Source organism: Narcine bancroftii, chromosome 1 (genome assembly GCF_036971445.1).
Source record: "Narcine bancroftii isolate sNarBan1 chromosome 1, sNarBan1.hap1, whole genome shotgun sequence".
Lineage (NCBI taxonomy): Eukaryota > Metazoa > Chordata > Chondrichthyes > Torpediniformes > Narcinidae > Narcine > Narcine bancroftii.
The window spans coordinates 153,936,155-154,008,243 of NC_091469.1; the positions used below are offsets into that span (position 1 = coordinate 153,936,155).

A 72,089-nucleotide genomic window follows, 5' to 3' on the forward strand; every position below is an offset into this window, starting at 1 on the left:
GGTAACCAGAAACCATAGTTGGATGTGTGTGATACTGGAGGACAGGAGGCATTTGGCAGTGGAAATAAACAGGTAGAAAACTATTTGGATGGGTTGAAAATTCAGACCTCGTATGTGCAAAGGGACCTGGGTGTCCTCATGCAGGGAAACCTAAAAGTTAATGATCAAGTGGGATTGGTAGTGAAGAAAGCGAATGCTATGTTGGCCTTCATTTCAAGAGGAATAGTGTATAAGAGTTAAGAGGTGTTAATGAGGCTCTATGGGGCACTGGCGATACCTCATTTGGAGTACTGTGTGCAGTCTTGGGCCCTCTATCTTAGAAAGGATGTGATGTTGTTGGAGAGGGTACAGAGGGATTTACTTGGATGATTCCCAGAATGCAAGGGCTAACGTACAAGGAGCGTTTGGCAGCTCTTGGGTTGTATTCATTGGAGTATAGGAAAATGAGAGGAGATCTCATAGAGGCATTTCGTATTTTGAAAGGTTTGGATAGGATGGATGCAGGTAAGATGTTTCCCTTGGTGGGTGAATTGAGGACAAGGGGTCATAGTCTGAAAATTAGAGGTTATCCATATAAAACAGTGATTAGGAAGAACTTCTTTTGCCAGTGGGTCGTGGATCTGTGGAGCTCACTGCCGCATACAGCAGTAGAAGCCAGATCACTGGTAGTACTTAAACAAGAAATAGACAAGTATCTCATCAGTGAGGGCATCAAGGGATATGGGGAAAAGGCCAGAAATTGCAATTAGTGTAGAGTAACTTAGTGTAGATTTACAGAACAGACTTGATGGGCCTAGTGGCCTGCTTCTGTTCCTTTATCTTGTGATCTTGTGAAGATGGCACTAATATCAGCCAGGGCTGAACTCTCCTGTGCATTCCACAAGGCAAAACTAGCTTAAGCACAGAAGATCCACAGTCAGCTGTGTGATATTGGTGACATGGGGTGCATGTGGCAAGGGATCAAATGATAACAGACAACCTTGCAAGTCAAAGACAATGATGCCTCCTTTCCGCATGGACTTCTATGCATGGTTCAATGAGAAGAACAGACTAATGCCAAAGAAAGCTTCATATCTCCCTGATGAATGGGTCTCTTGCATAGCTACAGCGAGGAAAAATCTATCCAAGGTGAACCCACACAAGGTAGTGTGACCAGACAACTTACGTAGTTGGGTACTGAAGGACTGTGTTGACCAACAGATGGAGGTCCTTACAGAAATCTTCAGCACTTCACTGCAGAAGTCCATTATTTCCATGGGTTTCAAGACAGCCCCATTATCCCGGTAGCAAAGAGGGTGAGAATAACAGGCCTCAATGTGTACACCCCATGGCACTCACCTCCAACTTTGTTAAATGCTTTGAGTGTCTGGTGATGGAACGCATCAAAATATACTTCCCAGAGACACTGGACCCATTTCAATTCACCAACAAACAGATCGTTCCACTGATGATGCTATAGCCTTGTCCCTCTACTCCATCCTGATTGACCTGGAGAATAATGCCTCATATTCATTGACTTCAGCTTGGTGTTAATACAATCATACCCCAGAGGCTGGTGGAGAAGCTGTCCCCACTGGGTCTCAACACCCCTCTCTATAACTAGATTCTGGTCTTCCTAATGGAAAGACCCCTGTCTGGGTTGCCAGGAGAACATGAGCACCCTTACGTGAGCACTGGCGCACCTCAGGGCTGTGTGCTCAGCCCACAATTATTCACGCTATTAATAGCTCAGTAGTGAAGAAAGTAGAGAGCTCCAGGCTCCTCAAAGTCCAGTTAAGAAGTGGTCTATCCTGAACACACATCTTCTCACTCAACAGCAACTGCACTTCCTGAGAAGACTGAAGTGGGGAAGGCTACCGGTCACTATTCTGTCAGCTTTCTATAGGAGCTCCATCGAGAGCATCATGGTTGGCTGCATCACAGTATGGTATGGTTGCTGTAGAGCATTGGATCGGAGATCAATCCATAGGACCATAAGAGCAGCAGAGTGTATCCCTCCCACCCATTGATGTATTTTACTGGGATCATTGTTCAAAGAGGGCTCACAAAATTCACCCCGCACACAGTGTCTTCCAGTTACTCCCATCAGGAAAGAGGTACAGGAGGATCAGATCCAGAACCACTAGGCTGAGTAACCAGCTTCTTCTCATGGGCAGTGAGACTGCTGAATGACCGATGAACTGCTCATACAAGCCCTCCGTGTCTCTTCTATTTACTTAACAAGTATTTATTTAATTTAATATTTGTATGTACGTGTTGTGCGTGTGCATTATTGGTCTGTATATGTGTAATAATGTCTGAAAATGTGATTGCAGTGTTCTGCATCGAGGACCAGAGAATTTGTTTCGTCAGGTTGTACTTGTACAATCAAATGAGAAATAAACTTGACACTTTAACTTTTGTCTGCTGCAAGGCAATAAAGAATTGCCATGAACATTACCTGTCACCCTTAACAATAGGAGAGAGAGAAGCAAAAGAGACACTGAGTGTCCGTGGATTCACCGTCAGCACTTCCACAGTCTCTGCAGCTGCACAGACTTCTGTTCAATCCCTCGGCTGCCCGAGATCCAGATCCAAATCCCCGACACGATCGGGAAGCCTTCAGCACCCAAGGCCCTTCTAGAAATCTTCTTGCCCTCAGCACCCTTCCAAATCCTGGCTCTGATACCTGGCTCCTATGATCCAGTTCCAGCAACCCACAGCCTATGTGAGTCCTTCGACTGCATCGCCATTCTCCTGCAGCCTGTGTGGGACCTTCAGCCGTTGAGCCCCTCACTGGTCTTCTGCCCACACCACCTTCCCTGTCGGATCATCTCCACTGTTTTTCTTTCTCGCAGGTGGAGGGTGCTCTTCCTGTTTCTGGTGCTCTGCACTGCTCCACTGCTCCCCTGAGTCTGCAAATCCTCATGGTACACTGTGCTGCATTGGTGCTACCATCTTGGGCATGGACCTTTGTGGTTGCAGGATTTTTTAAAAAACACTGTCGACTTCTTTAATGGACCATCTAAAGCCTGAATGGAGCCATCAGCATCAGCACTGGGCAGTATAACCCTGCGGAGCATTGCTGTGCCTCCGCTCCCTGCTTTCCCAGGTCCGCACCAGCAGCATGCCGTTACAGCAGTCTGGGAGTGCCGCCATTTTTATACCACAAAAAGAACAAAATAATAGTTACAAAAGAAATAAAAAACCATAAATATTCACAGATGTCTGGCTGATAGTGTAAAAAATGTGTTGTGTTGGAGTACAAAAAAATCTTTGGAAGTCGTGGAAGAGGGTTATGGTTTGGGTGATTCAGGGAGGTTCAAGAGCCTGATAGCTGTTGGAAACAAATTGTATTTGAATCTAGAGGTGTTGTGAAATCAGGAATTTGTACCTTCTGTCTGAAGGTAGCAGCAAAAAGAAAGTGATAGGGGTCCTTTTAGGTTTTCGCTGCCTTCCTGAGGCAGCCGATCGAGATGTTTTCAATGGACAGGGAGGTGTGATGGACCTGAGGGGGTGGGGAGGGGTAGTGATGGTCCTGGGGATGTAACTCAGTTCCTGAAGTCTGGGTAACACCCTAGAAAATATTCTCTGCCCTCTTTCCATCTTATTGATATCTTGGTAGTTAGGTGGCCAAAACTGCACATATGTACAAAAACTCCATATTTGGCCTCACCAATGTCTATAACTTTTTCATAACATCCCATTTCCTATACTCAATACTTTGATTTATGAAGGCCAATATGCCAAAAGCTCCCTTTACAACCCTATTCAGCTGTGACACCACTTTCAGGGATTATGTATCTGTATTCCCAGATTCCTCTGTTCCACCAAAACCCTTGGTGCCCCCATTTACCGTGCATGTCCTTTCTTGGTTTGTCCTTCCAAAATGCAGGAAACTGGCATAGTGAATAAGGATGTAAGGGAAACAAATAGTAGTGTCTGGAGTTTAAGGAGAAGGAGGTGCTTGCTGCCTTGCAACAAATGAAGGTAGACAAATCCCCTGGACTGGATATGATATTCCCCTGCACACCTTGAGGGAGATAAGTGCTGAAATTGCAGGGCCCCTGGTGGATATATTCAAAATGTCCTTAGTCATGGGGGAAGGTGCTGGAGGATGGAGAGTAGCTCATGCTGTCTTGCTGTTTAAGAAGGGCTCCAAAAGTAAACCAGGCAATTATAGGCCAGTGAGCCTGACATCAGTAGTATATGTGAAGGATTTCTGAGAGATAAGATATATAGATATTTGGACCATCATCAGCTGATTAAGGACAGTCAACATGGTAGGTTGTGTTTAACAAATCTTATAGAGTTTTTTTAGATAGTTACCAAGCAGGTTCATGAGGGAAAGGCTGTGGATGTTGTTAATATGGACTTTAGTGAGGCCTTCAACAATGTTCCACATGAGAGGTTGGTTCAGAAGATTAGGACACTATAGCTATACATAGAGAGGTTGCAAACTGCATTTAAATTTGGCTTGGTAGAGGCAAACAGAGAGTGGTGGTGGATGGTTGCTTCTCAGACTGGAGGTCTGTGTGAAGTGGTGTGCCTCAGGTCTGTGCTGGGACCATTATTGTTTGTTATGTATATAGATGACCTAGATCAGGGGTGTCAAACTCAAATTCACAGAGGGCCAAAATTAAAAACTTGGACTAAGTCGTGGGCCAAACTAAATATTTATTGAAAATTTTCAACAACATCTGCATGTTTTCTCTTCTTTCAACATATGTAATGTTAAACTTTTTCTTATTAAAATAAATGTTTAATAATAGTTTTGGTTAAACTCTTTCCAGAAGAAGCATTAACAAATGAGAAATAAAATATTCAATAAATAATATTTCTCTATAGCCTTTAAGCTCCTTTTAAATGTATTTTTTTTCACAAGCCAACAAGTAAAAAAAATAACAACTTGCTTCAATGACAAACAGGTTTGTCTTTTGGCATCTTAGCCTTTATAAGTATTGAGTATAGGAGTTGGGATATTATGTTGAAGTTATTCAAGTCATTGATGAGACTACACTTAGAATATTGTGTGCAATTCTGGTCATCCAGAAGCAGGAAAGATATCAAAAAGATTGAAAGAGTGCAGAGGAGATTTACTAAGATGTTGCCAGGTCTTCAGGAGTTGAGTTACCAGGAAAGATTAAACAGGTTAGGACTATACTCCTTGGAATGAAGAAGTATGAGGAGAGACTTGATAGAGGTTTATAAGATTATGAAGGGTATAGGCAGATTAGATTGGGAGAGATAAATATGAGAAGTCGTAGCTTTAGGCTGAAAGGGGAGAGGTATAAGGGAAACATTTTTTCACTCAGAGAGTGATAGGAATGTGGAATGAGCTCCAATCTGATCTAGTGAATGCAGATTCAATCTTGAGTTTTAAAAATAAATTGGATAAATACATGGATGGGAGGGGTCTGGAGGGTTATGGAATGAGAGTAGGTCAGTGGAACTAGCTAGTTTTATAAGTCGGCACAGATCAGAAGAGTTGAATGGCCTGTTTTCCTGTGCTGCAGTGATCTATGGTTCTATGGTTCTACCTCACTCTTGTCTGCATTAAACTCCATCTGTCATTTTTCAGCCCATTTTACCAGCTGATCCAGTTCCCTCTGCAAGCTTTGAAAATCTTCTTCACTGTCCACAACACCTCCAATCTTAGTGTCATCTGCAAACTTGCTGATCCAATTGATCACATTATCATCCAGATAATTGATATAGATGAAAAACAGCAATGATCCCAGTACTGATCCCTGAAGCACACCACAAGTCACAGGCCTCCAATCTGAGAAGCAATCATCCTCCACTACTCTCTGGCTTCTCTCGCCCAGACATTGTCAAATCCAGTTCACTATTTCACCATGAATACCTAGTGTCTGAACCTTCCTGACTAACCTCCCACGTGAGTCCTTGTCAAAGGCCTTTCTAAAGTCCATGTAGATAACATCCACAGCCTTTTCTTTGTCAACTTTCCTGGTAACCTCCTCGAAAAGCTCTATATTGGTTAAACACGACCTACCATGCACAAACCCATGTTCATTATCCATAATCAGTCCCTGGGTATCTGATCTCTTAGAACACCTTCCAATAATTTACCTACTACTGACATCTGGTTCATTGGCGTAAAATTTCCAGGGTTACTTTTGGATCCTTTTTTAAACAATGGAACAATGCGAGCTACCCTCCAATCCTCTGGCACCACACCCATGGCTAAGGACATTTCGGTCAGAATCCTTGTAATTTCTGTACTAGCCTCCCTCAAGGTCCGAGGGAATATCTTGCCAGGTCCTGGGTAGTTGTCCACCCTTATTTGCTTTAAGACAGTAAGCACTTTCTCCTCTTTTGTCTGTATAGGTTCCATGACTTCACTACTTGTTTTCCTTACTTCCCACAACCTGTTTCTTGAGTAAATACTGATGGAAAAAAGCCATTTAAGATCTCCCGCATCTCTTTCGGCTCCATACAAAGCTGACCACTCTGATCTTCAAGGGTACCAATTTTGTCCCTTACTATCCTTTTTCTCTTAATATACCTGTAGAAACCTTTAGGAATTTCCTTCAAGTTGTCTGCCAAAGCAACCTCATGTCTTCTTTTAGCCTTTCTGATTTCTTTCTTGAGGTTTTCTTGCATTAGTTATACTCCTCAAGTACCCCATCTGCTCCATGTGGCCTATACCTAATATACACCTCTCCCTTCTTCCAAACCAGATCCTCAATATCCCTCAAAAACCAAGGTTCCTTATACCTTCTAACCTTGCCTTTGATCCTAATAGGAACATATATACTCTCAAAATTTCACTTACCTCGCACATGCTTGCCGGAAAACAACGTATCCCAATTCACACATTCTATATCCTTTCTCATTTCCTCAAAATTGGCCTTTCTCCAATTTAGAATCTCACTCTGAGGTCCAGACTTGTTCTTCTCCACAATTAACTTGAAACTAATGACATTATGATCACTGAACCCAAAATGTACCCCTACACATACCTCTGTCACCTGTCCTGTCTAGTTCCCTCATATGAGATCCAGTATTGCACTCTCTTTAGTTGGTACCTCTATATATTGATTTAGAAACTTTACTGAATACATTTGACAAATTTCAAGCCATCCAGCCCTTTTACAGAATGCGAGTCCCAGTCAATATATGGAAAGTTAAAATCTCCTACTATTTTAACCTTATGTTTCCTGCAGCTGTCTGATATCTCTCTACTGATTTGCTCCTCCAATTCTCACTGACTATTGAGCAGTCTATAATATAACCCCTGAGTATGGTCATACCTTTTCAGTTCCTCAGCTCCACCCATATAGTTTCAGTAGACGACCTCTCTGGTCTGTCCTTTCTGAGCACAGCTATGATATTTTCCCTGACGAGCGATGCCATTCCTCCCCCTTTCACCCACCCCCCCACCACTCCACCGTTTTATCTAAAACAATGGAAGCCCAGAATATTGAGCTGCCAGTCCTGCCCCTCCTGCAGCAAAAGTTTCATTAATGGCCACAATGTCATAATTCCACGTGCCAATCCATGCTCTAAGCTCGTCTGCCTTTCCTACAATGTTCTTTGCATTGAAATAGGTGCACTATGTTTAACCTATTGACTTCTAACGGTGCATGCAATTTTAACATCATTTTTCCCTCATCCACTCTTCTATTTGCTCTGGCACTCTGGTTCCCATCCCCCTGCAAATCTAGTTGAAACCCACTGGAACAGCACAAGCAAACCTGGGCAGATGTGATGGACCTGGGGAGGTGTGATGGACCTGGGGAAGTATAATGGACCTAGGTTGGAGTGATGGACCTGGGGAGGTGTGATGGACCTGGAGAGATGTGATAGACATAGGGAGGTTTGCTGCTTTCACCTCTCCTGGGTAAAAGTTTCCAAACCAGGCTGTGATGCGATCAGTTAGTACGCTTTCCACAGTTCACCTGTAGAGGTTTGATGGAGTATTCGATGACATGCTGAAGCATCATTTACAAGAGACAGCTCAACAAATTTAAACCCTTGAGAAAGATGTGTCTGTGGTTGTGAAATGTACCAGGATATTTTCCACCTACATAACTGTCCCATCAACCACCATCTCTCGACCAGTACCACCTCACGTTGTCAACTCATCCTGGATTTCAAGTCTCTTCATGACCTGTCACTCAACGAATGACAAAACGAAGTAAATGATTGTGGACTTCATGAGGGGGAAAACAGGAGAACACAAGCCAGTCCTCATCTATGGGTCAACAGTGGAAAGGGTTAAGCAGTTCACATTCCTGGCTGTCAGCATCTCTGAAAATCTATATTGGGGCCTTCATGTCAAGCAATCATGAAGAAGCCTCACCAGCAGCTATACTTGGTAAGCAGTTTGAGGAGATGCTTGCAAAATTCTACAGGTGTATCGAGGAGAGCATTCAGGTAGGTTGTATCACTGTCTGGCAGGGAGGTGCCAGAGCACTGGACAGGAAAAGACTACAGAAAGTTGTGAACTCAGCCAATGCCATCACTCCACTGAGTTCATCTACAAGAGGTAGTGTTAAGAATGCAGTCTCTATCACCAAGGATCCTCACCACCCAGCCAGTCCATGTTCAGGAAGGAGGTACAGGAGCCTGAAAAGGAAGACCCAGAGGTACAAAAGCAGTTTCTTCCCCTCTGCCATCAGATTTCTGAATGGACAATGAACCCCAGACACCACTTCACTTTCTCTTCTGTTGGATTATTTTTTTTCTCATATGAAATCTATAGCAATATTTTCACCTACCCTGAGAAAGCTGCTGCAAAACAACAAAATTCGTGACATGTTCTTGACAATAAATTCTGATTCTGATTCTAACCTCACACTTCTCTATTGTTAGAACCTTCTCTATCTCTACAAGTTAAGGAATAACTGCTCGACTCTCTTGAATTGCTACCAATATATTCAATGACCCATCTAAGCCAGGTCACACTCTCTTCTCTACCATTCCATTGAGCAAAGGATCTTGGAAACATGAACCTCCATGTTCAAGGACAGTTTTTTTTACTGTTGCTGTTAGGATCTTAAATGGACCTCTTATTTGTAAGTGATGATGCTCCACTATTTTATTTCTACTTTTCTCTATATCATGTCCTTTGTCTTAACACTATACCCTGCATACTTTTGATTCACACCAACAGTACACCTTGCACTTTTGTTCATTATTTGCACAACTTGCTGTACTCCCTGGATAGCACACAAAACAAAGCTTTCCACTGTATCTCGGTGCATGTGATGATCAACTCTTCAATTCGGTTCCTGAAGAAATTCAGTGGGACACCCAGCATTCATAGGAAGTCAAGGGCAATCAACGTTTTGGGTCTGGGGCCTTTGTCAGGTGTAAGCAAATCACCCCCGTCGCTTTCATTCCATAAGATATAGGAGCAGAAATTGGCTATTCAGCCCATCAAGTCTGCCCTGCCATTTAATCATGAGTTGATCCATTTTCCCACTTAGCCCCACTGCCCAGCTTTCTTCCCATAACCTTTGATGCTCTGGAAAATCAAGAACCTATCAATCTATGCACATAAATACACCCAATGACTTGGCCTCCACAACTGCCTGTAGCAACAAATCCACAGATTTACAACCCTCTGGCTAAAGAAATTCCTCCGCCTCTCTGTTCTAAGCACTCTTCAATCCTGAAGTTGTGTCCTCTGGTCCTAGACTCTCCCTCCATGGGAAACAATCTTTCTATGTCTACTCTGTCCAGGCCTTTCAACATTCAAATATTTCATTCTCCCAAATTCCAACAAATACAGACCAAGAGCTATCAAACACTCCTTGTATATGACCTTTTCATTCCCGGAATCATCCTTGTGAACCTTCCCTGAACCCTCTCCCACGTCAGCACATCCTTTCTTAAATGAGCCCAGAATTGCTCACAATACTATGAATGAGGTCTCACCAGTGTCTTATAGAGCCTCAACATCACATCCCTGCTCTTATATTCTGTTCCTCTTGAAGTGAAAGCCAGCGTTGCATTTGCCTTCTTCACTACCGTCTCAACATGTAAGTTTACCTTCAGGCTATCCTCCACGAGGACTTCCAGGTACTGAACTTTTGCATTTTCAATTTTCTCTCCATTCGAAAAAAAGCCTGTTCTTTTTTTCTACCAAAGTGCATGACCATATACTTTTCAACATTTTCCACTTCTCTGCCCATTCTCCTAACCTAAGTCCTTCTGCAGCCTTCGTGTTTCGAGATGGTGCAAGTCTTGTGGCATCTATCTATACCTCTTTCCTGATGGAAGCAGCAAGTATAGAGCATATGCAGGGTGGTGTGGATCCTTGATGATTTCTGCTGCCCTCCAACGACAGAGTTCCCTGTAGATGTTCTTGATAGAGGGGAGAGTATTACCTGTGATGTCCTGGGCTGTGTCCACTACCATTTAGAGGGTTTTATGCTCATGGATGTTGTCCCCATCCCAAGGCCATGATGCACCTGGAGAGCACACTTTGCACCACACATCTGTTGAAATTTGCCAGGGTTTCCGATGTCATACAAAACCTTTGCAAACTGCTGAGAAAGTAGAGGCACGTGCATTATTCATGATGCCATTAGGATGCTGTATCCAAATATTGACCGGCAAGGACTTAAATTTGCTCACCCTCCCCACCTCTGTTCCCCCAATGATCACTGGATCAACAATCAGCTCCTTAGTTTTGTGACATTGAGAGCAAGGTTGTTGTTGGTGCACCATTCAGCCAAGTTTTCAATCTCCCTCCTGTACGCTGACTCATCCCCTTCCTTTATACACCCACTACCATGGTATCGTCGACAAATTTGTAGATGGTGTTGCTGTCATACCAAGCCACACAGCTGTAGGTGTATAGTGAGTAGAACAGGGGGCTAAGAAAGCAGCCCTGTGGTGCTCCGGTACTGATAGAGATTGTGGAGGAGATGTTCTTACCACTCCTCATTGACTGTGGTTTGGAGGTGAGAAAATCCAAGATCCAATTACACAGTTGGGTGTTGAGTCCCAGATCTTGGAGTTTCTACATCAATTTTTAGGAGATCCAAAGAATAAACCAACTTATTAGGTTTAGCAATTTAAGTAATCTGAGCAGAATGCTTGAGATCTATTCTCTGGGACTGGAGACACAGTGCTCCCGCAAAGTCCAACTGCCCAGTCCAACTGCCGTCAACCCTGTACAGACTTGTTACATGACTTATTAATGGAGCTGACAGCAGTTTTAGTTTAAAATCCTGCAACCGCAGGGTATATGCTCAAGATGGCTGCGCCTATAATCGGCAGCAGCTATGAAGGGTTCTAGACTCCAGGGAAGCAGGGCACCAGGAATCAGGGAGAACAGCCCTGTTTGAGAAGCAGAGAAGATGAGCCACGGGATGGTGCCTGGAGAGGCGGACCAGAGAGGGGTTCTACGGCCGAGGAACACGCAGGTGGCAGACAGTTGGCATCTTGAGGCAAGGAACCCGCGCAGGCTGCTGACGACTGCGGTCAATGAATTCACACCGGGCTGCGGACTGCTGGAGACTGGCTGAAGGGGAATCAGGTATCGGAACTGCAATGCATGAGGGCAAGGGCACTGAAGGGTTCCTTATTGAGTCGGAGGTTCAGATCTGGAGCTTGGGCTGCCGATTGTTTTGACTCGAGTCTGTGTGGCTGCGGGGGCTGTGGCAACACTGGAGGTGAATCCACGGACACTCAGTGACTCTGTGGGGGGGGGGGGGCTCTCTTTCGCTGATTGCAAGAGGCGCTTCATGCAATTTCTGCCGATGGTGAATCTGTCTGCTTTCCAGAAAGGAGTGGTGTCACACCAACAACCTTGCGCTCAACACAAGCAAAACCAAGATGATTGTGGGCTTCAGGAAGAAGTCAGGAGAACACGAATCAGTCCTCAATGAGCGCTCAGTAATGGAGAGGGTCAAGAACTTAAAATTCCTGGGTGTCAACTTCTCCAAGGATCTGTCCAGGAGCCTCCACATCGGTGCCATCACAAAGAAGGCTCTCCAGCAGCTATACTTTGTGAGGTGCTTGAGGAGATTGTCAAAAACCTCTTCAGGTGAACCACAGACATCATTCTAACTGGTTGTATCACTGCCTGTCAATGCTCAGGACAAGATAAAGCTCCAGAGGGTTGTTAACTCAGCCTTTGACATCACAGAAAATAGCGCCTATGGCAGAGGTGGCCAACCTTTTATATTCATGTGTCGAAATAAACGGCGACAAGGAGGTATCACGAGAGCTAGCCTTGGTGGCCGCCATTTGGCTTCAGTCTTTTAATAAGTTGAGAGCAAACAGAAGGACGAGGAAGAGTGGATGGAGCGGAAAAGAAAGAGGTGTGTGCTCTGTGTTGGGGTGGGGGGGGGCGCTACCGGGGAAATCAGAGTACATCTTGGAAAATCAGACCTCCATTTATGCTAATTGTGCCTCCTTCCTTGGGCCACTTATAGTCATTGGGGGAGTTGCAGTGGCCCGTGGCGGTGAAGGAGAAAATTATTTTTTCACTATCCAAGGATGGCTTGTCTGACTTTAATAGAAACTGCTCAGTGGGGCCCCTGTTCAAGTGGCACCCAGGGCACATGCCATATCTGCCTCCGATCACAGACATCTACACTCCATCAAAGACATCTACAAGAGGTGGTGTCTTAAGAAAGCAGTCTCTATCCTCAAGGACCCCCACCACCAAGGCCATGCACTCTTCACTCTGTTACCATTGGGCAGAAGGTACAGGAGCCTGAAGACGAGCACTCAGCGGCACAAGAACAGCTTCTTCCCCATCGCCATCAGATTCCTGAATAATCAATGAACCAAAGACACTGCATCACTTTGACATTTCATACACTTGTGGGGTGTTAACTGCTCAGTCCGACTGCTGTTGGCTCCGTACAGGCTTTAAACGGCCTGTTAATTGAGCCAATGGTCACAGTTCTATTTTAAAATTCTGCAACTGCGGGTCATGTGCCCAAGATGGCAGTGCCTACGATTGGCAGCCGGCACGATGGATTGCAGACTCTGGGGAAGTGGAGAACTGGTGCAGGGCACCAGGAAACGGGGAGAACACCCCCTCATTTGAGAAGGAGAAGCAGAGGAGACGTCCCATGAGATAGTGACCAAGGCAGCGGACCAGTGAGGGGCTCTGTGGCTGAAGAACACACAATGTTGCCAACCTGAGGCGAGGAACCTATGCAGGCTGCGGGCTGTTGGTGACTGTGGTTGAGGGATTCACACCTGACTGCAGAATGCTGGAGACTAATTTAAGACTGGTTGGAGGGGTGAAGGTATGAAAGGGATAGATAAAATAGAGGCAGGAAAATTGTTTTCACTGGTAGATGAGACCAAAACTAGGGGTCACAGCCTCAAGATTCAGGGGAGTAGATTTAAGACGGAGATGAAGAAAAACTGTTTTTCCCAGAGAGAAGTGAATCTGTTGAATTCTCTGCCCAAGGAAGCAGTTAAGGCTACTTCATTAAACATACTTAAGGTTCAGTTAGATCGATTTTTACACAAAAAAGGAATTAAGGGATATGGGGAAAAGGCAGGTAGGTGGAGTTAGGTCAATGATCAGATCAGCCATTATCTTATTGAATAGTGGAGCAGGCTCGATGAGCCGGATGGCCTACTCCTGCCCTCTTTCTTATGTACCAGAACTGGTATGCAAAAGAGTGCCGTGGGCACTGTAGGATTCCTGATCTTGTCGTAAGTTCGGATCTGGACCTCGTGTCGCTGAGGGTTTTGTCTTTGGTTTTGCTAACATCGAGTGCAAGGTTGTTGGTGTGACACCACTCAATGAGCTGATCTATCTCCCTCCTGTACGCTTCCTGATTGCCGTTCGTGATTGTTTCACCGTGGCGAAACTGGGAAACTTGAAGAGAGCATTGGAATGGTGACTGAGCACCACACAGTCGTAGGTGTATAGTGAGTAGAGCAGTGGGCTAAGCACGCATCCTTGAGGAGCGCCTGCATTGGCATCGGTGAGGAGGAGACGTCGCTTCCGATTGTGGCCCTCCGATGAGGATCCAGTTGCAGAGCGGGGTACAGAGGGCCAGGGTTTGTAGCTTCTTGACCGGCCCTGAGGGAATCTCGGTGAGGAAGGCTGAGCTGTGGTCGATGAAGAGGGGCCGGACGTGCGCGTCGCACTTTTCGGGGCGATCCAAAGTGGAGAGCTGGCGATCTTGGAGCGATGGAGACGACTGTGCGGCCACAGGGGCTGCGGAGCACCGGCGGCAAATGCACGGTGACTCTGAGGGGCTTCTCTTTCCCTCCACGTCAGAGGCACTTCAGGCAATGTCTGGCGATGGCGAATCGGTCGGTCCGCCTTGCGGCAGACGAAAGCAGATTCCACATCATCTTGCACTGTCTTTCTGACAGGACCTGAATCTTGGGGGGAATCTGCAGAAGTTGAGCAATTTAAAAATTTGGAGCAGAACCTTTGAGGTCTATTCTTTGCCCCCCCCCCCCCCCCCCCCCCCCCCCCCCCCAAGGACCCCACCACACCAGCCCAGAGAGAGGCAGCCATGGCAATGGGCCAAGCTCACACACGCACAGCAACCCTCACGCCGCCAGCGCTCGGATTGGCCGCCGGCGGGCGCCGCCCCCCTCATTAGCATGCCCGGCTCTCGTCCAATGGCCGGCCGCTCCTGCCCCTCCCCGCCCCGCCCCAGCCGGGTTCGCTTGCAAAGCCGCTCGCCAATCGGCGCGCGCGCAGGCTCACGCGCTGTGTTGCTAGGGCGGTGGGAAGGGGAGCTCTCGGCCAACCGGCGGCGGCGGACCCACTTGTTGCTGTCCCCCCCCCCCTTTTTTTTTCATGACGAGCCGCGCGTGTCCAATCGGGGTGGAGTGTGGCGCAACCGAACGTGATGGCTCCTTCTCCGCCCCGCGCGCCGCCGGGTCTCACCCTCGGAGCGACGGCGGCCGGCTCCGCGAACTGTCAATCAAAGTGCGTCACAATGCACGGGGAGGGTTGGTGATCAAGCTCGGTTGAGGCGAAGGCTGCCACCAACTTGTCCCTCTCCCCTCCCGTCACGTCCTGTGTTTTGGGGGGTTATTTTGCACCCTCTCCAAATGCAAACGCCCAGATAGGCAGCACAATTTATCCCCCCCCCCACCCACCCCGGAAGCCTCGCAGGACATTAATTCTTCTTCTATAGAGAGCAATGGCATTCTTTAACATCCAAACCTTGCTGGAAGCAGCCGAGTACATCGAGAGGCGAGAGAGAGGTACAGAGGCGATTGGAAATGCCCCCCCACCCCTCTCCCCCCTCATTGCACCGGCTGCCTTCCACCTCTTTGCAGTCAGACCGACTATGCACCGCGTTTGTTCCCTTCTCATTTTCTTTTTACTTGCAGAAGCAGAACACGGTTACGCGTCGACGTTACCCTGCGAGGTGCAATTCAACAGGAAGAAAGGCAAAACGAAGAAAAGCCCCAACAACAGGTACAGCGGGAGCTTTGCAAAACGACGCGCTTCCATCTCTCGCTTGGGGGGTTATTTCGGCTCTTTCATCTGCTGCCAGCCCCCCCCCCCCCCAATCTGGGCTTGGCTTGGCTGTGTTTTGGTCGGATATAAACACTGCCACGCGTACAATATTCTCCCATATTTCTAGTGTCATCTTTTTCCACAGCAGGACAGCTGCTGCTTCCCCCCATCCCCTTTCTTATCCCCCTCCCCATCCCCTTTCTTATCCCCCTCCCCATCCCCTTTCTTATCCCCCTCCCCATCCCCTTTCTTATCCCCCTCCCCATCCCCTTTCTTATCCCCCTCCCCATCCCCTTTCTTATCCCCCTCCCCATCCCCTTTCTTATCCCCCTCCCCATCCCCTTTCTTATCCCCCTCCCCATCCCCTTTCTTATCCCCCTCCCCATCCCCTTTCTTATCCCCCTCCCCATCCCCTTTCTTATCCCCCTCCCCATCCCCTTTCTTATCCCACTCCCCATCCCCTTTCTTATCCCCCTCCCCATCCCCTTTCTTATCCCCCACCCCATCCCCTTTCTTATTCCCCCCCCACCCCATCCCCTTTCTTATTCCCCCCCCACCCCATCCCCTTTCTTATTCCCCCCCCACCCCATCCCCTTTCTTATTCCCCCCCACCCCATCCCCTTTCTTATTCCCCCCCACCCCATCCCCTTTCTTATTCCCCCCCACCCCATCCCCTTTCTTATTCCCCCCCACCCCATCCCCTTTCTTATTCCCCCCCACCCCATCCCCTTTCTTATTCCCCCCCACCCCATCCCCTTTCTTATTCCCCCCCACCCCATCCCCTTTCTTATTCCCCCCCACCCCATCCCCTTTCTTATTCCCCCCCACCCCATCCCCTTTCTTATTCCCCTCCCCATCCCCTTTCTTATTCCCCTCCTCATCCCCTTTCTTATTCCCCCCCACCCCATCCCCTTTCTTATTCCCCCCCACCCCATCCCCTTTCTTATTCCCCCATCCCCTTTCTTATTCCCCCATCCCCTTTCTTATTCCCCCATCCCCTTTCTTATTCCCCCATCCCCTTTCTTATTCCCCCATCCCCTTTCTTATTCCCCCATCCCCTTTCTTATTCCCCCATCCCCTTTCTTATTCCCCCATCCCCTTTCTTATTCCCCCATCCCCTTTCTTATTCCCCCATCCCCTTTCTTATTCCCCCATCCCCTTTCTTATTCCCCCATCCCCTTTCTTATTCCCCCCCACCCCATCCCCTTTCTTATTCCCCCATCCCCTTTCTTATTCCCCCATCCCCTTTCTTATTCCCCCATCCCCTTTCTTATTCCCCCATCCCCTTTCTCATTTCCCTCCCCCCCCTTCGCTCCCAATTTAATTTCCAGCCATCTCTCTTCTTCCCCCCCCCCTCCACTCTTTATTTCTTTAAAAGAATCCAAGCTGCTCGCAATACGGCTTTTCCGCTGCCACTGAGATTAAAAATGCAAGCATTTGCAGCTGGAGAGCATGCATTTTGTTTCACTGGGGGGGGGGGGAGACACAATAAATATCCCTCCAGAGATTTTGAAATGGAAGATTTTTTTTTAAAGCGATCTGGGAATGCACGATGGGCGAATTGTGTCGAAAAGTGCATTTTTTTAAAAAATAGGTTGTTTTCCCCTCCTCCTCCTCCCCCCCCCTCTCCGGGGTCTCTCTCTTTTTGTGTCCGTCGCTCAGCCAAGGGCCGCGCATGCGCGCTGGCCTCTGTTGTGCTGGCCGGGACTGGGTGATGTGGAGACGCACTGAATGGGGAACACCCAGGGTTGGCTCCACGTTGGGGTGTTTATTAACCCCTTCCTCCCCCGCCCGCCCGCCATTGCAGACTCTTAAGCTGCAGCGTGGCCGATTGCACGAGTTCTGTGTGACAGCGCGGCAGGCCGTTCGGCCCGTCTCTTGATTGACAGCGAGAGGCATTGCCTTCCAAAACTTTGCAGCCCCCCCCCCCAGGGGCGTTTCTTCGCTTCCCTCCTATTCCTTGCACACTTTGGCGTTGGGTGCATCCTTGCATTTTTGTAACCACAGCATCTGCAGACTTTCCACCTCTCCCTCTCTCATGTCCTTCGGCCCTCTCCCACTATCCTGACTTCCAGGACTCACGGACGAGGGGGCCAAATTAACCTGCCAACCCGTGGCAAGAAGACAGCCAACTCCACACCGACTGCACCCAAAGTGGTCAAAGCTATGGGTTGCCTGTAAGAATTTTGGAGCTTCGTGCATTTGGGTGTGTGTGTGTGTGAGAGAGAGACAATAAACTACCAATACTCATTAACCCTTTGGATTCTGACCATTTTTAAACTTTCATAATGTGGACTCCGGACTGGGTCCATGGGTAAACTGTAGTACCAACACCAGTATGAACCAGCTGGTGGTTGGGTATAAAGCCAGTCCCGGAAAACGGGGACAAGGAGTATGGTGGTGCCTGAAAGCTGGGATATGGAGTCCAAAGGGTTAATGGTGTGTGTGACACTGTTTCAGCGACGGTGACCGGGGTTCGAACCCGGCGCTGTCTGTAAGGAGTTTGTACATTCTCCCCACTTCTGCATGGGTTTCCTGCAGGTGCTCTGGTTTCCTCCCACCTTCAAAATGTACTGGGATTGTAGAACAGGCTACTGGGCCAAAAAGGCTGGTTGTCTAAAATTGAAAAAAAATGTAAATAAACTGCTCATAATATAAATGACAGTTTTCCACTTCACTCCGTGAACTAGGAACTGCCAAATGGCTCACAACTTGGCCGGGTGAAGATTTCTGGCCCCTTCCCTCCGACCTGCTTGTGTACCACAGGGAGCTATAGAAGCAGGAAGAACCGGAGTAGGGCCAAACTATGTCCCCCTGTCGACAAGACCACAGCTGATCTTGTACCTCTCCGCGTAACCCAAGGCTTCCACCATCCTTGGGCGCTGCTGGCGCAGAGTTGGCATGTCTTCTTGCCACTTCTCCACTCTGCGTGGGTCGGGAGTGGCCCCTAGTGTGTAGGTGAGTGGAAGGAGAGGGTGGGGGTGGGAGAGGGAGGTAGCAGGGAGAGGTGGAACACGAAAGTCTGCAGATGCTGTGATTGGAGTAAATAGACAGAATTACTGAAGGAATTCAGCAGGTCTCACAGTGTCTATCGAAGGCTGAAGGATAGAACCACTGTTTTGGGTCTAACAGAGCCCTTCAGGGTACGAGCCTGAATAAAAAAGTGGGGAGGAGGCGGGAAGAGGGCACAGGCCTACGGGCATAGGCCATGGGTGGGGGAGGCAGAAAAGCTGAGAATTAATTAAAGGAGGGGGTGGCTCTGAATGCAGAGCTGGAGGGAGGGGCAGAGAGTAAGAGAGAGAGATGGGTGGAGGAAAGGAAATGTAGCGATAGGGAAAGAGACGGGGGTCATAATAGAAAACTGGATCCCTTAGACCACCTGCAAATTGGAGCAACAACACGTCAAATTCAGTCTGGGTATTGTCCAACCGGATAGCATTAATGTCGACTTCTCTGGTGTCTGTTAATTTCCACACCCCCCCCCACCCTAATCTCCCCCTTCTGCTATCCCTATTTCTTCTTTCTTCCAGCTCCCTTTCCTCTCTTTCTTTCAGCTCTGATTTCACACTGCTGTTCACCTTCTCCCCCCCCCCCCCCCCACCTTCCCCGATCAATTTCCAGCTTTATTCTCCTACCCATTTCCACCTATGGACTCCTGGCTGATGGCCTGTGCTCCTCCCCCCCCACCCCCACCAACACTTCCTCCTTTTCATTCGGGCACCTGTCTGCTCTTTGCTCATACTTTGTAGGGGGCTCGGGCACGAAACATTTGTTATGTACGTTTGCCTCCTCTGGGACGCTATATGCATGACCTGTAGAATTTCTCCAGCGTTTTTGTGTATTTACAGCAGGGGATGGGTGATCCTGCTTCTTGTCATTCAGAAAGGATATACAGGTACACAGTCCTTTATCCGGACATTTAAAATATGGAAAGCTCCAAAAACTGGCATTTTTTTCCTAGTGCTGGTACGGCGGAGGGAGGGAGAGAGAGGGAGAGAGACTGCAGCATGACTAGTTGGGTGGGGGGGGGGGAGAGATGGCAGCGCGACTTGGGCAGATGGGAGAGAGACAGCAGCGTGACTCGGGTGGGTGGGGGGGGAGAGATGGCAGTGTGACGGGTGGGCGGGGGGGAGAGAGATGGCAGCGCGACTTGGGTGGGTGGGGGGGGGGGCGCGGGCGAGAGAGACGCCAGCACGACTGGAAGGGAATGGATACTGCAGCACAATTCGGGTGGGCTTAAATCTGGGGCAGCTGGCTTTTGTTCAGAAATTTGGAACACACTGTCCCTCAAGGGTTCCGGATAAAGGATTGTGTAACTTTACTGGTTTAGGGAGGTTGTCTGGTTTGCTCTAGAAATGAGAGGGTTAGCTAATGAGGAAAGATTCAGTAGCCTGTATAGGAGTTTGGAAAGAAGGTGGGGGAATCTGATTTTAAAATTTTGCCAGGAATAGATAAATTAGAAGCAGGGAGTTTATTTCCATGACAGGTCACAGCCTCATGATTTAGGGAAGTCGCTTCGGAGGGATTTGAGGAGGAATTGCTTCTCCCAGAAACGAGTGAATCTCTGGAATTCTCTGCTCTATGGGGCTGCTCATTGAATATATTTAAGACACAGATTGGGTAGATTTTTGCACATTAAGGGTTCTGGGGAGCAGGGTAAGTGGAGCTGAGTCCAAGGCCAGATCAGCCACAGCTCAACGGGCAGGACGGCTGACTTGCTCCTGTTGTGTTCTTCCCAGTAATATTAATGGGAATGCTTGAAGCGTAGCATTGTCTTCGAGGACCAGATGGCCCCCTGGATTAGAAGGAAACAATGGGAATCCTTACAAAATGATGAAGGGGGGGGGGGGGTAGATAGAGTAAATGCAGGCAGGCTTTTTCCACTAACGTTGGTGAGACAAGTACAAGATGTCACAGGTTAGGGGATGAAATGTTCAAAGTAAACATCGGGGGAACTTCTTCACACTGAGAGTGGGGGGAGCGTGGAATGGGCTGCCAGCTGAAGTGAATATGGACTCGATTTTGACGTTTAAGAAAGATTTGACCTGGTACATAGATGGGAGAGGTATGGAAGCCTATTATTCTGGTATATGTCAATGGGACTGGGCAGAATAATAGTTAGGCCCAGACTAGAAGGGCCAGTTTCTGTGCAGTAGTTTTCTATGGTTCTAAATGGGAAGGGGATATTTCCTATATCACGGAGTTGAGGAGGAGCAATATCCCATCACCTGTCACCCCTCCCCGGCTTTGTTCATCCATCGCATCTCGCTTCGTCTCACTGAAAGGTCTGACCCAGAACCATAGATCATCACAGCATAGAAACAGGCTCTTCTAGTCTGTTCTGAACTAATATTCTGCCTAGTCCCACTGACCTGCCCCCCAGTCCATAGCCCTCCATACAACTCCCATCCATGTACCTGTCAAAAATGTTCTTAAATGTTAAAATGGAGCCCAGATTCACCACTTCAGATGGCAGCTCATTCCCCATCCCTGCCACTCTCTGTGTGAAGAAGTTCCCCCTAAACTTTTCCTCTTTCACCCTTAACCCATGTCCTCTGGTTTGTATCTCATCTACCCTCAGTGGTAAAAGTACATTTACTCTGTTTGTCCCCCTCATCATTTTAAATACCTCTATCTAATCTTCCCTCATTCTTCTACGCTCCAGGGAATAAAGTCCTAACCTCTTTAACCTTTCCCTGTATCTCAGTTCCTGAAGTCCGGGCAACATCTTAGTAAATCTTCTCTGCCCTCCTTCTACCTTAATGATCTCTTTCCTGTAGTTGGGTGACCAAAACTGCACACAATCCTCCAAATTTGGCCTCACCAATGTTTTCTACAACTTTACCATCATGTCCCAACTCCTGCACTCAATACTTTGATATTTGAAGGCCAAGATTATTGCCCACCTCTCCCCATGGATGCTGCCTGAGCCACTCATTTCCTCCAGCAGTTCATTGTTGTTCCATATCCTAGCGTCTATGGGTTTTAAAGGTGGGCGGCACCTGTTTGGCAGGTGAGATTGGGATTTGGAAAGCCACGGGGGGAGGAGGTGAACATTCTACTGGAGTATTCAGCACTGAGTTGGACACATCGAGGAAGGAAAATGATGTCAGCAATGGGGTGGGGGGGGGGGGTAGATTGATGCAGGGAGTGAGGAAAAACCCCAGCAATCTGCTAGAGGGACTCAGCAGGTCAGGCAGTGCTCATGGGTAGAAATGGTCTACCAGCAACCCTTGTTCAAATCTGGCACTGCCCACAAGGAGTTTGTACATTCTTCCTGTGACAAAATGTAGTCGCAGAAATAGGCAATTCAGCCCATCGAGTCTGTCCCATGAGCTGATCCATTTTTCCACTCATCCCCCTCTGCCCGGCCTTTTCCCCAACGCTTTTGTGCCCTGGCTAATCAAGAACCCATCAATCACTGCCTTAAACACTCCCAATGACCTGGCCTCCACAACCGCCCGTGACAACAAATTCCATAGGGTTATCGTCCTCCCCTATTGTAAGTGCACTTTTGTTTTATTATCGCTCGACTTGCTGCACTTGAGTATGAGTTGACTTTCCTGGATAGCACGCGAACCAAAGCTTTCTACTGTACCTCGGTGCTCGTTCAATTCAGTTCTGGGAGAAACTCAGCAGGTCAAGCAGCGTCCATAGGAAGTCACGGATAATCAATCTCTGCTTTCAATACACCCAATGACCTGGCCTCCACAACTGCCTGTGGCAACAAATTCCACAGATTCATTGCCCTTTGGTGCATGTTTTCCCAGGTGCTCCCCTGGGTAGGTTAATTTGGGTTTAATTGAGCGGCAAGGGTTTAAATGGCCACAATTGTCTTCTACCCTGCTATTTAAAAAAAAAAGATTTTGCATGGGGACCCTTTATTGAAACTCTGAAGGTGAGATAGACGGGGTAAGCTGGAAGAGAGTCCCCAGAGGTGATGGAAGGTGTGAGTTGTGGAGAGACGGGCAGTGGGAGAGACCAGTAGGTAGTAGGGGTTGGGAGAGAAATAACTCAATGGGGTCTCTGAACTTGGTGCACCAGAATCTGTGGCCCATTGAGCTAACCAGTCCGACAACATCGGATCAGAGACGTCAACTCTCCGTGAGACCTTCTGAACTTCTCCAGCAGTGGCTGTTTTAATTGCAGATTTCCAGCATGTGTGGCATTTGGCTTTTGTGGTTTCGATCAGATGGCTTGGTTGGCATTTTCAGTAAAAACAACAGAAATGCTGGAGGAGCTCAGCCAGTCTTGCAGCGTCCAGAGGAGGTAAAGACATATAACCTGGCCTGAAATGTCGGTTTTCTATCTTTACCTCTGATGGATGCTGTGAGACTGGCTGAGTTCCTCCAGCTTTTTTGTCTTTTTACGACAAACACAATGAGTGCAGATTTCCGTGTTTCACTCCTGGTTGTAATTTCCAGCCCAGCTTTACCTGCAGTCTGTGTTCTATCCTGTTGAGCTTCGCGGTTCTCCCAGTGAAGAGGGATTGCCTCTCAAAGCTATAGGTTCAGTTGTATCTTTTCTGCATTTATCCTCCTCACAGAATTAAAGGAAATGATTCCTTTTAACCCCTTTTCCGACTGCTCTGTCTCCTCCAGCTATTTCCCCCCCCCCCCACCCATCTCAGTTTCATTCTCTTCTACCCTCTCACCTGGATCTAACTCACAAGATTCACAAGACAAAGGAACAGAACCAGGCCACTAGGCCCATCGAGTCTGTTCCCCAAATCTACACTAAGCTGCTCTACACTAGTTCCAATTTCCAGCCTTATCCCCATATCCCTTGATACCCTCACTAATGAAATATTTTTCTATTTCTTGTTTAAATACTGCCAGTAGTCTGACTTCCACTGCTGTGAGTTCCACAGATCCACGACCCTCTGGCTAAAGAAGTTCTTCCTAATCTCTGTTTTATATGGATAACTTCTAATAACTCTTCGTTCCTCTCCTCTTCCCACCCCACCCCCTCCCTTTTTTTTATTCCGGTGTCTACCTGTGTTTCCTGATTCCTAATGAAAGACCCTGGCTGAAACATTGGCTACCCTTTACTCTTTCTGGATGCTACTTGACCCGAGTTTCTCCAGCACCTTTGCACACTGCACCAGTTCCCAGCCTTTGCAGTTTCTTGTTTGCCTTCAGATTGTGTTGGCGCTTGAGTCCACACTCACCATCAAGAACTACACTTATATTAACCAGATTTTTCCCCAGATTGTCATCAGCTTCCTGTGATTCTACATCAGCTAAGAAACCAACTGACCTGCACATTTTGGGGGAGGGGGAACATGGTGGGAAACCCACCTCAGACAACATCCGAGGTCAGGATTGAACGCGGGTCTCTGGACACTCTGAGGCAGCAACTCGACCCACTGCGCCACAGAGAGCATGATACCATCCTTAGTGTTGGCTACACTGTCCAGCAGAGCTGGAGGTCAGTGGAGCGGATGGTTGACCGGGTTTATGGCTGGAAGCTCTAGGGCAGTAGTTTTCAAACTGCCCCCCTAAACTCACAATCCACCTTAAGTAATCCCTATGCCATTAGTGCTCTGTGATTAGTAAGGGATTGCTTAAGGTGGTCTGTGAGTGGGAAGGGAAGGTTGAGAATCACTGCTCTAGACCCAATTGTTACTGAAATATTTTGCTTGAGAAAAATGGTCATTGCCCATTTCCTTTGGAGTTCTGAAACCGTGCACATAACGAGTCAATGAGGGACGATTAAAACAGTGGTTTTCAAACTTTTTCTTTCCACCCACATCCCACCTTAAGCAATCCCTGACTAATCACAGAGCACTGATGGCATAGGGAATACTTAAGGTGGATTGTGAGTTTAAGGGGGCAGTTTGAAAACCACTGCTCTAGGGTCATATCACTGTCCCAGCAACTCAAAACAATTCAGTTTGATTGAAGGTCATTGACAGATATTTTGAGGAACAACGAAGTTTACTGTGTGCAATCCACAAAGTCGACCTATATGCAAAGTTTTAAAATATAAACATACAGCACAGAAACAGGACGGCCAAATAACCAATCAACCTACAACCCCTGTACATTTTTGAAGAGTAAGGCCACGCAGACTTGGGGGAGAACGTACAAACTCCTTACAGATGGCCCCAGATTAGAACCCGGATCAATGGCACTGTAATAGCTTTGCACTAACAGCTAGGCTAACCATGTGGCAAATCAAACACGGTGTAGAGTGTGAATTTAGAAATCAATTTGAAAGGAGCAGAGGCAGTGTTAATTTACAGGTGTGCTGTTCGATTAGGAGGCTGATGGGACCATAAGATGTAGGACATTTGGCCCATCAAGTCTTCTCCGCCATTCCACCATGAGCTGATCCATTTCTCCTACTCAGCCTCACTTCCCTGCCTTCACCCCATAACCTATGATGGCGTGACTATTCGGGTACTCTTCTATCTCTGCCTTAAATGCAACCAATGACCTGGCCTACACAGCTGCCTGTGGTAGGAAATTCCTTCACATGATAGGAAAGAAACGGTCCTTGAACTTGGGGGGGAGGGGGGGATGGGTAATCTCACACTTGCAAGTCTATCCGATGGGAGGAGGGAGAAGAGATTCTGGCCGGGATTAATCTTTTCACAATATCTGCTATTCTGAGGCAGGTTCCTTGTAGCGGTGGAGGATAGGTGTAAAAAATCACGAGGAATAGATCAGGGGAATGCAGAGAGTCTTGCCCGGAGTAAAGGAACCTGTAACCAGAGGATACAGGTTTAAGGGGTGGGGGAGAGATAAATTTAACAGGAGCCCGAGAGGGTAGCTTTTTTTACAGACGGTGGTGGATGTGTGGAATGAACTGCCAGAGGAGGTGGTTGAAGCAAGTGCTTTTGCAACATGTTAGAAAGAAATTGGTCGGATTGCATGGATAGGATGAGTTCAGGGGGGTATGGGCAAACACAGACAAATGGGACTAGTGTGGGTGGGACACCTGGGCTGAAGGACCCTGTATCCACGCTGTTGGCTTCTAATGCACCACAGAAATGAAAGAATGGAATTTTCTGACACTTAGCAGGAGAGCGACACGCCAGAGGTACATTCAAATCCCACCAACCCGTGCAGGAGAATGTTAAATGTAGTTGATAAATCCTGAAGGAACAGCTAGTCCCAGAGGGTGACCACAGGGGCACTGCCGTGTTGGGGGATTAAGAAGCCTTGGGGGCCTGCAGCCCCCGCCCCCAAAGAAACCATCTACGTGAAGGTCTCTGAAGCCACTCTCCTCAAGGAGGGCAGGATATGCCAAGAGCCTCCCCTGTGTACGTGTGAGCAGACAGGATGAGGCTGTGTTGTAAGGAGTGCAAATACCAGGTTCCGTGTGCCGTTTTGCATTGAGCTCAATGAAAAATTCCCACAAAGAAGTTTGTAAACCAGCCTGCCTTGCTGAATGCCAAGGTCTGTGTACTGAGATCCAGTCTTAAATTTTGTCTTGCATGCTATCCAAACAAGTCAACCTACTCTTTTTTTTTTTAACCCTCTTTTCCCTCCACCATTTTATTCAGGCACCTGCCTGTTTTTACTTATACCCGATGAAGGGCCCAGGCCCGAAACGTTGGTTACCCTTTGCTTCCTGTAGATGCTGCATGACCTGCTGAGTTTTTCCAGGGTGTTTGTGTGTTGCGACCATCACATAAAACAGCAGGTTGTGCAGGATTAAAACAAGTTATAGTCAGACTAAAGTGGAGGGTGTAGTGTGAAAGGAAAAAATTAAAACCGTGCAAGGCATTGGATTCATTCAGGAGTCTGATAACAGCAGGAAAGAAAGGGTGGTTCCTGTTTTTGAATTTGCACATCTTTTGTCTGGAAGGGAGGGGGAGAAAATGGTGTGATTGGGGTGGGTCCTTTAATTTGTTGGCAGCGAGGGGTGTGTGTGTGTGTGTGTGTGTGGTGCCGTGAACTGTGGACATAACTCTCTGCGGTCTCAGGCAGAGTAGTTTCCATCCCAAGCTGCTGAACATGAACCACAAACGGGGCTGCTGGGTGACTCGTGCCTCAGTAACCCTGGCGCAAGCCTCTGGGCAGACATCGTAACCCGATCTCCAGCAGGAACAAGGCTAAGCCAGAAGCAGGGATCCTGGAGGCTTGTTTAAAGCAGGGATCCTGAGCTCAAGTGAAAGACACAGAGCCCCCTTCCTTGCCAACGGCTTCTCTGCCACCCCATGAGTCTGGTCTTTGGCGCTGGTCCATCGCTAGCTCAACACAGCCCTGCTAACAGCTTTAGGAGGAGTGGACACAAACCCGTGTCTTCCTGGGCCAGGCAGTGCAACCAATCAGGAGCGGTCCAGCTGTAATCTGTGCCAAGACCCACTGGGTGTTAGCTGTAACCACAGGAATCCCTTGTTACTTAAACAAAGCCCACAAGATCTCAGAGCAGAAGTAGGCCCATCAAGTCTGCCCCACCCTTCTAATCACGAGCTGTTCCATCCTCCCACTCAGTCTCACTCCCTGGGTTTCTCCCTTTGATGTCTGACTGATCAAATACCTATCAATCTCTTGCTTAAATACAACCTAACTCACAACCCTCTGACTCAGTATCTATTGTCTGGAACATGTCACAAAATTAGTTGTTTTGTGGCAGCACCACAGTGCAAACATTTAAAAATAAATAAATTTGTGCAAAAAGAAGAGAAAGTAAGGTGTTGTCCGCGGTTCATTGTCCATTCAGAGCCTGTACCTCCTTCCCGATGGTAACAGTGCGAAGAGGGCATGCCCTGGGTGGTGGGGTCCTTGAGGATAGAGACTCCATTCTTGAGGTATCGCCTCTTATAGATATCCTCGATGGAGTCAAGACTGATGCCCATGATGTCGCTGGCCGAGTTCACAACTCTAGTCATGTCCTGTGCATTGTCCTCTATACCAGACAGTGATGCAGTCTACAATCAGCTCCATGGTTTTCCTGACGTTGAGTGCAAGGTTGTCAATGTGGCACCACTCAACTAGCTGATCTATTTCACTCCTGTACGCTTCTTCCTCATTGCCATCTGTTATTCTGCCAATTACCACGGTGTCGTTGGCAAATTGCCCCTTGTGAGGCAGGGGTTCCCTCAATCCCATCCTTGTCCAGCAGTTGCTCTTGTTGTGGTTGTATACTTACCTTCGTCAGGAGCCGTGCCGGCCGGTGCTGATAATGCAGGTGATACGATGCATGGGAGCAATAGCGTGCAGGTGTGTTAAGCGTCGGTATGCGGGTGATGGGCCTCAGGTGAAGGAGAGTGAGTGTGTCAGGATCATGTGTGTGGCAGTGATCCATTGAGAAAGTCAGAGGAGTTTAGCTGGGTGGTGTTTGGTGAGTTAAATGTTGTGTCTAGTGAATAATAAAAGAAAGTCAACTTCATAGTGTGCTGGAAGAAACGAGTGAGTGTATTCTTTGTTTGTAAGCTGCAGTAAATTAGTGCTGTTTACTCTCTAACTACTGAAGTGGAAAGAGTAAATCATTTCAGGTTTGTGGGAATAAACATCTCCAGTGACCTGACAGTCGAGAAAGTGCACCAAAGCTTCTCTTTTCTTAGAAAACTAGGGGTTTGGTGTATTTCCCCACCCCCCGCCCTTAACAACTCTTTTAAGTGCATCGTTGAGAGCAGACTTGCTGGATATATCGCAGCTGCTCTGCTCAGGATTGGAAGAAGCTGCAGAAGGTGGTGAATGCAACTCAGAACATCACGCAAACTCCCCTCCCCTCCACCGTCAGTCTACATCTCCTGCTCTCTAGGAAAGGCAGCCAACGTACAGAAGGACCCATCACATCCTGGACGCACACTTCTCAAGAAGGCAGCCAATATCATAAAGGACCCTCATCACCCTGGCCACAACCTCGCCTCACTCACTGTTCACTTCGGGCAAAAGATACAGAAGCCTGAAGACCAGCTCCTCGAGAACAGGTTCTGTACAACTGACAGGCTCTTGAACCTCCATGTCCCACCCTAACCATAAACTATTCTGGGACCACCCAAGCTATTCTGTCATTTCCTTTCAGGCATTAACTGCAACTGTGAATAATTTTCCACCTATTTGTTACTGTATATGCAGGACAATCCTCGAAACTTCAAATTTCACCTTAAAATTGGGATCGTCGTGTATGCTGGGTCTAAAATCCGACCTTTGACGGCAAAGTCTCAACGCCACTGCCATCTTCCCGCTGGCTCCGCTGATGCAATCTCGCGCATGCCCCATTAGTTATCTGCGAAGTCTCAGCGCCACTCCGCGGGGTCTATCCACCCATTCCAACTGCCGCTGGCTCTAGAGGTTTAAATGGTCTGTTATAGGAGCTGACGATGGTTAATTTTAAAATATGCAAATAAAGTTTAAAAACTTTACATCATTTTTTTTTATTGAAATATTGTGATTTGCTTTTAGCTGTGTCCACTGGGTCAGCGGTAAGCGTCAGATTTGGGGGCTGTTGTCTTATTCAAAGGGTATCGTTTGAAACCTACATTTTAGGTGGAAGTTCCAGGGTCATCCTAGACAGAGTTGTCCTATATCGTGGTATAAACAGTATCTGTCTTGAAATATTGTGGTAATTTAATGCAGCCATTCTCATTGTGGGCCCTACAGCCCCCACATTTAAGTAAAAGCCTTGTTTTCACTTCCAGAAACATCAATATTTATATTTTTTTATGTAGTCGATGGGAGAGATGTATGTAAGAAATCATCTAAACCTGTCCACTTCACAGGGAAGGGGCCCATAAACTTTCAATGAAGTCCTTGGGGCCCATAGCCAAAGTTAGAATGGCTATTGTAGTCAGTATATCTTGCGTACCTGTGTGGCTGCAGCAAGTAAGAAATTTTTTGCATGTGTACATTGTACTCGTGTGTACGGTACGGTAGTTACCATTGTGGTGGCACGGTTAGTGTAACACTATTGCAGCGCCAGCAATCCAGGTTAGAATCCGGCGCTGTCGGTAAGGAGTTTGTACGATCTTCTCGTGTCTGTGTTTCCTATGGTTTCCTCCCACCTTTCAAAATGTACGAGGGTTGTAGTTCATTGGGGCACAGCAAAACCCCTGGTATTGAGCACATATAGTGATTGGTAGATGCTGGATAAGTATACTTTACAGGTTGCTTGAGATTGCGTGTTGTGTGGATTGGCGCACTAATGGTGAGCGTGCCAATTTTAAACTTCAATATTTTTTACATATCTGCTTTTTATTTTGACCCCGGTTACTTGAGACTACCGGTTGATTGAATTCTGGATAACTGGTGTTACTGTAGTGGGCCGGAAGGGCCTGTTACCTGCATGTCTAAATTTAAAAAAATTAAATTACAGGCAGTCTCCCAGTTTACAAACGTCCAAGTTGTGAACAACTCGTACTTACGAACCGACGAGCCGGCCAGAAGTAGAATGCCAGTTGGAGTTTGGTTGAGTCAGCATCGCGAGAGAGTATTCTGTTCGATACTTTCACACAATGTTGCCGTCGCCCAGCATCGCGAGAGAGAAGCGTACCACATAGCGCAAGCAAGGGAACAGATTAGAAATGCAAAAGTACGGATTCAGAATCGCACTTGTACAGTACTGTATAGCTAGTTTACAATTGACTCATGAACCAACAATTTGGTGATTCTTTACTCCCTGCCTGAGTTAAAGGCAGCTAGAAATGAACAGATGCAGCTGATTCCATCGCCGAGTTTCACGTGGCAAAAATCCTAATACACCTGTACTGTACCAAATCTACCGGGGAAAAGCCCTGAAACTGCTGTACTGTGCACGCATAATAAGAATAACCATGTCTCAAAGCATAAATCCGATCCGAGTGCTGGTGATCCCCCTCTCCAGCAGCAGACTCAAACTCTGACTCTTGAGCACCAGGTCCATCCTCTCCAACAGTTCCTATCTCTCCATCATCTCCTACATCATTCAGTTATGTACTGTATTAATATGTTTAAGATGTAGTGTATTTAGAAGTGTTTTACATGCATAGTTGCCCATTCAGAGCCAGCTCTTCAGCGCTTGACATCCTGCTTTGCGGAAACTGCCAAAATGTTTGGCCTGGAAGTCAGCCTGAAGAAAACTGAGGTCCTCCATCAGCCAGCTCCCCACCATGACTACCAGCCCCCCCACATCTCCATCGGGCACACAAAACTCAAAACGGTCAACCAGTTTACCTATCTCGGCTGCACCATTTCATCAGATGCAAGGATCGACAATGAGATAGACAACAGACTCGCCAAGGCAAATAGCGCCTTTGGAAGACTACACAAAAGAGTCTGGAAAAACAACCAACTGAAAAACCTCACAAAGATAAGCGTATACAGAGCCGTTGTCATACCCACACTCCTGTTCGGCTGCGAATCATGGGTCCTCTACCGGCACCACCTACGGCTCCTAGAACGCTTCCACCAGCGTTGTCTCCGCTCCATCCTCAACATCCATTGGAGCGCTTAGATCCCTAACGTCGAAGTACTCGAGATGGCAGAGGTCGACAGCATCGAGTCCACGCTGCTGAAGATCCAGCTGCGCTGGATGGGTCACGTCTCCAGAATGGAGGACCATCGCCTTCCCAAGATCGTGTTATATGGCGAGCTCTCCACTGGCCACCGTGACAGAGGTGCACCAAAGAAAAGGTACAAGGACTGCCTAAAGAAATCTCTTGGTGCCTGCCACATTGACCACCGCCAGTGGGCTGATAACGCCTCAAACCGTGCATCTTGGCGCCTCACAGTTTGGCGGGCAGCAACCTCCTTTGAAGAAGACCGCAGAGCCCACCTCACTGACAAAAGGCAAAGGAGGAAAAACCCAACACCCAACCCCAACCAACCAATTTTCACCTGCAGCCGCTGCAACCGTGTCTGCCTGTCCCGCATCGGACTTGTCAGCCACAAACGAGCCTGCAGCTGACGTGGACTTTTTACCCCCTCCACAAATCTTCGTCCGCGAAGCCAAGCCAAAGAAAGAAACATGCATAGAAAGGTAAAAATATATATGCTATATTCTTCTTTCTTTGGCTTGGCTTCGCGGACGAAGATTTGTGGAGGGGGTAAAAAGTCCACGTCAGCTGCAGGCTCGTTTGTGGCTGACAAGTCCGATGCGGGACAGGCAGACACGGTTGCAGCGGCTGCAGGGGAAAATTGGTTGGTTGGGGTTGGGTGTTGGGTTTTTCCATATACAGTAAAACTGATTATCCGAAATCGGATTCTCAGAAATCCTCATTGATTCAAAAAATTTTCGGAGCCGAACTGACTTCGCAGGTTGGAAAAATAATTCTTTCGATGTGAAAATAGAACATCGTTTGTCCTCGTTTCAGGTAACTCTCACCCCTCTCTCATTCTATTTCTTCTTTACCTACCCCTATTGATTCTTCTCTTCAATTCTCCCTCTCAAACTGCAAGCCACTGCCTACCAGCTGCAAGCGATCAGAAGAATTCCTTGTCCTGGTGTCATCCAGGAGAGCGGCCTCCTGGGCTGGAGCGGGACCATGGGCTTAGCGGCATTCCCTCCCCTCCCTCCTCGGCACAGCAGAGTTCCCAATGCCGACTCTAAACCCTCCCCTCGGCCTACTACCATGCACACACACCAGACTCCCTTAAGCCTAGGAGAGGATTCAGAGTCGGGACTCGGGTGTTGCCGTCAGGAGCTGAGGTGACCGGGGAGACAGGAGCCCGCCGACTCGCCAGTGAGTGTTCAACCGGCCCAGGAAGTCTGCCCGGGGATCAGCGGCAGCGGTGGGGATGTGTCGTGGTTCGACAGCAGCGGTTGGGAAACCTTGGTGATCAACGGCACTGGGGACATTTTGGGGATCGACAGTGGTGGTTGGGAGGTCTCTGATCGATTGCAGCCAGCATATTTTTTTTTGGTGGGAATTAAACATTTTAATGCACAAAAACCTTCCCTTGTTGTTCCCTTGACCAGTTCTCCAAAAAAACACATTTATCTGTAAAGGGCCCAGTCCCGACCATTTCGGATAATCGGAGTTGTACTGTACTCAGATGAACATTTGACTAACTGATGCTAAATATGTACTTGTTCTGGCTTAAATACAAATTAGAGTTAAAGACAGACCTAGATAATGAAACTTGCTTATTTATTACGTTGGGGCGAAGGTACAAGGGTGTTTATAAAAGAAAATAGGCTTAAACACTTTTCTTTCCCCTCAGCCATCAGGCTCCTGAATGGACCCCACAGCAGAGCTCTCGCTCTGCCCTGGCCTCATTGCAACATGCACTCGATATACTGTGCTCCTCGCACAGCTTGTCTGAATGTTCGTCCTTGCCTGCTGGTCTCACTGTGCTGGGTATAATGTGACAGCTGTGATCCATGCTGTTAATGGTGGGCGATGTGACCAGGATGATTCTAAGAATGAAAGGGTTATGCTATAAAGAGTGTTTAACAGTTCTTGGCCTCCATTCATTGAAATTTAAGAGAATTGGATGGGGGGGGGGGGTGATCTCATCGAAATAATTTGAATGTTGAAAAGCATGGACAAAGTCGATGCATAAAGGTTGTTTCCCATGGTGTGAGAGTCTAGGACAAGGGAGAGCAACTTGAGGATTGAAGGGCGCCCACTTAGAACAAAGATGCAGTCTTCAGCCAGAGGGTGGTAAATCTGTGGAATCTGTTGCTAAAGGTGGTTGTGATGGCCAGGTCATTGAGTGGATTTAAGGTAGAGATTGGTAGATTCTTGATTGGCCAGGGAAGAAGGCCAGGCAGTGGGGCTGAGTGGAAGAATATGATTGAATGGCAGGGCAGACTCGATGAGCTGAATAGGTTAGGTTAGTTCTGCTTTAGTCTTGTGGTCTCCACCCTGTTTGCCAGAAACTAACAACACATTCCCTGGGCCCTGCTCTCACTGCCCACTGCCGAGGTCAGCAGAGGGAACCTGGTCTGTCTCCTGTGGTTACACCAGGTACTTGTCTCCAATGAGGAGCATCCTGTCTGCATCGAGGGGAGAAGGCAGGCTATCGGAGTGGTTTTGAACTGGCAGGTCTCTTCACCGTAGAGTTCCATGGCACAGAAACAGGCCCTTTGGCCCAACTTGTCCATGCTGACCAAGCTAGTCTCTAAGCCGATATCCTTCTTAACCTGTCCTTCACATGCACTTGTCCAAACATCTTTTCAATGCTACAATTGTCATCAATTCCTCTGGCAGACTGTTCCATGCACTGACCATCCTTTGTGTTGGAAAAAGTGCCCCTCAGATTCTTTAAAATATTCCACCTTTGATCTATACCCTCCAGTTTTCGATCTACTGTCTTGGTGGGGGGGGGGGTGGGGGGTGGGGGGGGTGAAGTGGAGTAAAGACTATGACCTTATTGATGCCCCTCATGATTTAATGAACCCACCCCTCTCCTTTAGCCTCCAGTGCTCCAGAGAGAAAAGTCTCATCCTAACTACTCCCCTAATCATTCTAGCTGACTAACCCCAGTATCTGGAGTAGATCAGGAAAGTCTGTAGACGCTGGTTGAAGTAAAAACGCAATGCTGGAGAAACTCAGCAGGTCAGTGTATGTAGCGAAGATAAAGATACATAATCCACATTGCAGGCTTGAGCCCTTAATCAAAGGATGAGCAAAATGCAGGCCTGAATAAATTGGAAGGGGAGAGGAGCATGGACCCACAGGGTCAATGGGTGGATAAACGAGGGACCCACAGGCAGGAGTCAATGGGTGGATAAGGGAGGGACCCACAGGCAGGAGTCAATGGGTGGATAAGGGAGGGACCCACAGGCAGGAGTCAATGGGTGGATAAGGGAGGGACCCACAGGCAGGAGTCAATGGGTGGATAAGGGAGGGACCCACAGGCAGGAATCAATGGGTGGATAAGGGAGGGACCCACAGGCAGGAGTCAATGGGTGGATAAGGGAGGGACCCACAGGCAGGGGTCAATGGGTGGATAAGGGAGGGACCCACAGGCAGGAGTCAATGGGTGGATAAGGGAGGGACCCACAGGCAGGAGTCAATGGGTGGATAAGGGAGGGACCCACAGGCAGGAAGGATTTAATAAGTGGATAAGAGATGGAGGGCACGAGAAAGCTTGGGGAGGTGGCTCTGTAAATGTGAATATTAACATTGACTTCTCTGGTTTCTGCCAGCTCACTCCCTGTTCTCCTTCTCTTTGCTCCAGCTCTCCACTGCCTCCAATCCCCCCACCTCATGTTTGCTGATGTCTCCATTTTGCTCATACCTTGGTGAATCTTGGTTATGTCTCTTTGCTACATACACTGTTTGACCCGAGTTTCTCCAGCATTGTGTTTTTGCCACTAACCCCAGTATCTTTGTCGTGAATCTTTTCTGCACCTATTCCAGCTTAATGATGTTTTATCCTTCAGCTGGTCGACCAGAACCTTGCACGGTGTTGTCTCACCAATGTCCTGTGCAGTTGCATCAGGGACTCTCCTGCTCTTAGTACCCTGACCGATGAAGGCAAGTGCTTTCACCACCCTGTCAATCTAGGTCACCACTTTCATGGAACTGTCCTTGTTACCACCAAGTCTATTGGTTCCACCACACTCTCCAGAGCCCAACCGTGTGCCCAGAGTGTGGGAATCTTGTTTCACTTCATGGTTTTGTGTGTTGTGGGTGTGAGAGTGAGAAAGAATTGCATTTCCGTTCTATCATTTCCATGAAGTCTATTATTGTCCCAGATTATGACCCTTTTCATTTTTTTTTTGGCATCTGTGGATTTTGAAATGCATCCGCACTTCAATTGTTAATGTATACTACATAAAATGTAAGAAAATAGTGACTTATGAGTGAGTGGTGGGGAAAGGTTAGATTGTTGTGGTGTAGGCTAGCATGACATTGTGGGCTGAAGGGCCTTTGCACTGCTATTAACCAGCCATTCTCGATCTTTTTTCGGCTATGCCCTCCCCCCCCCCCCCCCCAACCCCAGGACCACTGCTCAAAGATTTTGTGCCCCCTTCCCTGTGAAATAGTCAAGCTTTTGTTTCTTCCATACTTCTCTCCAACTTAACATAAAAAATATAAAATTTATTTATGTACTATGTGAGGAGAAAATAAAAAGTGCTGAGGCCCCCAGGGGGGCTGTAAGGATGGCTGCTATAAAAGGTGTGGTCCCAGAGATAAGGAGGGATGTGTAACGAGGAATCCTGCCAGCTTGTGCTTGAACCTTCACCTTCTCCATTTCCAAGAGGGATTGTTGTCCTTTCCAAGGCCTGTTGCTTGTCCCTCCCCTCGGTGTCGGCTGCATTGGGCGAGGGGGGTTTGGTCCAAGGGTCCTCTATTGGGAGATGTTACGAGTGGGGAAGGGGGGCATTCAGCCCAACTTGGAGTAGTTTCCCATTCTGTGCATCTCCCAGCTCGGAGTGCTGCCCTGCTGTCAGACCCAGCACGGTAGAGGAACAGGCTAAGGTTTCAGTCCCAACCTCTGGCGCTGTCTGTATGGAGTTTGTAGGTCTCTCCTTTTCCACATGGGTTTCTTCCGGGTGCTCCAATTTATATAATTTTATCGATACAGCAGGGCAGACAGCCTTTCCAACCCATGGAACCTGGGATGCCCAATTATACCCAATTAATCTACAACCCTCATATGTTTTGAAGGATAGGAGGGAGCCAAAACGTACAAACTCCTTACAGTGCTGTATTCAAATCTGAATAGCCGATTCTATAATAAGCGTTATGCTAAATGTGCCACCCTCATCCCATCAGTTAAATGGCCACTGTACATTCCACCTCCAATGAGTACAAGGGTAGAATCTGGGCGGAGTTGATGGGAATGCAGGGAAAAGAAAATGGTGTAGGATTGGTATGAATGGATGGTACAGAGTTGATGGGTCAGAGTTCAGACTTCTTGTCAGAGTACCTGCATGACATCACATACAACCCTGAGATTCTTTTTCCTGTGGACCAGGCAGAATTTCTACTTGTCGGCAATGCAAAAAAAACTGTACGAAAGAAAAGATACATATGCAAACATCCACTACCTTTTGTCTAGCTTTCCGCTCAGAGGCATTGGTGCCCCCCCCCCCATACCAGGCTGTGATGCAGCTGGTCAGCACACTTTCCACTCCACATCTGTAGAAGTTTGCCAAAGTTTTTGAGGCCATACTTAACCTCTACAAACTCCTGAGAGAGTAGAGGCGCTGATGTGCTTTCTTGGTGTGCCTTTCTAAAGAGGGCTCACAAAATTGTTGTGGACCCAGACCACCCTGTACACGGCATAATTCAGCTACTCCTGTTGGGAAAGAGATAGAGTGTCAGAGCCAAAGCCACCAGGCTGTGAAACCGCTTTTTCCCAGGGGCAGTGAGACTGCTGAACGCCTTATGAACTGCCCCTACAAACTCCATGATTCAACTATTTATTTAACAATAATATTTATTTATTTTAATATTTGTATTTTGAGTATTGTGCGTGTGTATCATTTGTCTATGTATGTACGTTTGCAGTGTGTTGCACCGAGGATTGGAGAACGCTGTTTCGTCAGGTTGTACTTGTCCAATTGGATGATAAATGAACTTTATGATGACATTTTTGTGTTGGGTCCAGGAAAAGTCCTCCAGGATAGTGAATCCCAGGAATTTAAATTTGCTCACCCTCTCGACCTCTGGTTTTCCCCTCCTGAAGTCCACAATCAGCTCCTTGGTTTTGGTGATGTTGAGTGTGAGGTTGTTGTTGGAACACCAATCATCCAGGTTTTCAATCTCCCTCCTGTATTCTGACTCATTGCCCCTTTTTTATATGGCCCACTGGTGTGTTATTGTCAGCAAAGTGCCTGTTTACATTGCCGAATAACTCTTGTCACACGCGAAAGGGAACCCTTTGGTTTCTTCCCTCAGATTTCTTGAGTTGTAACGTTTCTTTTCTGTTTGTGACAGGTCCTCGCACAATGAGTTGGAAAAACACAGGTGAGTGTGGAGCGGTTACTGTGAAGTGATTCGAGTGTGGGGTTTAATGTAACGGGGGTGGGGGGGATGTTCAAGAGCCCGATGGCTGTAGGAAATGAAGTGATCTTGAGACTTCTGTACCTTCAGCCTGAAGGTAGCAGTGAGAAGCGATTAGGACCGAGGAGATGAGAGCCCATAATGATGTTGGCTGCCTTCCTGAGGCAGCATCTCGCGTAGATGTCTGCAGTGGACGTGAGGTTAGAGCCCGTGATGGACCTGGCTATGTTTGGTGCTTTCTGCATTCCTGGGCATTGGTATTGCAAAACCAGGCTGTAATGCAAACAGTCAGTGTCCCCTTAAGAAGTCCTATAAAGTATTTGATAGGTGAAACTTGGAGTTCAGAGTTTATATGTTCATGTCAGAAATAAAGCTAAGACAAACAGGTGTAAGGAGCCTTGGTCTTCAAGAGGTATTGAAGTCCATAGGAGGTGCATAGCAGGTGTAGGCAGCAAGAAACAAAAAAGGTTCTTGAGCGTATAAGAAATGCAAGAAAACACTAAAAAAGTAAATTGGGGGGCTAAAAGAAAAGGCAAGAGGTGACTCTGGCCAAAGAAAGACCCAATGGCTTCTACAGATATATTAAAAGCAAAAGGATATTAAGGGACAAAATTGGTCCCCTTGAAAATCAGAGTGGTCATTGATCCAAAAGAGATGGGGAGCTCTTAAATGGATTATTTGCATTTTTATTTACCCGGGTGATGGACATAGTCTATAGAGTGAGGCAAAACAGCAGCGAGGTCATGGACCCTTATCACAAATTACAGAGGAGGGTATATAAATTACAAATGAGGGTGTATAAATCCTCAGGGCCTGACATGATATTCCTTCAGAAGGAATTACAGGGGAACTGGCAGATATATGTAATACATCTTTAGCCACGGGTAAGGTGCTGGAGGATTGGAGGGAAGCTCATGTTCTGTTGGTTAAATAAGACTCCAAAATAAAAAGCTGGGAAATTATAGGCTGGTGACCCTAACATCAGTTGTAGGTGAGTTGAGAGGAGTCACGTGATGGAGTAGTGGCCGGACGGTGAACTCCAGCCCTCTCCAGAAAAGTCGGGAAAAACGAGAGAAAATACAAAGGCACAGAAATACAAGTTAAAGAAAAGTGAATATAAAGGTGGAAAGAAGATGGAGACAAAAGGAGAAAAATCAAAATCAACGGAAAGAAGAGAGGAAGAGAAGACAACGGAGGAAAAAGGTGAAGGCCTTACCTGTCCGAAGAGGCCCGCTGCGGAGAGAAGACCCCACTACCTCAGGTCGGTAGAAAGAGAACTACAACAATGGCTCACAGAGCCGAGTAAAAGTGCGCAACCGCGCATGCGCGACTCCTCGCGCATGCGCGATGCGCATACAAAAAAACACACCGACGGGAGGGGGGACCAGCTGGGGAGTCGATCTCCACAGCCGGCAACGACAGCTGCAGAACACCTGCAGCAAGAAGACACCACAGAAGACAATGGAAACAAGAAAGAAGAGGAGGAAAGGGCAGCAAAGAAACAACAGATGGTCAACCTAGAGGAAGAAGAAGAGGAAGAGGAAGAGTACAGGGAAATAGAAGAAGAAAAGATAGGCAAGGTAAAGGAGGTACTTGCTCTTGTTAGAGGATACATGGAGTCATTTAAAGAATGGCAAACACAGGAATTCAATGATTTAAGAAGAAGAATAAACAACACAGAAAAGAAAATAAATAAAATGGATATGACCTTAACAGAAATGGGGAAAAAAATGGACAAGATGGAAGAACGGGCAATAGCAGCAGAAATGGAGGTAGAAGACTTAAAAAGAAATTGGAGGAATCTAATAAAAAAACTAAAGAGACACAAGAATTACTAGCCCAAAAAATAGATATAATGGAAAATTATAACAGAAGAAATAACATAAAGATAGTGGGCCTTAAGGAAGATGTAGAAGGCAAGAATATGAGGGAGTTTATAAAAGAATGGATCCCTAAGGCCCTAGGATGTCCAGAACTACAGCAAGAAATGGAAATAGAAAGGGCACATAGAGCATTGGCCCCTAAACCACAACCACAACAAAAACCAAGATCTATTGTAGTAAAATTCCTAAGATATACTACAAGAGAAAAGGTGCTGGAGAAGACAATGGAAAAAGTAAGAGAGGGCAACAAACCACTGGAGTACAAAGGGCAAAAAATCTTCATTTATCCAGATATAAGCTTTGAACTCCTAAAGAAGAGAAAAGAGTTCAATGCAGCAAAAGCGATTTTATGGAAGAAAGGATATAAATTTACACTGAAGCATCCTGCGGTATTGAAAATATTTATTCCAGGACAACAAAACAGACTATTCTCGGATCCAGAAGAAGCACGAAAATTTGCAGAACAATTACAAAAATAGACTGAGGGATGAAGACGGGTAATGAGAGCAAAAATTATCACGATTGATATGTATGTGGGTAAAGACAAAAATAGACTGAGGGATGAAGACGGGTAAGGAGGGTAAAAATGACCACGATTGATATGTATGCGGGTAAAGAGGTATAAGAGTGAATAGAGACAACGGGCATATGTGAAAGTATCTGTAATTAGAGGAAAACATAGAAAGTATAGACAAGAATTAATAAGGGAAGGTAATGGAATAGAGAGAATAAGGAGGGAACTAAAAGAGTGACCTTTGTGACATATAAAAAACGAAATCTTTTCTGGGGGGGGCTGGGTGGGGGGAAAAGAGCGGTCACTGCAAAATCAGTTGACGCTTGCGAGTGGATTCGCAAATCCAAATGGAGAGGGGAGATGTGGTTGTCCGACAAGGGATAAAGGGCAACTCAGGAGGGGAAGGGGAGATTGGGGATAAAGAAGATAGAAATAGGAGAATAAGGAAAATGTTGGATGTTGTAGGAATGTTGTCTGGTAAAGAGTTGAAAATAAGAAAACAGAAATGGAAAAGGAGGAAAGGTAATGATGGAAAAACGGAAAGAGAAGATAAACAAAATATAAAATGGCTACACTGAACTATATGACTCTAAATATTAATGGAATACATAACCAAATTAAAAGGAAGAAACTACTAAATTTACTGAAAAAGGAAAAAATAGATATAGCATTTGTCCAAGAAACACATTTAACTGAATTGGAGCACAAGAAATTAAAGAGAGATTGGGTAGGACATGTAACAGCAGCATCGTATAATTCAAAAGCAAGAGGAGTGGCTATATTAATTAGCAAAAATGTGCCATTTAAAATAGAAGAGGAAATAATAGATCCAGCAGGGAGATATGTTATGATAAAATGTCAGATATATTCAGAGCTTTGGAATCTACTTAATATATATTCACCTAACGAAGAAGATCAAAAGTTTATGCAAGATATCTTTTTGAAGGTAGCTAATACGCAAGGGAACATACTAATAGGAGGGGATTTCAATCTGAATTTGGATCCAAATATGGATAAAACGGGGAAAAAAATTAACAGGAAGAACAAAGTAACCAAATTTATAATTAAATCAATGCAAGAAATGAAACTTGTGGACATATGGAGGAAACAAAACCCAAAAGAAAAGGAATACTCATACTACTCGACTAGACATAAAACATACTCAAGGATAGACCTATTCCTGTTATCAGCCCACATACAAGGGAGAGTTAGGAAAACGGAATATAAAGCTAGACTATTATCGGACCACTCACCCCTGTTATTGGCAATAGAGCTAGAAGACATCCCTCCAAGAATGTATAGATGGAGATTAAACCCCATGCTACTTAAAAGACAGGATTTTAGAGAATTTATTGAAAAACAATTAAAAATGTACTTTGAAGTAAATACGGAATCAGTGGAAGATAAGTTTATACTATGGGACGCAATGAAAGCATTCATTAGAGGGCAAATAATAAGTTATGCAACCAAGATGAAGAAGGACTATAATCAGGAAACAGAGCAGTTGGAAAGGGAAATAATAAACATAGAAAAAAAATTAGCAATAAAGGAAGATACAACCAAAAGAAGAGAATTGGCGGATAAAAAAATAAAATATGAAACATTACAAACATATAAGGTGGAGAAGAATATAATGAAGACAAAACAGAAATATTATGAACTAGGGGAAAAAACACACAAAATCCTAGCATGGCAGCTTAAGACAGAGCAAACTAAGAAAACGGTATTGGCAACAAGGAAAAAAGACAAACAAATTACATATAATCCAAAAGAAATTAAGGAAAACTTCAGAGAATTCTATGAACAATTATACCGAACCGAAAACGAAGGGAAAGAAGGGAAAATAGATGAATTTTTGACTAAAATTGAACTACCAAAACTACAAATAGAGGAACAAAATAAATTAACAGAACCATTTGGAACAGTAGAAATACAAGAGATAATAAAAAATTTACCAAATAATAAGACACCAGGAGAGGATGGACTCCCAATAGAATTCTACAAAACATTTAAAGACCTAATAATACCGCCCCTCCTGGATGTAATCAACCAGATTGATGAGACACAAAACTTACCAGATTCATGTAAAACAGCAATAATTACAGTGATACTAAAACAAGGGAAAGATCCACTCTCACCAGCGTCATATAGACCAATATCTTTGCTAAACACAGATTATAAGATAATAGCTAAACTATTAGCGAACAGATTAGCAGAACAGGTACCGAAAATGGTAAATTTAGACCAAACTGGATTTATCAAAAAAAGACGCACAACAGACAATATTTGTAAATTTATTAACTTAATTCATGCAGTAGAAGGAAATAAAGCACCGGCAGTAGCAGTTGCTTTAGACGCAGAGAAGGCCTTCGACAGAGTAGAATGGAATTACTTGTTCAAAGTATTGCAAAAATTCAGTTTACCGGAGAAGTATATTAATTGGATTAAAGCATTATATAAGGGACCGTTAGCGAAAGTGACAGTAAATGGACATGTATCAAAGCAATTTAACTTAAGCAGGTCAACGCGGCAGGGATGCCCACTATCACCATTATTGTTTGCGCTAGCTATAGAACCACTAGCAGAATCGATAAGAAGAGATAATAATATAAAAGGAATAAAAATAAAAGACAGGGAATATAAACTCAGTCTGTTTGCGGATGATGTGATAGTGTACTTAACAGAACCAGAACTATCAATAAAAGAACTATATAAGAAATTGAAGGAATATGGAGAAGTGTCGGGATACAAGATAAACGTAAATAAAAGTGAAGCAATGCCTATGAATAACGCGGATTTCTCAAAATTTAAGGAGGAATCCCCATTCAGATGGCAAACGCAGGCAATAAGATACCTAGGTGTGCAAATAAACAAAAATCTAGGCCAATTATATAAACTCAATTACAATCCACTAATGAAAAAACTACAGGACGATTTAGAGCATTGGAAAGAGCTACCACTAACACTGATAGGAAGGATAAACTGTATTAAAATGAACATTTTTCCAAGGATACTATACTTATTTCAGGCATTGCCAATACAACTGACAGAAAAATTCTTCAAAGAGTTAAAGAAAATAATAAGGAGATTTTTATGGAGAGGGGGGAAACCGAGGATAGCACTAGACAAATTAACAGAATGGTATAAACAAGGAGGCTTACAATTGCCAAACTTCAAAAATTATTATAGAGCCGCACAATTAAGGTACCTATCAGATTTTTATCAAACAAGGGAAAAACCAGACTGGACGAGACTAGAATTAGATAAAATAGGGGAAAAGATACCTGAACACATATTATATAAATGGGACGAAAAATTGGTACAACATAGAACTTCTCCAGTATTACACCATCTCCTCAATATATGGAAGAAGATACATGTAGAAAGAAATAAAATAAATTACCAAATACCAAAACTAATATTGACGCAAAATAAGCTACTCCCTTTTACAATAGACAACCTTGCCTTTAGAAAATGGGAAAAAAAAGGGATTAAAAGAATAGAAAATTGTTTTTCAGGAAGTAGATTCTTATCCTTTGAACAAATGAGAGATAAGTACAATATAACGGGAGATACAGCGCTGGCATATTACCAACTGAGATCCTACTTGAAAGATAAATTAGGAAGCAACTTGAGTTTACCAGAGGGAAGTAACCTTGAATATGTGATTACAGATACAATGTTAATCAAAAGATTTATAAAAAATATGTATATTAAACTGCAAGAAAAGGAAAATGAGGAAACAAATGGTAAAACTAAACAAAAATGGGAACAAGATTTAAATATAAAGATAAAAAAGGAAACATGGGAGAAGTTATGCTCTGGAACGATGAGAAATACAATAAATACGAGGCTGCGTATGATACAATATAATTGGTTACACAGACTATACATTACACCGCAAAAGTTAAATAAATGGGACCCAACAGTATCTGATAGATGTTTTCGATGTAAAAAAGAAAGGGGAACAACAATTCATGCAATCTGGACATGTGAGAGAGTAGAAAAATTTTGGGATGATCTCAATCAGATATTAAATAAAATAACAGAAAACAATATACCAAAGAATCCAGAGATCTTTCTCCTAAGTAACATAAAAAATAAAGAATTTGGAATTGACTTGGAGGATGCACAAAAAAGATTTGTTAAGATAGCCCTAGCTGTAGCAAAAAAATGTATTATGTCAACCTGGAAATTGGAAGATAATTTGAAAATACAACAATGGTATATAGAAATGAATAAATGTATTCCATTAGAAAAAATAACATATAGTTTAAGAAATAATATCGAAATATTCGAACAAGTATGGGAGCCTTACATTAAATACAATAGCGAAAACCTACCGGGAACAAACATTACCTAAGTTGATGGAAGGAGAAGAGAAGAAAAAAATGGACTCAGTAGAATTTCTGGTGTATTTTTGTTGAATGACAACATTGTCTAACTGAATTAATGCAACCTAGATTGTATAACTAAAATGGATGAGAGGGGGGAGGGATGGGGGGGTGGCTTGGGAGGAGGGAGGGGGGAGGGAGAAAAAGTCACTGTAAATGTGTGGAAAAGAAAAAGTGTATATCATGGCTATTGTGATTTATGGTGTGAAAAATAAAAAATTTAAAAAAAAAAAAAAAAAAAAAAAAAAAAAGTTGTAGGTGAGTTGTCAGAAGGTGTTCTGTAAGATTGGATATACAAATATTTGGATAGCCAGGTACTGATTAGGGTTTTGTGCATGGTAGGTCATGTTTAACTAATCTGATAGAGTTTGTTACCAAGAAAGTTGATGATGGAAAGGCTGTGGATGTTGTCTACGTGGACCTTAGTATGGCCTTTGACAAGGTATCTCATGGGAGGATAGCCAGGAAGGTTCAGACGCTCGGTAGTCATGGTGAAGTAGTGAATTGGATTAGACGTTAGCTGGATAGGAGAAGCCAGAGAGTGATGGTGGATCATTGCTTCTCAGACTGGAGGCCTGAGTCTAATGGTGTGGTAAATTGGATCAACAAGTTTACAGATGGCACGAAGATTGAAGGCATTGTGGACAGCAAGGAAGGATTTCAAGATTTCCAGGGGTATCTGGACCAGCTGCAAAAACAGACTGCAAAGTGGCAGGTGGAATTTAACATGGACAAGTGAGTTTTTAAAGATTTTAAATTTAGACTTACAGCACGGTAACAGGCCCTTCCGGCCCACGAGCCCATGCCGCCAGTTGACCAACAACCCCCGTATGTTTTTTGGAGGGTGGGAGGAAACTGGAGCTCCGAGAGGAGATGCATGCTGCCACATGGAGAACATACAAACTCCTTGCAGACAGCGCTGGATGTGAATGTGGGTCGCTGGTGATGTGCACTAACTGCAACTCTAATCGTGCCAACCCATTTGCACTTTGGGAGGACAAACCAGGGACGGACTTGCATTGTAAACGGTAGGGCATCAGAGCAGTATACATCATGGAATGCGCATTTCTATATCACCTTTCATATTTCAGGGCAGTGGCTTGAAGTCAGGTTTGGGGCAGGAAATGCAGTGGGCATGGAAGGTGGGACAGTGCAGCCCATGTGAGTGGACATAATCAAACTACATTTGCCATCAAAAAGAAACCGACATTAAAAATAAACACAGCAAGATTCCAGAACACCAGTAACTGCCTGGAATGCACTGCTGGGGGTGGTGGTGGAGGCTGGAATAATGGGGACATTCAGAAGATTCTTAGTTGGGCCAGTGGTTGCAAAAGAATTAGAGAGTTATGGGTGTCAGGCCGGGAAGGGTTGGATAGGAAAGCTAATCGACATCATAGGTCAGCATATTCTGGGCTGAATGGTCCGTGCTGTCTTCTGTGTTCGACTGATTTTCTGCTGAAGACCAAGGGATAATTGTTGGGCAGCCTTGCCCCGTGCTCACCCGGAGGGTGTAGGGTTTGGTCTCCTGGAGCCTGTCGGTGTCTCTCTGTGCGGGAGTGGGTGGCCGAGATACTACATGAGCGTCTGGTGCAAGGCATGAACTTGTGTGGGACTTGTGGCTCCAGAGATGATGTTATAAGAGCTCAAAGAGCAAGGCTGAGAGATTAGAGTGAGGCCTTACTGAGTTGGACTGCGTGAAGATGGGCCTTTTGGCTCAACTTACCCATGCCGACCAAAATGTCCCTTCCACTCTGTCCCACCTGGCTGTGTTTGGCCCATCTCCAAACCCACCCTATCCTTGGATCTATCCAATTTGTTCTTAAACATTGCAGTAGAACACCTGCTTCGATCAACCTCCTCCTGCACCCAGTTCCATGCAGTGACCCCCAAAAAAGTTGAATCTCTTCCCCCCCCCCCCCCACCACCACACTTAAATCTTCTGTTGTAAAGGGCAGCCTATGGAAATGCAGAGATGAGACATTCTCCCTCTCGAGAGCCAAGAGTCTTCAACGAACTAGAATTGGAGGACATCCTCAGTGAATAGGAGGCTATGTTCAGGGTGGATATTGATTCACACTAAGGTTGAGGCTGAAGATTTGTTGGGGAGAGGTGGGATTGGGGTCCCAGTGAGACTGGCCATTATCTAGAGAGGGACCTTTGTAGAGGCTTAAAAAAATTTGAGGGACATGGATGGAGGTAAATAGTCGTCATGTTGTTCCCAGGGGAAGCAAGTCTAAAACTGGAGGCAGACAGTTAAGGAGAGAGGGGACCTGAAGGGACACTGTATTCACAGAGAGTGGTGGGTGTGTGGAACAAGCTGCCAGAGGAAGTGGGAGAAAGAGGTTCCAAATGTAATGTTCAGCAGAAATTTTGACAGATTCCATGGATAAGAAAGGATTAGTGCAGTGGTTCTCAACATTTTTCTCTCCCATCCCCCAACTCGTGTACCACCTTAAGTAATCCCTTATTAACTATAGACCATTTATGGCATCCTATGGCATAGGTACTCTGTGGTTAGTAAGGGATTACTTAAGGTGGCATGTGAGTGTAGAAAATGATTGAGAACCATTGGTTTAGAGCCAGATGCAGGCAATTGGGGTTAGCATGGTCTGTATTGAAAGGTTGGGTACAGGCTCTTCATTTTTTTGGAGAGTGCCAGCTTGGGTGGTGAAGGTGCTTGGCACATTAGCATTCATTCTATGCTGTGGAACAATAAATGGCAGAACTGGTTGGAGATGGTGAATGTGTTCCTGATGTGCAACCAAGGAGATGTTCCTGTGGAGGGTGTGAGCCTGTGGAGTCGATGGTGGGACTGACCATCGACGGGTCCATGATGCCTGGGAGTGCTGGTTAGCACTTTGAACACAGCAAGCGGACCTTCACCCTGACAAAGCCTCTCCCACCCACCCACCCCCCAAAACACGGCCTGACCTGCCAAAGGGTCATCCCAGGCCTGTAGTTACTTCAGATGCAGTAAGGATCGGCAGGAAGGAGGGTTTGGAAGGAGTGAGAGAGACGTACAGGCTCTTTTCCACAGAGATCCTACTAATTTGGTGTGTCAATGACCCGTGCCTGGAAAATCTCCTCTGCACCCTCTCCAATATATCCACGTCCTTACTGTAATGAGGCCACCAGATTTGAGCACAATTCTTTTGAAATCTGGCTCAGTGGAAGAACTCAGAGGTTGGTAGGTGGAGGGATGCTTTTCTGATTGGAGGTCTATGTCCATTGGTGTGCCACAGGGGTCAGTGCTGAGTCCATCGCTGTTTTCTACATTAACTATGTGGACGGCCGCCTAGATAAAGTGTAAGGTCCAACAGGGGACACCAAAATTGGTGTAATGGGCAGGGAGGAAGAATTAGCAAAGTTTTGGAATCCAAATCAGAATTTATTGCAGGTGCAAATATTGCAATAATATTACTCTTTAAAAATAAATGGTGGAAAAAGAAGAGAAAGTGAGGCAGTGTCTTTGGTTTATTATCCATTCAGAAATCAGATGGCAGAGGGGAAGAAGCTGTTTTTGCACTATTGGATGTTCATTTCAGGCTTCTGTGCCTCCTTCCCTACAGTAGCAGTGGGTGGTGGTGGGGGACCTCTTTGGTGTGAAGACTAATGCCCATGATGGTGTTGGGAGATTTTGCTACCCTCTCTAGTTTTTCTCCTGTCCTGAACCTTGGCATCTCCATACCAGACGGTGATGTGACCCTTCAGAATGCTCTCCATTGTACACCTGTAGAAATTTGCAAGAGTTTTTGGCGACGTACCAAATCTCCAAAAGCTTCTCACAAAGTACAGCCACTGGTGAGTCTCTGTCGTGATGCATCAACATGGAGGCCCCAGGACAGATCCTCGAAGATGTTGACACCTAAGGGATTGAAGCTATTGTAAGAGGGTCTAGATTTGTTGGGAAGGTGGGTCGATGGAGTGGCAAATACTTTGATAAGTGGGGGGGTGGTGTTGGACTTCGGGAAGTCAAACAATGGCAGGATTTACATGGCGAATGGTAGGTCCCTGCTGCAGACTGTTGTACAACAGAGAGACTGTGGAGTACAGGTTCTTCATTTTTTGGGGGTGCCAGCTCGGGTGGTGAGGGCACTTGGCACATTAGCATTCATTGGATGGAGCTTGGAGTACATAGCGCAGAACGTTATTTCAGCTCTAGCGACCCCCATGTACGAATCCCATGCCGTCTGTGAGGAGTTTGCACGTTCTCCCTGTGTCTGAATGGGTTTCTTCCAGGTGCTTCAGTTTCCTCCCACTGTTCAAAATGTATGGGGGTTGTGAGTTAAATGGTGCATTTTGGGGACACCGGGTTATGAGCCAGAAAGGCCTGTTACCATGCTATATGCCTAAATTTGCAAAAAGTAAGTATTTAAATAGTTAGAACTTATTGATAGAGCACACTTGGAGAACGGTGGGCAGTTCCTGTTGCCCAACTACAGAAAGGATGTGCATTAAGTTGGCCTAGAGAGGTTGAGTTACAGGGAGTTTGAATAGCTTGGGTCTTTATTCCCTGAAGGAAACAAAACACATAAATGCTGGAAAAACTCAGCAGGTCATATAGTGCCTTTATGTAGCAACGGTAAAGATACAACACCAAGATTTTGGGCTCAAGCCCTTCAAGGTGTGGGGGAACACTTGGAGCATTGGAGGCTGTGGGGAGGCCTTGTAAAGTTTTATAAACATGAGGGGATGAATGTCCGTCTTTCCCTAGGGTAGATGAACTACAAGAGGAAAGTTGGAGGCAACTTTTTGACTCCAAGGGTAATCCATACTAATGAGCTGCCAGAGGAAGCTGTAGAAGTGGAGTCGGTGACAACATTCAGAAGACGCTTGGATAGGAAGAATGTGGAAGGGTGCAGGCAAACGGGATGAGTCCAGAATGCCATTTTTGCCAACATGGACAAGCTGGGCTGAAGGGCCTGATCCATGCAAGTGTTGGAATCAGGGAGGGAGCTCCAGGATGTTGACCTAGTGACGGTGAAGGAGCTCCGCATCAGGATGGGAGTGTGGCTTGGAGGGCAAGGTGCAGCTTTGGGCAATGGTGGGAATTACCTTATGGTACGAGTGGCGGATTAGCCGAACTGACCCCGAGCTTCCTCCTCTCTCCCCACAGGAGAGCCAAACTGCGGCTGTACTTGGAGCAGCTGAAGGAACTGGTTCCTCTGGGCCCCGACTGTTCCCGGCACACCACGCTCAGTCTGCTGAAACGAGCCAGGACTCACATCAAGGTAACCCCACTCCTGCCCCATGAATCTGTTTCTCCCCCTCCCCCCATTTTCTCATTCTGACTTCACTTGAGCCCCCCCCCCCCCCCCCATACCATTCAAATTTGCAGGTGGCTGCTTTGTAAGGCTCTATGGAAATGTAGAAGGGAAGATTTAGGCCTGAGACACAAGGGAACTGCTTCTCCCTGAATCTGAGGAACTCTGTGCCTCGTAGAATGTAATCATGTCGCAGATTTCATTAATCATTATTGAAATTAATGGCGGGGAGCGGGCTGAATCTGTGGCCAAACCAGCCGTGATTAGAGCAATCTTGATGGGCTGAATGGCCTCTTTCCTATGAAATGCAGAGTTGCTGGTGAAGTGTAGTGATCACTTCCAGGTTTAGGGATGAGGAGGGTGCTGTGGGGGAATTTGAGGGGGCGGGGGGAGAGGAAGAAAGGGTTGAACCCTCCATCCTCTGGCAAGACAAGTCCAAGCCTTCAGACTCTGATGAGTGACGAATGGGTGTGGGACTGGGTAAGGACCCTTGGGATTCAGTGGGCACACTCCCCCATCCTTAACCCCCCCCCATCTCAATCCTTACACCCCCCCCCCCCCCACTTCACTCCCAATCCTGTCGGGGTGCCTGGATATTGAGGGATATTGCTGTGCCGGGAGAGGTGGCGGTTAACGGAGCCGGGACTGACATCTTTCCCCCCCATATGGCCCTGGCAGAAGCTGGAGGAGCAGGACAAGAAGGCGCTGCATCAGAAGGAGCAACTGCAACGGGAGCGCCGGTACCTGCGCAGGCGCCTCGAGCAGCTGGCTGTGCAGGGTCTGGAGAGGCTGCGGACCGACAGCCTGGGCTCGGCCATTTCCACCGACCGCTCCGACTCCGAGCAAGGTCAGCCCACCTCCACGGACGGAGTCTGGGATGGGACAGACCCAAACCCTGGGTTCAAGGATGGGACAGACTCAGCCCCCACCCCTCTGCATCCGCGTTCCTGGGGAGGGATAGACTCAACCCTCGGGGTCTAGGAGTCTAGGTCAGACTCAACCCCAACCCCCTAATATTTGGAGTCCTGGGGTGGGACTGACCCAAACCCTTGGGTCTAGGGTCCCAGGGAGAGACATGCCCAACTCCCACCCCCTATTGCCCAGGGTGGGACAGACCCACCCCCACCCCTAATGCTCAGGGTCCTGGGGATGAAAAAAGCCAACCCCCTAGGTGGGGCACACCCAACCCACTATGTCCAGGGACCCAGTGTGGGATGGACTCGACCCCCCCCCCCACCTCCACCACACCCCTCCAAAACCCAAAAACACTGGCTCCCAGGAGTGTGCATAGGGATTGACCCTTCTCACATCACCATCACCTTGTCACATCACAATCAAGATAGATTTCCGTCCTCACCCCCCCCCTACTGAATCTCCAGTGGGATCATCCCTCCCCACCTCTGCTATGTTTGCTGGGACAGCCCTCCCACCTTCCCCCCTCCCACTCCCTGGTGGGACATCTCAGGCTGAACCTTTGTGCAGGGCAGCCAAAACAAAAGATGCTCTTCCTAAGCCCTCGATCCGTCCACCCAACCCATTGTGGACTCTTCCTTTGTGCCATTGGCCTGCCTAATTTTCCAAAGCAGACAACATGGGCGGATTGGGCCGAAGGACCTATGAGCAGGCTGTAAAACTCTAACCGTCTCCCCTCACCAGTGAGCTACTGGGTGGAGCAATCATCGCTAACCGGAACCTTCTCTCTCCTCTCCCCTCCCCCCCTCCCCCGCCCTGCAGAAGCAGACGTGGATGTTGAGGGCATGGAATTTGTCCCAGGAGAGTTGGACAGCGTTGGCAGTGCCAGCGATGTGGACGACCATTACAGTTTCCGCAGCAGTTCCAGCGACAGCGGCTACGCAGACTCGCGTACGATCACCCCCAAGCTCTCGTAGGGGCTGCTTCTCGCGGGGGAGAGGACCATGAGGCAGCACAGGGCACCTACAGACCAGATCTCCTCTTTCCTAAGTGTTAACTGCCACGTTCACGTGCTCCACCACCAGCTCTCCTGTTGCTCTTACCCTCACGCACTTCGTTCCAAACCCTTCCTGGACCAGACCTGACTGGAATGGACCCCATCGCTACAAAGGGGATGCCAACTCACTCCAACCAGAACAGATTCTGCTCCACCTGGAATGGAGTAGAATAAACCGGAACCTTGCTCCGCCCTGAGCAGAGCGGAGTGGGGTGGACTGGACCCCTGCTCCACCTGGAGCGGAGTGGGGTGGACCAGACCCCATTTCTCCCGGAGTGGAGTAGACCAGACCCTGTATGTACCACCTGGAGTGGGGTAACTGGATCCTGTTTCTCCCGGAGTGGAGTGGACCAGACCCTGACTGCAGCAAGGAGGAGTAGGGTTGACTGGAGCAAGGTGAGGTGGAGCAGATCCTGTTTCTCCCGAGTGGACTGGGTTTGGCTGGAGTGGAATGAGGTGTTACGAACCCCTGCCTCTCCCAGAACGGAGTGAGCTGGACTGCATTCCAGAGCTCACAGGACTCGATCCCTCCCATCCCGAAGACAGGACTGTTCACTGCCCCTCCCGGAGCGGACCCAACTGGACCGCGCCTTGGTTTCTGCTTCACTATTGAAAGGATGGGGTGGTTATAGCAATAACTCAGTGCAAGGTGGGGGATGTGTGCGTGGTCATGAACCAGTTTTAATGATTAGCTTCACAAGTAGAGCATTGATTTAACATAGAGGTTTCTTTATTGAATTCAAGCTGCCGAGCGTGGAAACACCACGATAAAAGTTGCAGCGGGCAGCAGGCCAAGCCTGCCTTCCCAGAGTGGGGTCCAGAGGGCAGTTTCCAACTGACCTCGACCCCCACACCAACCATCTATCCAGTTGCCCGCCTCTCCCGCAGCACAATCCCTTTCATTTTAAGTGATTGGACTCCATTTCAAAGGGTCCTCTCGCCTCCTGGTTAACCCGCCTAAATCGGTGGTGTTACATGGAACATTTCAAGGCCGGACACCGCCAGGCTACACAATTCCTCTCTGCTGACTTCTCTCCTGCCCTTTTGATCTCGCTTCTGTCAAAATGTAAGTGAAACTGGTCGCTTTTCCACTTGCTTGGTTGATACTCATTAGAGCATGACTTTCTAGTAGACAAACTGACCAATTTTTTTTTAATTACAAGAGAGGTCTCTTTTAAAAAAAACTTACAAAAAAATATTAGTCAAGTACTTTTAACTGGTATAGTCGCAGATTTCCTGTATCAAAATTTTGTATTATATTTTCCTAAATGTTATCTAAGCCAGCCATTCTCAACCTGTTTTTTGGCTATGGCACCCCCACCCCCACCTGCTCTGTTCAGTTTATGGGCCCCCTTCCCTGTGAAGCATTCAAATTTTGGTTTCTTGTGTACTTTTATCGACTACATTTTTTTTAAAAAAGTGGGATGAAAAGAAAGCGAGGCTTTTACTTAAATGTGCTGTGGCACCTTGGGGGAGGCCTCAGGCCCCACCCCCCCCCCCCTCCCTCCCGTTGAGAATGGCTGATCTAACCATGCTTATCGGGGTGAGCAGGGATTACACAGAGAGGGGGGGGGCGGCTGGGGGAAAGGAGGTGCCTCCATTCTGGAGTCTCTCTGCCATTGTTGCATTGTGCCTTGGTGACTGTTCCTTGAGGGATCTCGGGGGAGGGGTTGAGTGCACTCTTGACAAGTGGGGCTTCCCTCCTCCCACCCCACCTTTCGCCTCCACCAACCCCCTCTCCCCCCCACCCCCCACAAATCCGAGTCCCCAACCCTGCCTCTCCAAAACCGATGAGAACTTCTTGGCAGCTCTTGACCTTGTTTTTGCACTCTCAAACCGACTGTTCCCTGCCCTGCAGCGAGACAGCTGGGACTCGGCCTGTGAGCTCCCTACCCCATCCCTCCTGGCAGAGACAGTCGAAGATTAAAAAATGGCAGCTGATTTTTAGGAAAAAAAAACTTTTTTTTAAGAAAAGAGCATATGCTATTCCAATTTATAGTGTTATTACTGGACCAGTAATTAAAAATACACTATCAAACTCCTCTGCAAGGGTCACAGACAGTGCAGTAGATTTGATGGACTGCCGAATTCTACTGCACATTCTGTTTTGTGGGTTATCTGGAGTTTACTTTTTTGTTCTTTCTCTGTCTCGTCTACCACCAGAACCCCGAATCACAAAAGCAATAAAAGTTTCGCCTTCACCACATGCTCGCGACTGGATGAAACGTGCAATCTGCCCCTTTATTTCCTTGAAGCAGAGGGATGCTCGGACACTCAACCCAGCATTTTACTCAGAATTTCCAGCAGCCGTCCCAGCGCGCGGAGCCCTGTGCTCTGTAGGCTGGGTGGGTGGCAGTGGGAAATCTTGCGGGGGCTCCGTCATCTCTGGATGCAGGACAGGTCAATTTGGGGGGGGGGGGTGGATTTCCAGCACTGGCTGGTTATGAGGAGGGGTTTGGGTGGCAGAGAGGGAAGGCAGGGCGGCTCTGTTGGAGGTCTTTTCTCTGGAGGTGTTTCGTGAACCCCTCACAGGTTTTTACCCTTGACATTACTGAACTGGAATGGGAGATGGGTCAGATTCCATTCACCCTTCTCTTTCCTGCTTTTCATTCCCCCCCCACCCCCAAGAGGGATGAGCGTATCTGAGAGAGAAAAAGAATGGTCGCTGTTTCTCTGATCAAGACTTGAGGACATTCGGCCTGAAACATCAACCATTCCTTCTCTCCCCAATGACTTTGTAGCTCCACATTACAGCCCCTCCTGTGTGGCTCCCGTTGGTTCTTCCTGCTCCCTCCTCCCCTCATCTCCCAAGTCTCGTTGATGGCAGCATGAGTGGTGTAGGATTTGAGAAATTTAGCCCAGATCTTCCCCAAGGGGAAGGGGGGGGGTGGGGTTGGAGTTCAAAGTGTCTGCCATTCAGGATGGGAGTCCCTGAGGAGAAACTGGCCTGACAGATGATGACTAATATCCAGCCAGTGTCTCCCCGGAAGATTCTCTGGATAGCTGGCAGGTCCCTGTCCTCTGAAGCAGGGAAGGGATTCCATATTGGAATTCAGTGAATTGCCGAGGTCCCAGTCGGCACCAAATTGATGTCTTCCATTAACCTAAACTGCCTAAATCAAAACCCATGGTAAAACAGGGAAGTCTGCGGACCCCGTGGTTTAAGTAAAAACACAACCCTGGAGGAACTCAGCAAGTCAAACAATGACCTTTATACAGCAAAGATGAACGTAACCAGTGTTTCGGGCTTGAGCCCTTCATCAGGGTATATAAAAGGTGTGACTCTTTCTCCTCCCCCCCCCCCCATCTTTCCCTATGTCTCATTTCCTCTAGTGTTCTCTCTCTTCCCTTTTCCCTCTCTCCTTTTGGTGAATTCTCACCTTTCCTCTCTCCTGACCTCATATCGTATCCAAGAAACATTTTGTTTTTGGTCTGTAAGCTTCTCCCCTTTCTACAGCCTTTTAATTCATGCACCTGCCTGCTATTTATCCATACTTTAGGTCCCGAGCCCGAAACGTTGGCAAACATATCTTTATCTTTACTGCAGAAAGGATGATGCTGAGTTGCTCCAGCTTTGTGTTCTTAATTCAGTATCAGTGGTATCTGCAGGTTCATAACGGGGGAGCACGTGTAGATGTGGTGGCACCAGGGCCTGTTGCTATGCGGCAACATGACTAGTGACTCCACCCCCCCCCCCCCCAACCTCCCCCGAATGTACCCCAGCACTTACAGGCACTCAGTCACTGGGTGAGACCTTGCTCCTGGGTTCTCTCGTAAACTGAAGTCCCTTGCCTCTGCCCCCCCCCCCCACCCCCGGCCAGCTACTGTAGGGTGGGCTGGTGACTGGAGTTTTCCTTCAAAGCATGAAATAGGACATTTTAAAGCAGTGAAGTGTTTTTTTTAAATCATGGCTGGGTGGAAGGTGCTGGTGGAGGAGAGAGCAGGGCAGGAAATGTGAACTTTATATTTAAATAAGGTCTCCCAGAGACCAATGCTGTTCCATCCAATTTGTACAATCAATTATTGCAGCATTTTGGCGATTGATGTCCATAGGGAACCGTGGCCTCCTCTGCCTGCTCCTGGAGCATCAACAAAGTGAAGTTGCTGCAGTATTAAATCATTCTTTTGTCTTGCAATCACCGGCTGTTCTTTTCAAAAAGAAAAATGCAATTTTTTTTTTTAAAAAGTAAAATGTCCTTTAGCGAAAGTGGGATGCATCATTTCTTTGCACTTGGAATTTTAACCTGGAAAACTCTTTTGTGGATGTATGGGGATCGTGAACATACTCTGACCAACAAGATTGAGGTGGGGTGAGGTAGGCCAGCACGGTTGGTGTAGCAGTTAGCGCAATGTCTTTTACAGCGCCAGTGATTTGGACGGGAGTTCGAATCCCTCGCTATCTGTAAGGAGTTAGTACGTTCTCCTTGTGTCTGAAGGTTTCCTGTGGGGGATCCGGATTCCTCCCACCCACCATACTGGGGAGTGTTGCTTAATTGGGCGGCACGGAATCGTGGGCCGGAATGGCCTTGTTACCGTGCTGCATGTCTAAATTTTAAAATTGTCTCCAGTTTTCTGTGGAACAGATTTCCTTGATGTGGGGGGGTGGGGGGGGGGGGGGGGGGGGGAGAGAGGAGTGAGGAGGCCCTTGTGATTAACTTGAGGTACACTTGATGGGTTCAGTGCTGGAGACTTGTGAATATGTATTGTTGAGGAGCTCCCTTCAGTATATAGAATGCTTTATATAGCTCCTAAGATGTATAATATAAATTCACACATTCATGGTGCTGGCTACCCCTTGTAGCACAGTGAAGGCAATGTGTTGTATCATTCTTTCATTGTAATATAATAAAACATTTTTTTACATCATTTGGCCTGTGCTGTTCGTTTGGTATAAATGGGCATGGGCTAGTATGGATGGGCTGAAGGGCCTGTTTCTCTATAGGGGCTGCATTGTGGGTGTGGATGAGCTGAAGGTGGGTGCTAATAATTTATACTCATTGAGTGTCCTCCCTGAAGTGTGTACTTGAAGTAGTTGCCACCCCACTGCGCTGATTCGACTGCTCTACATCGATGAGGGAGATAGATCAGCTGGTTGAGTCGTGTCACAACCATGACCTTGCACGCGACGTTAGCAAAGCCAAGGAGACGATTGTGGACTTGGAAATCAACACAAACCAGCCCTCATTAAGGGTTTAGCAGGGGAGAAGGTTGGGAACGTCTGGGTGTCAACATCTCGGAAAGTCTGTCCTGGAACTTCCATGTCAATGCAATCACGAAGAAGGCTTGCCAGTGGATGTACTTTGTGAAGAGTTTGAGGAGATTTGATATATCACCAGGGACACTCAAATTTCTACTCGTGTTCTGTGGAGAGCGTCTTGGCTGGTTGCATCACTGGTACAGATGTGCCAACTCTTGACAAGAAAAAAACACCAGAGGGTGGTTAACTCAGCTTCTGACATTACAAGCATCCATTTTAATTGAGGTGATGTCTTAAGAAAGCAATCTCCATCCTTAAAGACCCCCACCAAAAAGGCTGTGCCCTCTTCAATCTGTTACGATCAGCAAGAAGGTACAGGAAACTGAAGATGAGCACTCAAGGGCAGCTTCTTCCCCACTGCCATCAGATTCTTGAATGAATAATGGGGCACAGACACTGTCTTACTTTGACTTTGTCTTGCACTTTTTTTAGCACTGATGCTACCGTAAAACAACACATTTCCTGACAGCAAATCCTGATTCTGTGCACATTGCAATATCTTTGTGAAGCTCCCTCGTGCTTGTGCACCTCTGGGCCTCCTGGAGGAACTTCATTTGGTCCCACCAAACTGCTCAGAGCAAAAAGAATAGTGAAAGGACAGTGGAAATTTTCAACAGCTCAGGAAGCCACAGATAACAACGTTCTGTCAGAATATGGCAATGAGTAATGAGATTTTATTGTTATACACAATACGTTTGATGTACAGAGGCACCAAAATTCTTGGTTGCTGCAGCCACGCAGATATTCAAAATACAGCATCTACAAAAGTAGCCACGAAATTGCCAAGGCAGAAAAAGATGTTGCACGCCCACTTTCTCTTCAGTTTGCAATCTGCTAATAAGCCTTGCTTTTCATTCTTATCGCACCAGTCCTTGTTAATGGCAACAAGGAGATACAAGAGAGAAGCACAAGAACAGATGTGGAGGGATCTCTTTAGCAAGAGGGTGGTGAATCTGTGGGATTTGTTGCCATGGGCACTTGTGGAGGCTAGATTCTTCGTTAGCCAGAGCATCAAAAGTTATGGGGGGAGAGGGGCTGAGTGGGGAAAATGGATCAATTCGTAGAACATTAAAGTACAGAAACAGGCCTCTTCGGCCCATCTAGTCTGTGCCAAACCATTTTTTTATTTTGCCCAGCCCTACTGACCTGCACCCAGTCCATAGCCCTCCGTACCTCTCCCATTCAGATACCTGTCCAAATTCTTAAACATTAAAATTGAGCCTTCATTTACCACTTCAGCTGGCTACTTGTTCCACTCTCCTCCCACTCCCTCATGTTCCTCCTAAATTTTTCCCCTTTCAATCTAAACCCATGTCCTCTGGTTTGTATCTCACCTACCATCAGTGGAAAAAAGCCTGTCTACATTTACTCAGTCTATCCTCCTCATAATTTTAAATATCTATCAAATCTCCCCTCATTCTTCTACACTCCAAGGAATAAAGTTCTAACCCATATCTTTGGCCTGGCTTTGCAGACGAAGATTTATGGAGGGGTAAATGTCCATATAACCATATAACAATTACAGTACAGAAACAGGCCATCTCGGCCCTTCTGGTCCGCACCGATTTACGCAAAACTCTACTAGTTCCACCTACCCGCTCCCTGTCCATAATCCTCCAACTCCCTCACATCCATGCACTCATCTGACCTCCTCTTAAATGACAAAATTGACCTCTTCCGGAAGGTCATTCCACTCAGCCACCATGCTCTGAGTGAAGAAGTTTCCCCTCATTACTTCCAGATTTTTGCCCCCTAACCCTTATGACCCCACATTCCAATCTCACCTTCCCTCAAAGGGAAGAACCTATTCACATCTACTCTATCTATTCCACTCATAATTTTATATACCTCTATCAAATCCCCCTTCAATCTTCTACGTTCCAATGAATAAAGACCCAGTCTACCCAATCTTTCTCCGTCTTCTATATACTGCAATATAGGCACATTTTAGTAAATCTTCTCTGCACCCTCTCTACCTTATTGATATCCTTCCTATCCGTTTAACCTTTCCCTGTAACTCAGTTCCTGAAATCTGGGCAACATCCCAGTAAATCTTCTCTGCATTCTTTCTATCCTATTGATATCTTTCCTGTAGTTAGGTGACCAAAACTGCTCCGAATTTGGCCTCACCAATGTCTCATACAACTTTAACATAACATCCCAACTCTTGTACTCAGTACTTTGGTTATGAAGGCCAATGTGCCAAATGCTCTTTACAACTCTATCCACCTGTGATGGCAACGGGGAATTGTGTATCTGTATTCCCAGGTCCTCTGCTCTATTGCACTCATCAGTGCCCTATCATTTACCATATATGTCCTTTCTTGGTTTGTCCTTCCAAAATGCAACACCTCACACTTGTCTGCATTAAATTCCATCTACCATTTTCAGCCCATTTTTCCAGTTGGCTCAGATCCCTCTGCAAGCTTTGAAAAAACCACATTTCCAGTCTACAACACCCCCAATCTTAGTGTCATCCACAGCCTTTCCTTCGTCAACTTGGTTGGTAACCTCTAAAAGCTCTATAGTTTTGTTAAACAGGACCTACCACACAAAAATCCATGTTGACTCAGTTTCTGGCTATCCAAATAATTGTCTATCTGATCTCTTAACACCTGCCAATAATTTACTTACTACTGACATCAGGCTTGCTGGCCTATAATTTCCAGGGTTACTTTTTGTTAGAGCCTTATTTTTTAAACAATGGAATAACATGAGCTTCCTCCAATCCTCCGACACCGCACTTGTAGCTAAGGACATTTTAAATATTTCTGCCTGAGCCCCTGCAATATTTACACTAGCCTTCAAGGTCTGAGGTAATATCTTGTCAGGCCCTGGGGATTTATCTCCCCCTTATTTGCTTAAGACTGTAAGCACTTCCTCTTTAAACTGTACACCTTATTTCCCTAAACTCTGTGCCTGTTTCCTGAGTGAATATTGATGGGGGGAAAAATCTCCTCTCCCCCCCCCGCCCAATCTCTGGGTTCCATACGAAGCCGACCACTCTGATCTTCGAGGGGACCAATTTGGTCCTTTACTATCCTTTTGCTCTTACTACACCTGTAGAAATCCTTAGGATTTTCATTCACATTGTTGGCCAAAGCAATCTCATGTTCTCTTTTAGCCTTTCTGACTTCTTTCCTGAGGTTTTTCTTGCATTTTTTATGCTCCTCAAGTATCTCATTTGCTCCATATTGCCGATACTTGCTATACACCTTCTGAGCCAGATTCCCAATATCCCCTGAAAACCAAGGTTCCCTATGCCTGCTAATCTTGCCTTTGATCCTGACAGGAACATACAAACTCTGTACTCTCAAAATTTCACCTTTGAAGGTCTTCCACTTGCCTCGTACATCCTTGTCTAAAAACCACACATCCCAATCTATGCATTCTGGATCCTTTCTTGTTTCCTCAAAATAAGCCTTCCTCCAATTTAGAATCTCAACCCAAGGCCCAGACCTATCCTTCTCCAAAATTAACAGCATTATGATCACTGGACCCAAAATGTTCCCCTACACATAATTTTGTCACCTGTCCTGTCTCGTTCCCTAGCAGTGGATCCAGTATTGCATTCTCTTTTGTTGCTACTTTTATATATTGATTTAGAAAACTTTCCAGAACACATTTGACAAACTCCAACCCATCCAGCCTCTCTACAGTATCGAGTCCTCGTCAATATATGTAAAATTAAAATCTCTTACTATCACAACCTTGTGCTTCCTGCAGCTGTCTGCTCTCTCTACAGATTTGCTCCTCCAATTCTTGTTGGCTATTGGAAGGTTGATAATGCCACATTGTGGGCTTTGAAGGAGGGTGAGCGAATATTCATTTCTTTCAGTTCTTTATCTATACCGTATGAATGCATGTATTGTCCGACTTGTTTTCTGTGCTGTAGTATTCTATGGTTCTAGTGCAGTGGTTCTCGACCTTTTTCTTTCCACTCACATCCCACCTTAAGTATTCCCTCTGCCATGGGTGCTCTGTGATTAGTAAGGGATTGGTTCAGGTGGGATGTGAGTGGGAAGGGAAGGTTGAGAATCACTGCTCCAGAACCAATTGTTACTGAAATATTTGGCTTGAAAAAAATTGTCATTGCCCATTTCCTTTGGAGTTATGAAACCGTGCACATAATGAGTTAATTAGGGATGATAAAACAGTGGGTTTCAAATCTTTTTCTTACTGTCCACATAACACCTTAAGCAATCCCTTACTAATCACAGAGCACCTATGGCATAGGGAATACTTAAAGTGGGTTGTGAGTGGAAAGAAAAAGGTTGAGAACCACTGGTCTAGGGGCTCATTTTCTGGGGACTCAGCTTGTGGGAGATGAATACGATGCCTGATTATCATTTTTTTTTAAAAATGACCTTCTGGAGCTTGGTAGTGAGAACAAAAAGCAGAAAAAGCGAAGGAACAAGCAAAGCAAGAGGGGAATTTCCTGAAATACCTTCGTACGCAAGCAAATCAAGAACAAGAATATGACTATACTCTTATAACCATATAACCACTTACAGCACAGAACAGGCCAGTTCGGCCCTACTAGTCCATGCCGTAACAAATTCCCACCCTCCTAGTCCCACTGACCAGCACCCGGTCCATACCCCTCCAGTCCAGTCCTCTCCATGTAACTATCCAGTCTTTCCTTAAATGTAACCAATGATCCCGTCTCGACCACGTCTGCCGGAAGCTCATTCCACATCCCAACCACCCTTTGCGTAAAGAAATTTCCCCTCATGTTCCCCTTATAATTTTCCCCCTTCAATCTTAAACCATGTCCTCTAGTTTGAATCTCCCCCACTCTTAATTGAAAAAGCCTATCCACATTTACTCTGTCTGTCCCTTTTAAAATCTTAAACACCTCTATCAAGTCCCCCCTCAATCTTCTACGCTCCAGAGAAAAAAGCCCCAGACTGCACAACCTTTCCCTGTAACTCAGACCCTGAAATCCTGTCAACATTCTCGTGAACCTTCTCTGCACTCTCTCTATTTTGTTTATATCTTTCCTATAATTTGGTGACCAAAACTGTACACAGTACTCCAAATTTGGCCTCACCAATGCCTTGTACAATTTCATCATAACCTCCCTACTCTTGAATTCAATACTCCGATTTATGAAGGCCAACATTCCAAATGCCTTTTTCACCACACCATCTACCTGAGTATCAGCCTTGAGGGTACTATTTACCATAACTCCTAAATCCCTTTGTTGCTCTCCATTCCTCAATTGTGGACCATTCAATGTATATGACCTATTTAAATTTGCCTTTCCAAAATGTAACACCTCACACTTATCTGTATTAAATTCCATCAGCCATTTCTCAGCCCACACCTCCAGCCTTCCGAAATCACCTTTTGAATCTAGCACTGGGGGAGCTGAATGTGGTGTTCCTGTTACAAATGATATAAACTCTTAAGACAGAAGTTTCACAAACTGGAGATATTTCTGAAAAACACACAGAGGAAAAAGAAGATGTCGACAAGTGAAAGGACTGCAAAAGAATATGGTATTTGTGCCTGACTTGAATGACAATGACCCTGCCAACTGGCCCAACTGTTGCAGTGATCATTTGCAACAGCTTAAAATACAACATGGACCCCAGCAGGTTGGATCACATGATTTCCCCAAAGGTTCAAACAACCGATTTCCTCCTATATACAGGAGGAGACTAACAAATGGTGAAGAAGTGTGTCGTCAGTGGTTGAAAAAGATGTGGTTTGTTTTTGCTGTAAGTTGTTCCGGAAAAAAAAACATCATCCTCACAAGAAACAGTTTCAAAAGACTGGAAGAACATTGGAGCAATTCTTTCTTCATATGTTCACAAGTTACCAAGATAAAGGAACAGAAACAGGCCATTAGGCCCATGGACTCTGTTCCATGACTCTAAACTGAACTTTGCTCACACCTAGTTCCAATTTCCAGCCTTTTCCCCATATCCCTTGATACCCTTACTAATGAGATACTTGTCCATTTCCTGTTTTTCAATACTCCCAGTGATCTGGCCTCCACTGCTTTGTGCATCAGTGAGTTCACCCATCAAGGGAAACATCTTATCCACAGTCACTCTGTCAAAACCTTTCAATATTCGAAATGACTCTATGAGATCCTCCCCCCCTCCTCATTCTCCTATACTCCAGTGAATACAACCCAAAAGCTGCCAAACACTCCCCATATGCCAGCCCTTGCATTCCAGGAGTCATTCTAGTAAATCTCTGCACCCTCTCCAACAACATCAGATCCTTTCTATAATAGGGGGCCCAAAACTGCACACAGAATATAAATGGTGGCTCACCAGTGCCCCATAGACTCTCATTAATACCTCTCTATTCATACAGTATTCCTCTTGAAATGAATGCTAGCATAGCATTCGCCTTCTTCCAATCCCACCTGGGCATTAACTTTTAGGTTTCCCTGCACGAGGACACCCAGGTTTCTTTGCACCTCCGAGGATTGAATTTTCTCCCCATCCAGATAGTTTTCTGCCTGTTTATTTCCACTGCCAAAATGTAGAACTGAACACTTCTCAACATTATACTTCATCTGCCTTATTTTTGCCCAGTTTCCTAATCTGTCTAAATCCTTCTGCAATTTTACGGTTTTGTTCAACACTTCCTACTCCGCCAGCTATCATCCGCAAAATTGGCCACAAAACTATTCATTCCACAATCCAAATCGTTAATATACATTGTAAACAGTAGCGGCCCCAATACTGACCCCTGCAGAACACCACTAGTTACAGGCAGCCATCCTGAATGGGATTCCTTTGCTTTCTGCCTATCAGCCAATTTTCTATCCAGTCTAATAGTGTCCCTGTAATTCCATGGGCCCTCATCTTACTTAGCAGGCTAACATGTGGCACCTTATCAAAAGCCTTTTGAAAATCCAAATATACATCATCCACAGCCTCCCCTTTGTCTATCCTACCTGAGATTTCTTCAAAAAACTCTAATAGGATCTACCCTTCAAAAAAACCATGCTGGCTAGGACCTATCCTGTCAAACATTTCCAGGTATTTCATAACTTCATCCTTGAGGATTGACTCTAATATCTTCCCAACCACTGATGTCAGACTTGTAGGTCTATATTTTCCATTTTTCTGTTTTCCCTTTTCTGTTTCCACACCTTCCTTGTACAGGGCAACCACATTTGCAACCTTCCAATTCCCTGGAACCACGCCAGAGACTATTGATTTCTGGAAGATTGTCACCAATGGATCTACAATCTCCAAAACCACCTCTTTCAAAACCCACGGGTGTACCTTGTCCGGTCCGGGAGATCTATCTATTTTTAATCCATTCGATTTACCTCACACAATTTCTCAAGTAATCTTAACTGTATCCAATTCTACTCCCTGAAGCTTTTGTCTGTCAGGGATATTACTAATGTCTTCCACAGTGAATACAGATGTAAAATATTGATTTAATTCTTCTGCCATCTCTTTATAACCCATTATAATTACCCTAGCATCGTTTTCTATTGTTATATTTTTTATATTGTTTTCCAATCTCCTTTCATACCTCCTCTTTTCTTTCCTTCTGACTTCCTTTCTGTAGGTTTCTAAAGGAATCCCAGTCCTCTCGTGTCCCACGAGTTTTAGCTTCCTTGTATGCCCTCCCCTTTGCTTTTACCTTCTTTTGTAGCCACATTGCTCCCATCTTTCCTTTGACTAATTTCCTTTTCCTTAGAAAATATCTATCCTCAGGCCTTTTATTATTTGCAAAAATATCTTCCAATCCTGCTCTGTTCCTCTGACTCGTTTGCTTTTCCAGTCGACTTGAGCCAGTTCCTTTCTCATGCCACCATAATTTCCTTTATTCCACTGAAAAATTGATCTATCTGATAACATTTTTCCCTTTTCACATTTGAAATTGAATTCGACCATGTTATGGTCACTGCTTCCTAGGGGTTCTAAGACCTTTAACTCCCTAATGACCTCAGGTTCATTGCACAAACCCAGTCAAGAATTGTTGATCCCCTGGTGGAGCTTCTCAACTATTTGAGAATACTATTAGATGAGATGAATACTGACCATTTAGAAAAGTATCAGGCCTAGCATGAACTTGAATTGAGCTTCTCTAAAGGAAAACCAATTGATGCTATTAAATGTACAGAAAATTAGGCAAGAAGGACAATACTGGCGACAAATCTAGCAATGCTTGATTGCTTCGGTCAGAGTTCTTGGCATGCAAAATTTGTCATTTCACGGTACAAATGAAAAGTTGTACAAAGCTAGCAATGGCAATTTTTTTTATAGTTTGCAAAATATCTGGAGCTTTTTGATCCTAATGTGAATGAACATTGGTGCAGAGTTAAAGAACAAGAAACACTGGTTCACTACCGAGGAAAAGATATCCAAAATGAGCTTCAACAGCTTCCAGCAGGTGACATAAAGCAACAACTTTTAACACCCACAAGCTCGGCCAAATTCACTTATTCTGGACTGCACACCTGATGTTCATCCTATTGAGCAAATGACGATGATTGTACATTTTGTTGATGTAAACAAACCGTCAGGTAACGAGACGCCTGAACCCAAAGTTATCCATAAGAGAACATTTCTTGGGATTTGTCCCACTGAAGGAGACGACAGAAACTTTTCTTGGTCAGTTTGAGCGAATGGGATGACTGTTTGAGAATCTACGTGGTTAGGGTTATGACAATGAGAGTCACAGGAAAGGGCAAGAAAATGGCGCACAAAAGAGACATCAACCCAAGTGCCTTTTTTTGTGCGCTGCAATTCACACTCTTTCAACGTGGCAGTCAATGACGCTGCTACTAGTTTCTTCAGTTTGGTTCAGCAGATCTATAATTATTCTCTGCATTGGCAAATTCTAATTAGCCATATACTCGTTATCATAACTGTTAAGCCATTAATGAAACAAGATGGGAGAACCATATTGATGCTTGAAACCATAGAACATATCGGCCCTTCTAGTCCACACCGATTTACGTGAAACTCCACTAGTTCCACCTACCCACTCCCTTGACCATAACATAGAACATAGGAACATAGGAAGTAGGAACAGGAGTAGGCCAAAAATGGCCCATCGAGCCTGCTCCGCCATTCAATACGATCATGGCTGATCTAATTTATGACCTAACTCCACCTACCTGCCTTCTCCCCATATCCCCTAATTCCTATATCATGTAAAAATTTATCTAACCGAATTTTAAATATGTTTAATGAGGCAGCCTCAACCACTTCCCTGGTTAGAGAATTCCAAACATTCACTACTCTCTGGGAAAAACTATTTTTCCTCATCTCTGTCCTAAATCTACTCCCCCGAATCTTGAGACTGTGACCTCTGGTTTTAGTTTCCCCGGCCAGCTCAAAAAACCTTCCTACATCTATCCTTTCCATACCCTTCATAATCCTATATGTTTCTATAAGATCTCCTCTCATTCTTCTGAACTCGAGCGAATACAATCCTAGTCGATTTAATCTTTCATCATAAGTCAACCCCTTCATCCCAGGGATCAACCTAGTAAACCTCCTCTGGACCGTCTCCAAAGCCAGTATATCCTTCCTCAAATATGGAGACCAGAACTGGACACAGTACTCCAGGTGCGGTCTCACCAGTACCTTATACAGTTGCAACATGACCTCCCTACTCCTGAATTCAATTCCTCTAGCGATGAAGGCCAACATTCCATTTGCCTTCTTAATAACCTGCTGTACCTGCAACCTAACTTTTTGCGATTCATGCACAAGCCCTCCCAAGTCCCTCTGCACAACAGCATGCTGTCGTTTTTCACCCTTTAAATAATATTCAGCTCTTTTACTTTTCTTGCCAAAGTGGATAACCTCACACTTACTAACATTGTACTCCATCTGCCAGCCCTTTGCCCACTCATCCAGCTTAACTCTATCCCTCTGCAGACTCTCCACCTCCTCATTACAATTTGCTCTTCCACTCAATTTGGTGTCATCCGCAAACTTGGCGACACCACATTTTGTCCCCTCCTCCAAGTCATCAATGTAAATGATGAACACTTGTGGGCCTTCCAACCCCCTCACATCCAGGTACTCATCTAACCTCTTAAATGACAGGATTGACCCTGCCGCAACTACTTCTTCTGAAAGATCATTCCATTCAGCCACGACTCTCTGAGTGAAGAAACATCCTCTTTTATTACTCCTAAAGTTTTGCCCCAACCCTTAACTTATGACCCCTTTTTCCAATCTCCCCTACCCTCGGGGGAAAGAGCCTATCCACATCTATTCTATCTATTCCCTTCATAATTTTAAATACCTCTATCAAATTCCCTCTCATCCTTCTACGCTCCAATGACTAAAGTCCCAGTCTACTCAATCTTTCTCTGTATTCAAGATACTGCAACCCAGGCCACATTTTTGTAAACCTTCTTTGCACCCTCTCTACCTTATTGATATCCTTCCTATAATTTGGAGACCAGAACTGCACACAATACTCCAAACCTGGCCTCACCAAAGTCATAAACAGTCTCAACATCACCCCCCAGCTCCTATATTCTATGCTATGATTTATAAAAGCCAGCATACCAAAAGCCTTCTTCACCACCCTATCTACATGAGAATCCACCTTCGAGGAACGCTGAACCGTTATTCCAAGATCCCTCTGTTCCTCTGCATTCCTCAATCCCCTCCCCTTCACTGCATGCATCCTAGTTTGGTTATTCCTCCCAAAATGAAGCATTTCACATTTATCTACATTAAACTCCATCTGCCACCTTTCAGCCCACCTTTCCAGAGTCCAAATCCTTCTGTAGTCCATGAAAACTCTCCTCACTATCCACAATTCCCCCTATTTTTGTATCATCTGCATATTTACCACCCCGACATCCAAATCACTGAGATATCTTGTTAATATATATGATGCTTTAATAGAGATCTTTCATGACACAAGCCTAAAAGGTTCATCTGAAAGTACTTCCTGAATTGAAGCGAAGGCCCTTGCTTTTTTTTTTTTTTTTTTTAATTTTTTTATTTTTCACACCATAAATCACAATAGCCATGATATACACTTTTTCTTTTCCACACATTTACAGTGACTTTTTCTCCCTCCCCCCTCCCTCCTCCCAAGCCACCCCCCCATCCCCCCCCCTCTCATCCATTTTAGTTATACAATCTAGGTTGCATTAATTCAGTTAGACAATGTTGTCATTCAACAAAAATACACCAGAAATTCTACTGAGTCCATTCTTTTCTTTTCTTCTCCTTCCATCAACTTAGGTAATGTTTGTTCCCGGTAGGTTTTCGCTATTGTATTTAATGTAAGGCTCCCATACTTGTTCGAATATTTCAATATTATTTCTTAAACTATATGTTATTTTTTCTAATGGAATACATTTATTCATTTCTATATACCATTGTTGTATTTTCAAATTATCTTCCAATTTCCAGGTTGACATAATACATTTTTTTGCTACAGCTAGGGCTATCTTAACAAATCTTTTTTGTGCATCCTCCAAGTCAATTCCAAATTCTTTATTTTTTATGTTACTTAGGAGAAAGATCTCTGGATTCTTTGGTATATTGTTTTCTGTTATTTTATTTAATATCTGATTGAGATCATCCCAAAATTTTTCTACTCTCTCACATGTCCAGATTGCATGAATTGTTGTTCCCATTTCTTTTTTACATCGAAAACATCTATCAGATACTGTTGGGTCCCATTTATTTAACTTTTGCGGTGTAATGTATAGTCTGTGTAACCAATTATATTGTATCATACGCAGCCTCGTATTTATTGTATTTCTCATCGTTCCAGAGCATAACTTCTCCCATGTTTCCTTTTTTATCTTTATATTTAAATCTTGTTCCCATTTTTGTTTAGTTTTACCATTTGTTTCCTCATTTTCCTTTTCTTGCAGTTTAATATACATATTTTTTATAAATCTTTTGATTAACATTGTATCTGTAATCACATATTCAAGGTTACTTCCCTCTGGTAAACTCAAGTTGCTTCCTAATTTATCTTTCAAGTAGGATCTCAGTTGGTAATATGCCAGCGCTGTATCTCCCGTTATATTGTACTTATCTCTCATTTGTTCAAAGGATAAGAATCTACCTCCTGAAAAACAATTTTCTATTCTTTTAATCCCTTTTTTTTCCCATTTTCTAAAGGCAAGGTTGTCTATTGTAAAAGGGAGTAGCTTATTTTGCGTCAATATTAGTTTTGGTATTTGGTAATTTATTTTATTTCTTTCTACATGAATCTTCTTCCATATATTGAGGAGATGGTGTAATACTGGAGAAGTTCTATGTTGTACCAATTTTTCGTCCCATTTATATAATATGTGTTCAGGTATCTTTTCCCCTATTTTATCTAATTCTAGTCTCGTCCAGTCTGGTTTTTCCCTTGTTTGATAAAAATCTGATAGGTACCTTAATTGTGCGGCTCTATAATAATTTTTGAAGTTTGGCAATTGTAAGCCTCCTTGTTTATACCATTCTGTTAATTTGTCTAGTGCTATCCTCGGTTTCCCCCCTCTCCATAAAAATCTCCTTATTATTTTCTTTAACTCTTTGAAGAATTTTTCTGTCAGTTGTATTGGCAATGCCTGAAATAAGTATAGTATCCTTGGAAAAATGTTCATTTTAATACAGTTTATCCTTCCTATCAGTGTTAGTGGTAGCTCTTTCCAATGCTCTAAATCGTCCTGTAATTTTTTCATTAGTGGATTGTAATTGAGTTTATATAATTGGCCTAGATTTTTGTTTATTTGCACACCTAGGTATCTTATTGCCTGCGTTTGCCATCTGAATGGGGATTCCTCCTTAAATTTTGAGAAATCCGCGTTATTCATAGGCATTGCTTCACTTTTATTTACGTTTATCTTGTATCCCGACACTTCTCCATATTCCTTCAATTTCTTATATAGTTCTTTTATTGATAGTTCTGGTTCTGTTAAGTACACTATCACATCATCCGCAAACAGACTGATTTTATATTCCCTGTCTTTTATTTTTATTCCTTTTATATTATTATCTCTTCTTATCGATTCTGCTAGTGGTTCTATAGCTAGCGCAAACAATAATGGTGATAGTGGGCATCCCTGCCGCGTTGACCTGCTTAAGTTAAATTGCTTTGATACATGTCCATTTACTGTCACTTTCGCTAACGGTCCCTTATATAATGCTTTAATCCAATTAATATACTTCTCCGGTAAACTGAATTTTTGCAATACTTTGAACAAGTAATTCCATTCTACTCTGTCGAAGGCCTTCTCTGCGTCTAAAGCAACTGCTACTGCCGGTGCTTTATTTCCTTCTACTGCATGAATTAAGTTAATAAATTTACAAATATTGTCTGTTGTGCGTCTTTTTTTGATAAATCCAGTTTGGTCTAAATTTACCATTTTCGGTACCTGTTCTGCTAATCTGTTCGCTAATAGTTTAGCTATTATCTTATAATCTGTGTTTAGCAGAGATATTGGTCTATATGACGCTGGTGAGAGTGGATCTTTCCCTTGTTTTAGTATCACTGTAATTATTGCTGTTTTACATGAATCTGGTAAGTTTTGTGTCTCATCAATCTGGTTGATTACATCCAGGAGGGGCGGTATTATTAGGTCTTTAAATGTTTTGTAGAATTCTATTGGGAGTCCATCCTCTCCTGGTGTCTTATTATTTGGTAAATTTTTTATTATCTCTTGTATTTCTACTGTTCCAAATGGTTCTGTTAATTTATTTTGTTCCTCTATTTGTAGTTTTGGTAGTTCAATTTTAGTCAAAAATTCATCTATTTTCCCTTCTTTCCCTTCGTTTTCGGTTCGGTATAATTGTTCATAGAATTCTCTGAAGTTTTCCTTAATTTCTTTTGGATTATATGTAATTTGTTTGTCTTTTTTCCTTGTTGCCAATACCATTTTCTTAGTTTGCTCTGTCTTAAGCTGCCATGCTAGGATTTTGTGTGTTTTTTCCCCTAGTTCATAATATTTCTGTTTTGTCTTCATTATATTCTTCTCCACCTTATATGTTTGTAATGTTTCATATTTTATTTTTTTATCCTCCAATTCTCTTCTTTTGGTTGTATCTTCCTTTATTGCTAATTTTTTTTCTATGTTTATTATTTCCCTTTCCAACTGCTCTGTTTCCTGATTATAGTCCTTCTTCATCTTGGTTGCATAACTTATTATTTGCCCTCTAATGAATGCTTTCATTGCGTCCCATAGTATAAACTTATCTTCCACTGATTCCGTATTTACTTCAAAGTACATTTTTAATTGTTTTTCAATAAATTCTCTAAAATCCTGTCTTTTAAGTAGCATGGGGTTTAATCTCCATCTATACATTCTTGGAGGGATGTCTTCTAGCTCTATTGCCAATAACAGGGGTGAGTGGTCCGATAATAGTCTAGCTTTATATTCCGTTTTCCTAACTCTCCCTTGTATGTGGGCTGATAACAGGAATAGGTCTATCCTTGAGTATGTTTTATGTCTAGTCGAGTAGTATGAGTATTCCTTTTCTTTTGGGTTTTGTTTCCTCCATATGTCCACAAGTTTCATTTCTTGCATTGATTTAATTATAAATTTGGTTACTTTGTTCTTCCTGTTAATTTTTTTCCCCGTTTTATCCATATTTGGATCCAAATTCAGATTGAAATCCCCTCCTATTAGTATGTTCCCTTGCGTATTAGCTACCTTCAAAAAGATATCTTGCATAAACTTTTGATCTTCTTCGTTAGGTGAGTATATATTAAGTAGATTCCAAAGCTCTGAATATATCTGACATTTTATCATAACATATCTCCCTGCTGGATCTATTATTTCCTCTTCTATTTTAAATGGCACATTTTTGCTAATTAATATAGCCACTCCTCTTGCTTTTGAATTATACGATGCTGCTGTTACATGTCCTACCCAATCTCTCTTTAATTTCTTGTGCTCCAATTCAGTTAAATGTGTTTCTTGGACAAATGCTATATCTATTTTTTCCTTTTTCAGTAAATTTAGTAGTTTCTTCCTTTTAATTTGGTTATGTATTCCATTAATATTTAGAGTCATATAGTTCAGCGTAGCCATTTTATATTTTGTTTATCTTCTCTTTCCGTTTTTCCATCATTACCTTTCCTCCTTTTCCATTTCTGTTTTCTTATTTTCAACTCTTTACCAGACAACATTCCTACAACATCCAACATTTTCCTTATTCTCCTATTTCTATCTTCTTTATCCCCAATCTCCCCTTCCCCTCCTGAGTTGCCCTTTATCCCTTGTCGGACAACCACATCTCCCCTCTCCATTTGGATTTGCGAATCCACTCGCAAGCGTCAACTGATTTTGCAGTGACCGCTCTTTTCCCCCACCCAGCCCCCCCCAGAAAAGATTTCGTTTTTTATGTCACAAAGGTCACTCTTTTAGTTCCCTCCTTATTCTCTCTATTCCATTACCTTCCCTTATTAATTCTTGTCTATACTCTCTATGTTTTCCTCTAATTACAGATACTTTCACATATGCCCATTGTCTCTATTCACTCTTATACCTCTTTACCCGCATACATATCAATCGTGGTCATTTTTACCCTCTTTACCCGTCTTCATCCCTCAGTCTATTTTTGTCTT

At 45.2% G+C, this 72,089-nt stretch overlaps 1 protein-coding gene across 1 annotated transcript; it reads left to right on the forward strand.

The window, feature by feature from the left end:
• The first annotated feature begins 14,791 nt into the window (after positions 1–14,791).
• Positions 14,792–55,499, forward strand: LOC138765239 (max dimerization protein 4-like). The gene is made up of 6 exons (XM_069942239.1): positions 14,792–15,165; positions 15,295–15,382; positions 37,200–37,229; positions 49,176–49,290; positions 50,002–50,170; positions 51,058–55,499. Exons 1-6 carry the CDS (start codon positions 15,102–15,104, stop codon positions 51,210–51,212), a joined length of 621 nt encoding a protein of 206 aa, XP_069798340.1. The 5' UTR covers positions 14,792–15,101; the 3' UTR covers positions 51,213–55,499.
• The last annotated feature ends 16,590 nt before the right edge of the window (positions 55,500–72,089 follow it).

Bases quoted from the DNA above. Each gene is read 5' to 3' on its own strand.
- LOC138765239 (XM_069942239.1), top strand. From the start codon at position 15,102: ATGGCATTCTTTAACATCCAAACCTTGCTGGAAGCAGCCGAGTACATC. The intron at 15,166-15,294 runs GTACAGAGGCGA...TTTTACTTGCAG, and splicing joins CATCGAGAGGCGAGAGAGAG to AAGCAGAACACGGTTACGCG. The intron at 15,383-37,199 runs GTACAGCGGGAG...TGTTTGTGACAG, and splicing joins AAGAAAAGCCCCAACAACAG to GTCCTCGCACAATGAGTTGG.